General features: G+C 50.3%; 1 protein-coding gene across 3 annotated transcripts; it reads left to right on the forward strand.

Moving 5' to 3' along the window:
- Window positions 1–9,777: 9,777 nt before the first annotated feature.
- On the forward strand, window positions 9,778–56,807 carry LOC123448498 (vacuolar cation/proton exchanger 2). 3 transcript variants are annotated; one of them, XR_006631803.1, is made up of 13 exons: window positions 9,781–10,067; window positions 10,151–10,417; window positions 10,670–10,740; window positions 11,305–11,333; window positions 11,421–11,617; window positions 11,693–11,905; window positions 28,247–28,369; window positions 28,464–28,580; window positions 28,654–28,707; window positions 28,811–28,927; window positions 29,048–29,141; window positions 56,104–56,284; window positions 56,402–56,807. XR_006631803.1 is itself a non-coding variant. In XM_045125411.1 (12 exons), exons 2-12 carry the CDS (start codon window positions 10,151–10,153, stop codon window positions 56,413–56,415), a joined length of 1,296 nt encoding a protein of 431 aa, XP_044981346.1. In that variant the 5' UTR covers window positions 9,784–10,067; the 3' UTR covers window positions 56,416–56,807. The 3 variants fall into 3 exon arrangements, 1 of the variants encoding a protein (XP_044981346.1); XR_006631804.1 differs by lacking the exon at window positions 28,654–28,707 and having other exon boundaries at window positions 9,778–10,067; window positions 28,769–28,927; XM_045125411.1 differs by lacking the exon at window positions 56,104–56,284 and having other exon boundaries at window positions 9,784–10,067.
- Window positions 56,808–71,678: the final 14,871 nt, after the last annotated feature.

Raw genomic sequence — 71,678 nt, forward strand, 5'->3', positions numbered from 1 at the left:
GTCAAGAATATCCTGAAGTACCTGAAAAGGACTAAGGAGATGTTTCTCGTGTATGGAGGTGACGAAGAGCTCGCCGTAAAAGGTTACGTCGATGCAAGCTTTGACACAGATCCGGACGACTCTAAGTCGCAAACCGGATACGTATTTATTCTTAATGGGGGTGCAGTAAGCTGGTGCAGTTCCAAGCAAAGCGTCGTAGCAGATTCTACATGTGAAGCGGAGTACATGGCTGCCTCGGAGGTGGCTAAGGAGGGTGTCTGGATGAAGCAGTTCATGACGGATCTTGGAGTGGTGCCAAGCGCACTGAATCCAATAACCTTGTTCTATGACAACACTGGTGCCATTGCCTTAGCAAAGGAACCACGGTTTCACAAGAAGACCAGACACATCAAACGACGCTTCAACCTCATCCGCGACTACGTCGAGGAAGAGGGCGTAAATATATGCAAGGTGCACACGGATCTGAATGTAGCAGACCCACTGACTAAACCTCTTCCACGGCCAAAACATGATCGACACCAGAACTGTATGGGTGTTAGATTTATTACAATGTAATTCACATGGTGATGTGAGGGCTGGATTATTGACTCTAGTGCAAGTGGGAGACTGTTGGAATTATGCCCTAGAGGCAATAATAAATATAGTTATTATTATAATTCCTGTATCAAGATAATAGTTTATTATCCATGCTATAATTGTATTGAATGAAGACTCATTTACATGTGTGGATACATAGACAAAACACCGTCCCTAGCATGCCTCTAGTTGGCTAGCCAGTTGATCAATGATAGTCAGTGTCTTCTGATTATGAACAAGGTGTTGTTGCTTGATAACTGGATCACATCATTGGGAGAATCACGTGATGGACTAGACCCAAACTAATAGACGTAGCATGTTGATCGTGTCATTTTGTTGCTACTGTTTTTTGCGTGTCAAGTATTTATTCCTATGACCATGAGATCATATAACTCACTGACACCGGAGGAATGCTTTGTGTGTATCAAACGTCGCAACGTAACTGGGTGACTATAAAGATGCTCTACAGGTATCTCCGAAGGTGTTAGTTGAGTTAGTATGGATCAAGACTGGGATTTGTCACTCCGTGTGACGGAGAGGTATCTCGGGGCCCACTCGGTAATACAACATCACACACAAGCCTTGCAAGCAATGTAACTTAGTGTAAGTTGCGGGATCTTGTATTACGGAACGAGTAAAGAGACTTGCCGGTAAACGAGATTGAAATAGGTATGCGGATACTGACGATCGAATCTCGGGCAAGTAACATACCGAAGGACAAAGGGAATGACATACGGGATTATACGAATCCTTGGCACTGAGGTTCAAACGATAAGATCTTCGTAGAATATGTAGGATCCAATATGGGCATCCAGGTCCCGCTATTGGATATTGACCTAGGAGTCTCTCGGGTCATGTCTACATAGTTCTCGAACCCGCAGGGTCTGCACACTTAAGGTTCGAAGTTGTTTTATGCGTATTTGAGTTATATGGTTGGTTACCGAATGTTGTTCGGAGTCCCGGATGAGATCACGGACGTCACGAGGGTTTCCGGAATGGTCCGGAAACGAAGATTGATATATAGGATGACCTCATTTGATCACCGGAAGGTTTTCGGAGTTACCGGGAATGTACCGGGAATGACGAATGGGTTCCGGGAGTTCACCGGGGGGCAACCCACCCCGGGGAAGCTCATAGGCCTTGGGGGAGACACACCAGCCCTTAGTGGGCTGGCGGGACAGCCCACAAGTGGTCTATGCGCCAAGAGAAGAAAAATCAAGAGGAAAAAAAAGGAGGAGGTGGGAAGGGAGGAGGACTCCCTCCCACCAAACCTAGTCCGACTCGGTTTGGGGGGGGAGAGTCCTCCCCCTTGGCTCGGCCGACCCCCTTGAGGGTCCTTGGACCCCAAGGCAAGGCCCCCTCCCTCCCACCTATATATACGGAGGTTTTAGGGCTGATTTGAGACGACTTTTCCACGGCAGCCCGACCACATACCTCCACGGTTTTTCCTCTAGATCGCGTTTCTGCGGAGCTCGGGCGGAGCCCTGCTGAGACAAGGTCATCACCAACCTCCGGAGCGCCGTCATGCTGCCGGAGAACTCTTCTACCTCTCCGTCTCTCTTGCTGGATCAAGAAGGCCGAGATCATCGTCGAGCTGTACGTGGTACTAAATCGTGGGACTGATCGCGGGATTGTTCGCGGGGCGGATCGAGGGACGTGAGGACGTTCCACTACATCAACCGCGTTCTCTAACGCTTCTGCTGTACAGTCTACGAGGGTACGTAGATCACTCATCCCCTCTCGTAGATGGACATCACCATGATAGGTCTTCGTGCGCGTAGGAATTTTTTTGTTTCCCATGCGACGTACCCCAACACTTACCTACGTGACAGCCACAACGATGATATGCCAAAGCTATTTACCCTTCATAAGGACCCTTTTCATCAAATCCAATCCGACTAGAGTAGGAGAGACAGACACCCGCTAGCCACCTTTATGCACGATGTGCATGTGTGTCGGTGGAACCAGTCTCACGTAAGCGTACGTGTAAGGTCGGTCCGGGCCACTTCATCGCACAATACCGCCGGAGAAGAATAAGACTAGTAACGGCAAGCAAATTGACAAACCATCGCCCACAACTTTTGTGTTCTACTCGTGCATAGAATCTACGCATAGAAAACCTGGCTCTGATGCCACTGTTGGGTAACGTAGCATAAATTCAAAAACTTTCCTACGCATGTTCAGATCTTCCTATGGAGAGACCAGCAACGAGAGAGGGGTAAGAGCATCTTCGTACCTTTGAAGATCGCTAAGCGGAAGCGTTGCTAGAATGCGGTTGATGGAGTCGTACTCGCAGCGATTCCGATCTAGTGCCGAACAACGGCACCTCCGCGTTCAACACACGTGCAGCCCGATGACGTCTCCCGCACCTTGATCCAGCAAGGAGGAGGGAGAGGTTGGGGAAGAAGACCAGCAACACGACGGTTTGGTGTTGGTGGAGAGACGAGGTCTCCCGTCAGGGCTTCGCCAAGCGCCGGCAGAGAGGAGGAGGAAGAAGTGCAGGGCTGCGCCGAGGGAGAGGGAAAACCGTGTCCGCCAAAGGCCAAAAGTGCCCACTACATATAGGGGAAGGGGAGAGGGGGTGCCACCCCTAGGGTTCCCACCCTAGGGGGTGCGGCAGCCCTCCCAGATGGGGGGAGTGGCGGCCAGGGCAAGGAGGAGGGTGGCGCACCCATCTGGTGGGCCTAAGGCCCACCTTAGTTAGGGTTCCCCCCCTTCCCCTTTTTCTGGTGCACATGGGCTGGGTGGGGGGCGCACCAGCCCACTTAGGGGCTGGTTCCCTTCCCCACTTAGCCCATCTAGCCTCCCGGGGTCGTCACCCCCCTTTGGTGGTCCCCCGGGACCACCTCCGGTGGTCCCAGTGGTCCCGGTACGTTTACCGGTGATGCCCGAAACACTTCCGGTGTCCGAAACCATCCGTCCTATATATCAATCTTTACCTCCGGACCATTCCGGAGCTCCTCGTGACGTCCGAGATCTCATCCGGGACTCCGAACAACTTTCGGTAATCTCGTATAACAATTCCCTATAACCCTAGCGTCATCGAACCTTAAGTGTGTAGACCCTACGGATTCGGGAGACAGGCAGACATGACCGAGACACCTCTCTGGCCAATAACCATCAGCGGGGTCTGGATACCCATGGTGGCTCCCACTAGCTCCACGATGATCTCATCGGATGAACCACGATGTCAAGGATTCAATCAATCCCGTATACGATTCCCTTTGTCTGTCGGTATAGAACTTGCCCGAGATTCGATCGCCGGTATACCTATACCTTGTTCAATCTCGTTACCGGTAAGTCTCTTTACTCGTTTCGTAGCACGTCATCATGTGACTAACTCCTTAGTCACATTGAGCTCATGATGATGTTCTACCGAGTGGGCCCAGAGATACCTCTCCGTCACACGGAGTGACAAATCCCGATCTCGATTCGTGCCAACCCAACAGACACTTTCGGAGGTACCCGTAGTGCACCTTTATAGTCACCCAGTTACGTTGTGACGTTTGATACACCCAAAGCACTCCTACGGTATCCGGGAGTTGCACAATCTCACGGTCGAAGGAAAAGATACTTGACATTAGAAAAGCATTAGCATACGAACAATACGATCTAGTGCTAGGCTTAGGATTGGGTCTTGTCCACCACATCATTCTCCCAATGATGTGATCCCGTTATCAATGACATCCAATGTCCATGATCAGGAAACCATGATCATCTATTGACTAACGAGCTAGCCAACTAGAGGCTTGCTAGGGACACATTGTGATCTATTCATTCACACATGTATTACTGTTTCCTGTTAATACAATTATAGCATGAACGATAGACGATTATCATGAACAAGGAAATATGATAACAACCATTTTATTATTGCCTCTAGGGCATATTTCCAACACCTCATACCCGATGAACACGGTGAGCACGGAGCGATCGGAGAGCTTGGTTACTCCGGGTCCCGTCTTCTTCATGTGGGCTATGCAGCCGAATGTGCGAAGGTGTTCGACCGTAGGGCTCCTCCTGTTCCAGGCCTCGTACGGCGTCATGCCGTTGAGGCTTCTCGTCAGAGCTCTGTTGAGGATGTAGATGGCGCACTTGACCGCCTCTCCCCAGAACGTGGCCGGCATGCCCATCCCTTTCAGCATACACGGAGCCATCTCCACCACAGTCTGATTGCGTCGCTCGACGGCCGTTTTGCTGCGGTGAGTAGGGCGCGATGGTGTGGTGCGCGATGCCGTTCTTCTCACAGTAGGCCTTGAACTCGCCGGAGTTGAACTCGCCACCCCTGTTCGAGCGGAATGCACGCAGGCGGCAGCTCTGTTTCGCCTCTGCGAGGGCCTGGATCTTCTTGAAACGGGAGAACGCCTCGTCCTTAGACCTGAGGACCTCGAGCCACGTGTATCTACTATAGTCGTCAACTACCAACAAGAAGTACTGATTACCGCCTGCCGTAGCTGGTTTGATCGGGCCGCAGAGGTCGGTGTGCACGAGCTCCAGAGCGCGCTCTGATCGATGCAGGCTCGCGCGCGGGAATGCCAGACGATGCTGCTTCCCGAGCATGCATCCGTCGTAGATTTCGTCGACGTGGTCCACCTGCGGCATCCCGCGCACCATGCCCCTCGTGGACATGGCCTTCACCGCCCGGAAGTGGAGGTGCCCTGGCCGAGCGTGCCACAGCCACGTCGGTTCGTCCAGCTTGGCCACCAGGCCGACCGGCATGGCAAGGTCCAGTCGCAGTACGTACAGTCGATTTGCCGTGCGCTTGACACGGACAAGGAGTTGCCGCTGTTGATCGTAGACGAAGAGATGTCCGCCCTCGATCACTGACCTGCAGCCCTTCTCGTCAAGTTGTCCAAGAGAGATGATGTTGGCCCACAGCTTGGGGATGTAATACACGTCCGCGAGCACGCGCTGGTTGCCGTTCGCGCAACGGAACATGATGCTCCCCTTGCCACTGATCGTGACGAGGGAGCCGTCCCCGAAGCGCACGGAGCCGTGCACGGTGTCGCCGAGGCTGGTGAACGCGTCGCGTGCGCCGGTCATGTGACTACTGCCGCCGATGTCCAGGTACCAGGTACCATGCGCTCCGGTGGTGGCCGGAACGACGCGCTCTTCGTTGAGAAGACTACCTGAGCGCGCGCTGGTACCTCATGTACGTTGCTCGCCACGCCCGTGTCCTGGACCGGGCGTTCGCCCTCCTCGATGGTCGCCAGCAGGAGCGCTGGTGGCTCGACATCCGCCTCGGCGAGGTTCGCCGCCTCGCCTTGGTTTTGATGATCGCGCTCCGCCTTGCGACATTCCCTGGCCCAGTGGCCGGGGATGTTGCAGTAGCGGCACTTGCCCTTCCGCTTCACGTCAGCGGGCTTCTTGCCGTCATCGCCTCGTCCACCGCATCGCTCGCCACCCTACGGGCGTGGGCTGGAGTGTCCCCTGCCGTCCTTGGCGACCGAAGACGATCCCTGGCCCCGGTGTTGCATGCGGTCGTGCCACTCCCTCTCGGTGAGGAGTAGCTCGCCAACCCCGCGATCGACGTCGTCCAGAGCATAGCTCTCCTCGATGGAACGCAGACGCCCGCACAACTCTTCGATCGAGAGCGTCTGCAGGTCGACGAAGGATTCGATGGCCAGTGCCATCTGTCTGAACTTGCGGGGCACCGCACGCAGAAATTTCAGCACGACGCGGTACTCCGACACAGGGTCGTTAAGCAGCTCCAGCTCGTTCACGATTGTTGTCAGGCGAAGAGAGAAATCTTCGATAAACTCACCATCGCGAAAGCGGATTTCTTCGAACTCGCGGCGACGGGTTTGCGCCTTGGCTTCCCGCACACGCTCACTGCCCATGCGCAGAGTCTCCCACGCCTCCTTGGCCGAGTCCTTGCCGGCGAGGGCACGGATTATCTCAGGAGGCACCGCGCGGAGCAGCGCGGCGCGATCGTCGCGGTCGCCGTCGCCGGACTCCACGGCCTCCCACAGGCCCTATGCCTGCAGTTGCACGCGCATCACCATGGCCCAGTCGACGTAGTTGGTGCTAGTGAGCGTTGGGTATTGGGCAGAACCTCCGATCTCCCTCACCGCTCGCTCGCGAACCACCAGCTCGCCATGACGCCCACGCCGTGGCGGAGGCGAGTGCGACACCCTATGCGGGCGCACTGGCGACCTGGAGCCGAGGCGTTGCGTGTCGTCTCCGGCGCCGCTGTCGTCTCGCTGCCCTTTGCCGCCCGCGTCCTGCTGGACGCCGCTGCCGTCGCCTTGCTGCTCATTGCCGGCCAGCGCCTGATGAACACTTCCACCAGCGCCCTGCCGCGCGCCGCGCCCTCCAGCCATGGATGCTTGATGGCTTTGATGCCAATTGTTGTTGTTTCGATGGGTGGATCGAAGAACACGAGAGGAACAACCAGAGTTTTTGTGCTGCTAAACCCGCTGCAGCTTTTCGCGTTTCTGTTCCTTTTATTCAGTGATCGATGTGTGCATGCAGTGAGACCCGCTCAGCTACTAGATCGTGCCATCCCACGACCTCGAGCGCACTCCTGCCACTCCTACTATGTCGCCGCAGATCGCACACGGCGCGTCTTGTGGCGTAGACTAACTAACCAGCAAAAGAACGAGTCTAACTGAAGATATAACGAACCTAGCTACGGCTGCGGTTGCAGCGTTCTTATCTGACGAACCTGAAAAAAGGGAAAACAACAGGTAAATGGTGCGGCAGGATTAGGCTAACACTGCGTGCGTGCCGCACTGGAGAGCGGCATCCTTACCTACAAGCAGCAGACTACTTTTGCTTCAATCCATCCTCAATGGAATACCGATCCACTCGATGCTGGCTATGAGACTTCTGTTGAAAACGCTCACGGCTATGGGAAAAATCTGTCTAGGGTTCCTTTGGAGCGGGAAGGCGGAGGCCGGAGGTGGAAAATGTGTCGTGGCACGGGATATCGTCTGTCGGCCAAAATGGGCCGGCGGACTGGGCATTACGGACTTGCGATGGATGAACGTGGCACTACAAACCAACTGGTTGTGGCTGCAGAAAACAGATGAAAGCAGGCCTTGGGCAGAATTTGCCTTCTCCCTCCCAAAAGAATCAAGGCAGTTGTTCCATGCGGCTTGGCTATGCGTGTAGCTCTGGGAGACGGGAAGGACACCCTTTTTGGGAAGTCCACTGGCTTCACGGATCTCGGCTCCAGGAAGTGGCGCCACGACTATACGAGCGAGCTTCTACTCGGGCGAAGGCCTCTCAAACTGTACATGACGCAGTCATCACGGGCAACTGGGCGTGTGATATCGGGCCCTTCATCGACTTCACGGATCTTCAACAATTCATGAGTGTGTGCCCCATGGTGACAACCACCCAACTCGATGCTTAGAGACGGGATTCCACTAGGTGGACTTGGACCCATGGTGGGCAGTTCTCGGCCAGGTCGGCCTACATGGCAAAGCTTTGGGGAATCGAGGTCGCTCCCACGACCACAATCTCATGGGGATCTAGAGCACCGCTAAGATGCGCTTCTTTGCCTGGCTTGCTGCCAAGGGTCGATGCCGGACCTCGGACAAATAGGCGCGCAGAGGATTACCACACTAGGCAGCTTGCCCTTTTTGCGACCAACATGAAGAAACGATCGACCATTTTCTCTTGCATTGCATATTCGCGAGGGACATTTGGTCCAGGATTCTGCCGCCCCTAGGCATGGGTCACGGAGAGCCGCGCACCAAAGAATCCCTTCCGGACTGGTGCACAAGGAACGACCACGATCACGCGCCGAAACAACATGCAAGGATGGAGCGCATTATGTGTCTTCTAACCATGTGACAGCTGTGGAAGCATCGCAACATCGTTTCCTTTGATGGCAAGACCCATGTCTGTGCGATGTGGTACACATAATTATGAGCGAATGCGCAGTGTGGCAGAAGGCTGGACTGCTAAGAGATGAGGGCGCACTAGAGGGCCTCCTCGCGGCGGCGCAAGGGTGGACGCAAGGCGAATAGTCGGCTAGAGTAGCGGGTGGAGTGATGTGTGAGCATCATGTAGACACGCCTTGTAGAACTGTGGAGGGGCTCTCCCCTCTTTTATCTCTTTCTATAATTATATATGATTCACACACTCGTGCGTGTTTGAGAAAAAAAATAGGTGTTAAAAAGCTATGAGAGACTATTAATTATAAACCGTGTTCTAGTTTTTTGCACACATATTATTTAGCTCACTTAGTTGTACGCTCAAGCCTCTCCAGAGGAGGTTGGGAGTTCGATCTCCTAAAACTGCATTATTCTTTTCCATCCTCTAGCAATCCGAGTGGGCCCAAACTGGTGCTTCTAACCTAACCGTGGTGGTGTCTTAAAAAAAAAGCCGAGCTGCACACAACATACATAGAGTTTTTTAATAGACTCTGGGTTGAACTTTCAAAAACATCACAGACTTTTCAATAAAAATGTTATGACGGACTAAAAATACATATTTCTTTTAATAATAGATATAGAGTATAGAGGAGTGACTTGTACCTTAGGGGTTGTTTGGATACTGAGCGTTAGCCGCGGGTATATAGAAAATATGTTTTAAGTTGAACCGGTTTTACGGTGGGTTTTATCAATAATGAGTGTATGTAAAGTTGTGTTTGGGTTTTATCAATACACAGTCGCCTCTACATTAGGCGCTGCCGTCATTGGCTGCCACCGTCTATCATCCCCGTCACAGGTCAGGGCCCCGATGTCGGCGCGAGCGCTGGCCTCATGGTGGAAGACATTCTTCTCATAGAGCTCCATGCCATGCCGCACACCGAAGGTCAAGTCCGTTTTTCTAAAGCGTGTTTGTATAAAATCGTCTCTGAGCCGTTTTCTCATAAACGCAAAATATGAATATTAGGAGAACCAAATTTTATTTATCCAAGAATTAGATAGAGTATCCAAACAAAATTTTAGTTGGTTAGAATCTCAAATGCATTTTTAGCTAACTCGTTCTCTAAAAGCTCGCTGTCCAAACAACCCCTTAAGTATGTCAAGGCTCGATTATTGTATCTTTGTTTTGTTCTACTTCTTGTAAAGATAGTAAAATAATATAAAAGTATTTAGATTACTAACATATTTTTTATAAAAAGAGTAGATTTTATAAGTTCTTTCTACGAAAATGAACCGACCTGGCAGCCAAAGAGCACAATTACCTCGACAAGGCTGTAGGGCTCAAACCAAGCAAGCTCTCGCGCCTGGCAGTAATTCCGGGTACCTTTTCTAAAAGAAAGGTTCTTCCGACCACCACCCGCGAAGCGTGGGCAAGGCACTGACGCACATTTCTTCTCCATGACACGGGGCCCGAAGCCGGATCCTCCCACACCGAAGCACGCAGGCAGCTTCGTCCCGTGCCCGTCGCGTCGCGCAACAAAACCAGCGGGAGGAGAAAAGGATTGGTAGAAGGAACGAGGAAAGGCCATTCGAAATCGACCATCCAAATCCGAGCCCTCCTTCACATTTCTTGCAGCGCTATTTTTCATCTGTCCGCGTCGCGGGGAGGTAGGATTCTTGCGCTATCCGGAGGTTGATAGGGATCGGTGGCGGTTCTTGATTTGGATTCGCTTCGTTTTGGATTTGTTCAGATGATGGGGGCGGCGGACAAGGCCGAGCTAGGGTTCGAGGAGGATGATGATATGGTGGCCGGCACGGCGCCGCCGGCCATGAAGATGCAGTCGCTCGACTTCGAGCACATCGGCTCGCTCGCGGCGGTGGCGGAGTCGCTCTCGCCCCGGAGCAAGTGGCGGATGGCGCTGAGGAGCATACGCATCGTCATCTTCCATGCCAAGATCAATGTGCTCCTGCCCTTCGGGCCCCTCGCCATCACGCTTCACTACCTCTCCGGGAACCACGTAAGTAACATGCCCACAAGGATCACCCATCTAAACTACTCTGCAGCATTCATTAGGGTTGATGCAGTATGATTTACTCTTCCTGCTTTGTTAGTTTCTTTCGTTTTTACTACTGTACTACTTTTGAATCTGTAATAGGGGCGCATGCTTTCATTTTTTCTGCTGCATTCTTCGTCACGTTTACTTGCAACAGCAAGACTGACCTGATAATGCTTTCCATTTCTGGGATTGCTTCCTTCAAATGCTTCACAGCAAGGATGGGTTTTCCTTTTCAGCTTAGTTGGTATCACTCCCTTGGCCGAGAGATTGGGATATGCAACTGAGTAAGTGCCTAGTGGATTTTGTCTGATCTAGCTTCTGTATGTTATATAACTCACTGTATATTACTCCCTCCGTCCCATAATATAAGAGCGTTTTCCTATATTATGGGACGGAGAGAGTACAACGGATGAGTAGAGCATTTTGGAGGACGGTCTCCATGGAGCCTGTTATTAAAAAAACAAAACCAAAATTCAAACTTTTCAGTTTAAAAAAATTATGAACAAAAATATACACGTATTACAAAGATGTAATGTATATGTGTGTAAAATTTCACAATGAAATTCTATGAATTGCGAGCTGCACAAAAGATAACAAAATCATGGACTTTGAGAATGAACAGGACATGTGCTAAAAAGCCACATATTTGTTTTTCTTTGTAGCTCTCATTTTAATGTATTTTAACATGAAATTTTAAACACATGTACATTATGCCTCTGGATATATGCACATTTTTTCAGAATGTTTTGAAACATAAAAGCGTGAATTTTGAATTTTTCAAAGTTCGGCCTACATGGAGCTGGAGCTCCATTTAGCATTTTCGATAATGGATGCCTTGTCTTGTGCAGGCAACTTGCTTGCTACACTGGCCCAACAAGTATGTGTCTTCATTCCATATTATCTTAGCTTTCTAATTCAAATCATGACTTCAGCAATCGGTAAAGACTAAATTTTTGAACTGCAGTTGGGGGGCTTCTAAATGCTACTTTCGGAAATGCGACAGAGATGATTATCTCGATATATGCACTGAAAAATGGAATGATTCGTGTCGTACAACAGTCACTACTAGGCTCTATATTATCAAACATGCTGTTAGTTCTTGGGTGTGCTTTCTTTGCTGGTGGGCTTGCTCATCCTAATAGAGATCAGGTCTTCAATAAGGTACCAATAAAAAGGTGGTTATTTCCATTATTATCCACACATTTTATCTCTATTAACTTTCATTTTTCTATGTAGGCATCAGCTGTTGTGAACTCTGGGTTGTTGTTGATGGCTGTCTTGGGTCTAATGTTTCCAGCGGTGCTTCACTTTACACATTCTGAAGCACACTATGGAAAATCTGAAGTTTCTCTTTCAAGGTTTAGTAGCTGCATAATGCTTGTGGCTTATGCTAGCTATCTATTTTTTCAACTCAAGAGCCAGCGCAGTCTGTACAGCCCAATTGGTGAAGTAAGTAGTTGAAAGCTAATTTGTGCAAACACTTTTTTAGACAAGGGGAAATAGTTTATGCAAATACTGAAAACTGAAAAGCGAGATATGGATGCACAAGGTTTTACTCCGAGGGGCACATATCACTTTAATACTGTATCGTAGTTATTGTAGTCATCCATGTAAAGTTGTATCTTCTGCATTGGGTAGTGTAAGTAAGTGATCAAGCTGCATAATATGCATGCAATATGCGTTGAGGGATTTTCATGGGTCCTAATAGCGGTACTAGAGCTAGTACATTGAATTTACAGTCGAGGGGACATCACGTCAGGATATCAGTCTGTTTGAGGACACCACACAAGTGGTTGTGGGGGTGTGATTGCCGCCTGGTTGCTTTTGTTGAGTGGGCCTTTCTCCATGGCTGCCACGTTACAGTAGCTACTATCGTGGAATGTTCGGAACCTCAATGCTCCGGCCAAGCGATCCGTGGTGTTCCAAATGATTGCCACCATGCAACCTCATATTGTATGCCTTCAAGAGTCCAAGCTTGAGGTCATGTCCGGTGCCTTGGTCATGCAATGCCTTGGGAATAAATTTGACTCTTTTGTTTACTTGCCCACGGTCGAGATGAGGGGTGGTATCATTATTGCTTGCAATTCCACTATTGCCAAGCTCTCTAACACCCATGTCACGACACACACCATTACGGTTCTTGTGACCCTTGTCGAGGGGGCGGTCTGATGGCTGACTAGCGTCTATGGCCCGCAGAGTGAAGGGGACAAGGTAGAATTTTTGCACGGTCTTGAGTAAGTATGAGACCTACATGCGAGGTTGTGGGCCGTGGTAGGAGATTTCAACCTCATAGTTGAGGCAGCGGATAAGAGCAATGCAAATCTCAACAGGCACATGATGGCTAGGTTCCAACGTGTCTTGAATTCCATCGAGCTGAAGGGGATTTACCTTAATGGGAGGAGGTATACATGATCCAATGAGCGTGAGCACGCTACTCTTGAGAAGTTGGACTGCATTTTTTGCATCTGTCTGCTGGGAAGAGCCTTACCCCACCTGTTTCCTCTCCGCGGTGAGTACTGCAACCTCGGATCACTGCCTGGTCGTGATGGATCTTGACGCTAATTTGCACGTCGGGAGGAGGTTCCGATTTGAAAGCTTTTGGCCGAAAGTGGATGGGTACTTGGAGACCGTGGAGCAAGCTTGGAATTCGATCCCAAGCGTGGGAAACCCATACAAGCCGTTGAAAAGCGAGCTGCGCAGAGTGGCGAAGGCTCTTACGAGTTGGAGCAGTAAGAGAGTTGTCGGGGTTGGATATGATGATCTATGGGATCAATGAGGTCCCTTGTGGTTTAGGCGGGGTTAGGCATGCACAAAGAGCATCACCAAACACGTACGCGCTCGGAGTTTTAGACAGGTTCGGGCCGCTCGGGAGCGTAAAACCCTACGTCTTGTGTTCTGGGATTATCTTTGGTGGAAGTCCAAGTTACAAGGTGCGCGACAACCCGACAAGGATGCACGAGGAGCGCAGCTACGCGTGCAAATGGACAAAGTGTCGACCCTTCTAAAGGTAGCCATGGACCTCCTTTTATAGCGCAAGGGGTTACCACAGTGGCTAAAATGGTCTTTTGTATAGGTGAATAGTGGGTTCTATAGCTGCCAAAACGACTGACATGAGCTACAGTTGTATGTACCTAACCCTGACGGATTAGGACATGCACATTAAATGCGTCGTGAGGTGTCACGCTGGCGACGTCTCCCAGCAAGGATTGCCTCTCCTTTTGTGTCAATCGCCCAACTACCTTTTATTCTCTTGCCACGCCGCGGGATCGGTGTCATTAAAGCTGTTGCATGTCCCTGACTGTTTCCAGAGGCGTCTGACAAGGCTCACCTAACTGCCTGCTCGCTCGACACCTCGCTGATGTTGACAATCAACCTGATGAGGTGGAGTGACGGAGATGTGGAGGAGTCCTGCCGGGCGCGAGGGCTTGTCGGGTCTTCCTCATCGGCAAGGTGGCTTGCCGGTGACTTGGCCTTGTTGCTTGTGCTAACATCCGACAGAGTGTTGCCGGGCGGGGAGGCCACCGTCGTCTGTGCACAAGTCAGGGTACTAAGGGACACGTTCTTTAGTACACCGACAATAGCCTCGAGGCCTGGGCCATACTGAAGTCCGTGACGCTTGTTGGGCAGGCCCAAAAGCAGTGCATAGATACGTGGTCGATTTTTGCTGTGGTTGTGATGATGATATTTCAATGTTTTCCCATGATGCTCGTTGAATGCGGTCGTCGGAGTGGTGGAGCGAAACGGGCACTCCTTTGGAAGCGCAGGCACATTAAATGAGGGGAGGCGGCCTCTTGCATTCCACCATTGTAAAAAATAAAGGGCGAGAATTCGCAGAGGCGCTGCTCATCCTGGTTCGACTTCTTCCGCTCGCCCTCTCGTCCGTTACTGTCTTTTTTACGACGCGTGTCGCATGCGGAGCACGATATTGACGGAGCTGGGCGGTCGCTGTGGTGGTGCGCAGTTTACTCTTTGGGGTAGTGAAGAGCCAGTCCCCTTCCTCCTCCCTATAAAAGGGAGCTCGTGGGGAGCGCTGCTCATTAACCCATCTTCCTGCTAGACTTCTAGCCACCACCGCCTTTCTCCTTCGTTCCCTTCTTCTCCTCCGAGAGCCACCGTTGCAATGGCGAGGGGCAGAAGTCGTGGTCGAGCCCGAGCACCGGTGGCCGGTTCGAGGACCCCCTCCCAGACACGCATTGTGGTCAGAGCAGCAGGGTCCCGCACCGGTTCCCGTGGTAGGAGCGTCGCTCTGGACCGCGGAGGACGAGGAGCTCCGTGTCGAGGTGGTCACGGCGGCGTTCCTCTCCCACCGGTCCGGGCGGAGCCCCCCGTATATGACGCGGCGCACGAGTTTGTGGTTTCGCTGCACCGGCGCCCCCGTAGCTGGCTGCGGCTTTCCGACCCCTTCGCCAGGGCCATGGAAGGCAACAGGCCTGTGGGTCTGTGGCTCTAGGCAGATGGTTGCTGTAACGGACCCGCCTGGGTGGCGGTCGACCTCTCCCCTGGAAGTGCCATGTTCCTGCCGCGGGGATGGAAGTTGTTCGCCCGCTCCCGCGGCCTGGGTCCGGAGCATCTTCTCCACTTTAGGTTCGACGGAGACGCCAGGCTCTCCGTGTAGTTCTTCGTGAGCTCCGACAACTGGCTGTAATGTTGTGCGGAAAGCTCCAACGGCAACGATTTTGACACCTCCAGCGAGAGCGACGATGGTGACAGCTCCACCAACGCCATGCTCGAGGGCGACGACTCCGAGTAGGCGCGAGGGCGCCGTGGTGGGATTCGGAAGACGGTGCTACGCCTTGGCTTGGTTGGTCCGAACTTTTTTTTTGTTGAGAAAACGCAAAAAGACTTTTGCGGTTCATTGTATTGAAAAGAAGGGTTTTAGTACAACCCTCCTAGGAGGCATATTTACAAGGTGAACACATGCACACTAGTGGACATCCCATGTTTGTGGCAAGATGGCCCGGAGCCCCAAGGCGCCCGCTCTGGCCCAGAGGCCGGCCTCTTCCTTAATCGTAGTCGCCAGGGAGGTAATCGACGGTGTTGCACCCTCAAACACGCATCCGTTGCGATGCTTCCAAATCATCCAAGGGACGAGCAAAGCAGCGGAAGCCAATCCCTTGTGCATAGGCTTAGGGGTGTCGTGTCGTGCAGAGCACCACCAGTCGTGGAGAGTGGCATCGTTATTGGGCAGCGGGCAAGAGAGGCGCAGCCATGAGAGGATCTCGTGCCACACTTCGCGGCTGAAAGGGCATTCCAGGAGAAGATGATGAATCGTCTTCGGAGCCTGATCGCAAAGAGGGCAGCGCTGTGGGTGCGGCAGGTTGCGCCTCGCCAGGCGGTCGGCCGTCCAACACCGATCGAGGTTGGCAAGCCAGTGGAAGAAGCGCACCCGAGGCGGTGCCCAGCACTTCCAGGTAAGTTTCCAAGCTTGGCATCTCACGGAGCCTTGAAAAGTGGCAAGGTATGCGGACTTGGCGGAGTACTCGCCGTTCGCGGTCCACTTCCAGCGAATGCGAGGCGCTCCATCCGCGAGGCCTTGTTTCCCGATCAATCGCCACATCGTAGTGGCGGATCTCCTTTTGTATCTAGACTACACCCTATGCAATCCTACAAAGAAATGCGAAGAAAATTGTAGGGTACTGTCCGCCAAGCTTTTAAGCGTTATTATGTCTGTCGAGCGACCATTTTCCCTCATGCATGAATTCGCACTTGTATGTTTCCATCCCTACGCTTATTGGAAGTGCCCGCACACGTATTCTTGCCGCGAGCGCTTTAGGAACGGTGGGTCCTTAGCAGCTTGTTGACGACACGGTTGCCGGCCAGACCACCTTGTCGTCCTCGCCGCGGCTGCTCGGGTTGTTGAGCGGAGTCGAAACAACAAGGAGCGCAAACAGATCTGACAAAGGTTCCTCGCGTGCAGGTTTTTCTCATACAAGTTGGACCGTTTTAAAGGGAAAGAACAACTCTCAACGAAGAAAAATAACTTTAACTTAGCTTTCTCTTCGTTGCATTCCTTACCGCAAGGTGATCGTCTTTGAACGCGTCCATAGGTGTCCACACCGTCACTCCCACCCGGGAAGACTTGTACATGAGGGGCCCTTCTTCCTTTCGAGAAAAAGAAAGAAGAGAAAATAGAGGAGGCTAGGAACCTTGGTGGTTCAAAAGAATCCTTGAGCAAGTCAAAAGTGATCACAACTTTTCATGTATGATACATAAAAATAAATATGTACTTTGACAAAGAGTTGTGGAACACTTTGCTTTATTGGCTACGCACAGGGTCTTCACCTGGCTTTGTACAAAGGATTACAAGCCTTGTCGGGCCGACTTGTAAAAGGGGTCGCTGGGCAGCCCGGTAACTGTGCCTCACGGGTAGAACTTGCAAAGATGCTTGATATTCCACGAGTTCAGCACCGGAGTGCCATCTTCGATCTCCAGGTGGACTGCGCCGGGCCTGGTGACTTGTACTACTCGGTAAGGGCCTTCCCACTTCGGCGTCAACTTGTTTATTCTCTTCGCGGACTGGATCCATCGAAGGACAAGGTTAGCTTCCTCAACACCCCTGGCGCGCACCATGCGACTGATAGCAACGCATGTCTTGCTGGTACCGAGCAGCACGTAGGGCAGCCTGGAGACAGTTTTCCTCGAGGAGCGTGGCATCATCTTGCCGTAGTTGCTCTTGTTGTTCTTCATCGAAAGCTTGTACTCGAGGTGAACCGTTTGTGCGTTCCGTGGGGAGTACCGTTTCTGCACCATATTCTAGGGAGAAGGGTCTGACGCCGGTGTCTCGATTTGGTGTCGTTCTGATTGACCAAAGAACCGCCGATAGCTCATCAATCCAGTGCCTCCCGTGCTTGTGCAGCTTGTCGAAAGTCCTTGTCTTGAGGCCCCACAACAATTCAACATTTGCGCTTTCTACTTTGGTCGTTGCTCCTAGGATGCGCAACCGACGCAAAGCAGATCTTGGCGATGATGTCTGGGCAGTACTGCATGAAGATGTTGCTGGTGAATTGCCTGCCGTTGTTAGTGATGATCCTGTTGGGTACTCCGAAACGGCAAACAATCCCTCTAACGAACTTGACTGCTGCTTGCGCCGCCACCTTCCTCACTGGCTCCACTTCTGTCCACTTTGTAAACTTGTCGATTGCTACGAACAAGAATTCAAAGCCCTCGGTAGCACAGGGTGAGGGGGCCGACTATGTCGAGCCCCTAGATCGCAAATGGCCAGGTGGGACGGTTTGGAGGGCTTGTGCTGGCTGATATATCTGTTCGGCGTGGAACTGGCATGGTTCACACGTAGTCACCACCACCAAGGCGCCTTGAAGGGTTGTGGGCCAATAGAAGCCTTGCCGAAAAACTTTCTCGACAAGGTCTCATGATCCCAGGTGGGAGCCACAGATTCCTTCGTGTATTTCTGCCAGCAGCTATTGTCCTTCTTCCTGGGGAATGCACTTCAATTTCACCCCATTTGGTCGCCTCATACAGAGTCTTGTCCATGAACTGGTATAGACTTGACCGCCGGGCTACTCTTTCAGTCTCTTCCTGTTCTTCCGGAAGTTCACCTGTCTGAATGTATTGGACCGCCCATGCCGGAGCCTGGGGCTCGACGACAAGGACTAAAGGCATCTCTTCCTTTGCGGGAGCGTTGGCCTCGATGACAAGGACCATTGGGTCCGCCGGAGTCTGCAGCTCACCGGCAGACGTCTTGTCGTTCCCGGCAACCCTCTTGGTGGTGGTTGATAGCTCTGTCGGAAGATAGCCGCTGGAATTGATCTTTCTCTTCTTGGCTTGTCGATCTGATGGTGTAACTGATGCCTGAGTCAGTCGGAGCACAAAAGTGCCTGGCTCCACAGGGAACTTTTGAACAACTTGCTTTGACAGGTCATCGACAATATTGTTTTCTGCCCGCGGAATGTGTTCCGTCTGTAGACCGTCAAAGCGCTCCTTCAACTTCCTCACTTCATCTACATAAGCTTCCATCAGAGGACTTTGATAATCCTTGTTGACTTGACACACAACTAGCTGCGAATCCCCCCGGACTATCAGTTTCCGGATACAAGTTCAGCTGCCATCCGAAGACCGGTAAGAAGCCCTTCATATTTTGTCGTGCTGTTCGTTGATACCTGCCGGGGAAAGTGCATCTGGACCACGTACTTGAGGTGCTCTCCAGTGGGTGCGACGAGCAGCACTCCGACACCGGCGTCTTGCAACGAGAAGGCCCCGTCAAAGTACATGACCCATTCCTAAGGTGATTCCCTGTCGGGGAGGATTGTTTTTGGAATCTCCTCGTCCTGCATTGGAGACCATTCAGCAATGAATTTCGCCAAGGCCCTGCTCTGTATGGTTGTTGTCTTTCAAAGCTCAGGTCAAAGCTAGCCAACTCCAACGCCCACCCGACAATCCTGCTAGTTGCCTCTGGATTCCTCAAGATGTGTTGCAATGGAAAGCGAGTGACGACAGTGATGTGGTGTGCTTGGAAGTAATGGTGCAGGTTCCGAGAAGCCATGAGAAGGCTGGAAAGCATCTTTTGCACCCCAGAATACCTTGACCTAGCCCCCTGCAGGAGGGAGCTGACAAAGTAAATTGGCCACTGCGCCATCTTCTTCTTTTGCTTGATCTGCTGCTCTGCTCCTTGCGTTGTGTTTACCTTATCGGCTCCTTGGCTTGTCGGAGTAGAATCCGGCTTGCCGGTTGCCGGCTCGGGGGTTGCCGCCTCCTCTCCCTCAGCTTCTCTTTCCGCCACAAGCGTGACGCTGACCACTTGATTAGTTGCCGTCAGGTACAACAGCAACGGCTCTTGTGGTCTTGGGGCGACTAATATTGGAGCCAAGGACATGTACTTCTTCAAATCTTGCAACGTAGCCTTCGCTTCCGGAGTCCATTTCATTGGGCTTGCCTTTTTCAAGGTTTTGAAAAATAGCAGGGCACATTCTGCAGACTTGGAAATGAACCTGCTAAGGGCGGCGATGCAGCCCGCCAAGCGACATATGTCCTTGACGCGCTTCGGTGCCTCTATCTCCTCAATTGCCTCAATCTTTGCGGGTTGGCTTCTATCCTGTGCTGTGACACAAAGAACCCGAGGAGCTTGCTGGACGGGATTTCGAACACGCACTTCTCAGGGTTGAGCTTCAAGTTGATCTTGCGCAAGTTCGCAAAGGTTCCTTCCAAATCTTGAATTAGGTTGGCCTTGTCCTTGATCTTGACGACTATGTCGTCCATGTATGCCTCTACGTTCCTGTGTAGTTGTGGCCCAAAACCAATCTGGACAACCCTTGCAGATGTTGAGCCAACACTCTTCAACCCGAAAGGCATACGCTTGAAGCAGTATGTGCCACATGGGGTAATTAATGCGGTTTTTTTCCTCGTCTTCCTCGGCCATGTAGATCTGGTGGTAGCCAGAGTAGGCATCAAGGAAAGACAGCAGGTCGCAACAAGCAGTTGAGTCTACTATCTGATTGATGCACGACAAGGGGAAAGGGTCCTTTGGACAAGCCTTGTTGACATCTGTGAAATCGATGCAAAGTCTCCATTTCTCGTTAGCCTTTCGCACCACCACGGGATTTGCCAGCCACGTGGGGTGGAGCACACCTCTGATCAAACCCGCTGCTTCCAGTTTCTTGATTTCCTCGACAATGAATTCCTGCCGCTCTATAGCCTGCTTTCGGACCTTCTGCTTGACGGGGCGTGCGTGGGGACAAACGGCAAGGTGGTGCTCGATCACCTCCCTGGGAGCACCGGGGATGTCAGATGGTTGCCAGGCAAACACATCGACATTCGCCCGCAGGAAGGCGATGAGCGAGCTTTCCTATTTGCTGTCGATGGTGGTACTTATGGTGAAAGTACCGCCGGCGCCCTCCTCCCGCGCAACCACTTGCTTCGTCTCAGGGGCGGTCACCTTGTTTTTCTTGCTCTTGGCGGCAGAGGTCTCTGGTAAGTCGTCGACGGGCGTGCAGCACCCTGGAGCGTGTTGGGAATAAGCGGCGGTAGAGGCTCGGTCGCGTGCGCATGTGCGCGCGCTGGGCGCGTCGGGTCCGAGCCGTGGCGGGACTCGGGTGCGTGTGTGGGTACCGAGTGCAGATGTGCGTGTGTTAGGCGTGCGTGCGTAGGGTAGCTGCGCGGGTGTAGGCTATTAGCGAGAAGTGCGGGTGCGTTGAGTCGGTCCGCCGGCGGGCTTGCTGTGATCCAAGCGCGCGCGTCGTGGGTGCGGGTAGAGCGGGGCGCAGACCAGGGGCTCAACATGGGCCGGGGCATGGGTGAGTGCCCTCGAGCGCCCCGGGTATAAGAAGCCCCGCGCGGGGCGTTGTAACAGCTGAGGCGACAGAGTCTGTGCTCTGGGGGAACAAAAATCAGCAGTTGGAGCGGCGGGGCGTTCGTGCGCCGGCAACACCTGTGTCCACTCTCGTCTTCCTCCTTTCCGGTTGTGTCTTCGGGGATCGCCGAAGCGGCGTGGTTCCCTTTTGGCGCCAACAATTGGCATCGGAGCATCAGTTGAGGAGTGAGCGCCGACAACCATGTCGTTGGTTTCGTACGGCGGCAACGGTGCGTCGGGGACGATGCAGATCCCGCCGCTGACACCGACGGGCTACACCTCCTAGGCGATCAAGGTGGAGGCGATCCTTGATGCCCAGGGGCTGTGGGGCGCGGTGGTGCCGACGGATGGAGCTGCGGTGGACGCCGACAAGTGCAAGACGACGCGGGCCATGCTCCTCACGGCCCTGGCGGAGGACCTGTTGATGCAGGTGGCGCCGAAGCTCACCACGAGGGAGGTATGGGACTCCCTCAAGGTGCGTTTCGTCGGCGCCGATCGGGTGAAGGTCGCGCAGCTGGCGACGCTGCGCGGGGAATTCGACCGCCCGCGGATGGACGACGGAGATGAGCTGGATGCGTATGCTGGGAAGGTCTACGGCATGGCGGCGAGCTACGAGTGGCTCGGGGCGACCCTCGACGATGCAACCATCATGAAGAAGCATGCGTTGTTGGCGGACGTCGACATCCATGACGACGGGCTCCGCTAGGCCGTGGCTTAGGGTGTGTGTTGGGAATAAGCCGCGACAGAGGCTCGGTCGCGTGCGCGTGTGTGCGCGCTGGGTGCGTCGGGTCCGAGCCGCGGCGGGACTCGGGTGCGTGTGCTGGCGCTGAGTGCATGTGTGCGTGTGTTAGGCGGGCGTGCGTGTGTAGGGTAGCCGTGCGGGTGTAGGCTGTTAGCGAGAAATGCGGGTGCGTTGAGTCGGTCCACCGGTGGGCTCGCCGTGATCTAGGCGTGTGCGCGCGCGTTGTGGGAGCGGGCAGAGCGTGGCGTGGACCAGGTGCTCAACGTGGGGCGGGGCTTGGGTGCGTGCCCTCGAGCGCCCCGGGTAAAAGAAGCCCCGTGCGGATGTTGTAACAACTGAGGCGACAGAGTCTGTGCTTTGGCCCTCCCTGATTTCGCAAAACCATTTGTTTTGGAAGCAGATGCTTGTGGTTATGGATTGGGGGCTATTTTAATGCAGGAAGGCAGGCCTATATCTTACTTCAGCAAGACACTCAGCCCTAGAACTGCTGCTTGGTCCACTTATGACAAGGACGCGCTGACCATCATTGAAGCATTAAAGAAGTGGAAACATTACTTCTTAGCAACTTCTCTTGTGATCAGAACTGATCAAGAAAGTCTCAAATACATACAGGAACAAAACTGACAGAGGGAATTCAACATAAGCTCCTCATCAAGCTCTTGGGTTACTCTTATACAGTGGATACAAGAAAGGAAAAGAGAATAAGTCTGCTGATGCTCTCTCTAGAGTTAAACACCTAGTGCACACTTTGACTGGTACTGCTGCTGTTCCTGTCTGGATAAATGAGGTAGTAAAAAGTTATGCAGGAGATGACACTATCAAGGAGCTGATTGTTCAATATACTGTAGTTAAAGACCGAGGGACTGCCTACTCTTTCAAGAACAATATCCTCAGATTTAAGAACAAAGTGGTGGTGGGCAAAGCAACTTCCTTAAGGCAGGATATAATCGCTACCTTCCATAAATCTGAACTTGAGGGACACTCTGGAGAAAGAGCAACATACCAGAGTGTCAAGCTTGTTTTTCACTGGTCATGATTGAAACAAGATGTCATTGCCTTTGTCAAAACCTGCCCTATTTGTCAGATCAACAAAAGTGAGTGTAATCCATACCCTGGACTATTGGACCCTCTTCCAATGCCTGATTTTGCGTGGGCCCACATCAGCATGGATTTTGTGGAGGGCCTGCTATTGTCTGAAAATAAAGACTTGATAAGAAGAGGGTGGATAGACAGTTCCTAGTAGGAGACATGGCCTATTTGAAGCTGCAGCCTTAACAGGCACACTTCACTAAGTCTGCATAGGTGCTTGCAATTACACTCCAAATTTTATGGGCCCTTCAGGTTAATTGCAAAGGTGGGCAACAATGCATACACCTTGCTCCTCCCTGTTTGCTGTCAGCTCCACCCTGATGGATAAGTCTCTGTACTAGGGTTTTTGTGGGGCTGCAGCACATGGTCCTTGTGGCTGTTAGGATAGAATCCTTGACCACCAAGGACTGGCAGTTAAAATAGCATCTTAGACTAGCATCTTAGCAACATCTTAGACTAGCATCTTAGCATATGCTTGGCTGGCTAGCAGCCTATAAATATGTATCCCCAACCCCTCAGGTTGGCATGGCATTGTGCGAGAAATAAACCAACGAAAATTGTCCCAACTCTCCTAGTGTCATCCATAACTATTAATACTCAGGCCGAGAGGTCTAACAAGTGGTATCAGAGCCTCATTATCTTGTACCTTGAGCATTTCCTGCTCACCTCTCTCACCGGGAGCTGAACAGCCCAAGCCGGTAGCCGCAGCTGCTCCGACTGCCCCTGGTTACCTCCCTCCCTCCGGACCGTCGAGCAGCAGCTCGTCAGAAACAGCCTCCTCTTCACGCAACAGCCCCCCTGCAGCGAGCCATGTCTGCAGGTCACTCTCAGCACACGGCTACCTCGAGCATACGGCGCCGACAGGAGGCCGAGCGTGCCGTGGCAGAGGAGCGTGAGCGAGCGGCTGTAGCAGCCGCTGCTGCGGCAGCAAGGGTGTCGAGGCTGGCTGCAGCGGAGCTGGCAGCAGCCAGAGCGGAGGTAGAAGCAGCCAGGGCGGAGGTAGAAGCAGCAGCAGCGGAGGCAGCACATGAACATAATATAGTATTTATGACCCCCTTTCGAAGCGAAGGGAGCCGGACCCCATACATCGGAATGAACTAAATCAAAAGGACGCTTAGACACTGACTCACTATGTGGATATGGTAACTGAATCAGCTTGCCAAGACGACAACCCTGACACTCTAAAGAGACATCTCCTGAGACAGACCCCAGAAGACCTCGACGAACTAACGACGACAAACGAGAACCACACAGATGACCAAGTCGATGATGCCACTGTTGGAAGGAACCAGTAGCCGAGGCGACCAAAGCGGAAGAACTGGCGATAGAGTGGGCAGCGGAAGGAACATGAAGCCAGTCCAACTCCCAAAGACCCTGTGAATCACGGCGTCGGGGGCCAACCCCAACCAGAGTGTGCGTGCGACGGTCCTGGACAGAACAAGCGTCAAGGTCAAGGATGACACAACAACCAGAATCAGCAAGTTGACCAGCGGAAAACAGATTCATGGTAAGTCGAGGAACATGAGCAACATCAGGAACAGAATAAGGAGTGGTAAGATTGCCTCTACTAACGACAGAAAGGGAGTACCATTAGCGGTGATGACATGAACAGGAGAATCAAGCGATCGAAGAGAGGACAGAGTGGAAGAATTAGAAGACATGAAAGGAAGCTCCAGAGTGCAGAACCCATGGGGATGTACCTGACTGTGTAGAAGGTGGTTGCTCAGTGCGGGAAGCCTCAGTTACAGAACCAGCAGTACCCGTCGAGGAAGAACCTGAAGCAGCGAGCAGACGCTTAAGTCTCAGAATATCCTGCCCAGTCAAAGCGATGGCTGAAGCTGTCGAGGTAGATGACGAAGTCTCTGTAGATGATGATCGCGCCTTGCGCAAGTGTTTCTTCTTCGTGTAGCAGTGGGACTCAATATGACCATCATTGTTGCAGTAGCCATAATGTGGACGGGGGCAACCTAAGCCTCCAGAAGGAGTGGGCAAGAGCAGCGGAGCACTCGAGCGAGATGGGGTCGGTGCAGCAGGTGGCGTAGAAGGAGCCCGAGCAGTGAGCACCAAGGGAACCTCCAGCAAACCAGCACCACGTAAGCGAGTCTCCTCAGCATGAATCTCAGAAATCGCCTCCATGAGAGAAATACGGCCACGAGCAAACAACTGAGCACGCCGGGGCTCAAACTCCTTACGGAGACGAGACAGGAACTCGTAGACGCGATGAAACTCCAAGTTGACCTGGACAACCTGGCAACAGGGGCAAGTACGACAACCAGCAGTGCGGAGAGAATCGAGCTGGCGCCAGATAGCAGAACTCTGTGCATAGAAGTCATCAACAGTAGAGTCACCCTGCTGAAGAGCATGCTCCTGACGAATCACAGAGAGGTATAAGGCATCACCAGAGGGCTGATAGCGCTGACGAAGGCGGGTCCACATCTCAAAGACAGTAGGAAGGCCTAGAAACTCAGAGGCAAACTGAGGCAGAACACTAGCAGTGAGAACAGCTGCAGCACGAGCATCATCATCAAGCCACCGGGTGTAAGCAGACAGAGCACCATGATACGTCTGAAGAGCCTCCTCATAAACCAAAAACTTCTCATCATAAGCACGATCAGCAGCCTCATCAGCAAGCTTAGCCGCATCCTTGGCGGCCTGATTAGTATCTGCAGGAAGAGCCGGAGGGATCGGCGGAGTGGGAGCCACATGAGGAACTGGACGTGGCGGACAACAGACCTCGCTAGAAAGAACACCGGAGAGACGGATGCCACGCATGTGAATGCGCATGAAGCCAATGAACTCGGTGTAGTTAGTACCATCGAAGATCACCGAACAACGAGGGACAACAACATAGCCCGATGCAGTTGACATTTTTTTTGGTCAACGACTGCGTGTAAGCCCGATCCGATCTGGAGGGCAGAATCGAGTAGCTGGACGACGGTATCCGATCTGGAAGGCGGAGGCGAGCAGGAGGAGGTCGCCTTCTGGACTTCGGCGGCGGTTGTATGCGTACGCCGTGGCGTGGGTTGACACGGCGCAAAGGCACCAGACGCAACCCGACCGCTCTGGCGGCCTCGATCCGGCTTGGCACGAGCGGTTCCTCTTCCGCGTGCATGAAGCCGCGCTCGCCGAGGAAATGGAGCGGGGCCTAGAGCACGTCGATCTCACGGGAACGAGCGGGGCCTGCAACGCTTCTATCCCTCGATCTCACGAGAACGAGCGGGGCCTGCAGCGCTTCTATCCCACGGGAACCAGCAGCAGTTGGAGACGGCTTCGATCTGCAGCGGAACGGGAAGGAGAAGGAGATCGAGGAAGACTTCGATCGGGAGCAGGAGGCAGGCGCTGGCACGAGGTGACGAGGAGGAGCCGCTGCCTGACGGGAACGAGCCAGAGAGGAGAGTGGCGGTGTGGAGCAGATCAACAGCACGAGTTCCGGAATGCAAAAGTTAACCTAGCTCTAATACCATGTTAGGAATAAGCAACTTGTATTCCCATGAGGCCATAGGTCGGTATATATACATATACAGGTGGTGGACTATATGCAGGAAACCCCTTATATATTGGGATAAATACAAAACGGTACATGACTTATATTATAACTCTAACAATTGCTATTACAGTTCAGTCATGGCAGAGACTAGTTCCTGACAAGCCCCCATTGTGGTTAAACGCCCTACTTTCTGCCTTGTTCTTTTCTTTATATACGGAGGATTACAATGTCGGGGGATACCCGTCGAGTTATGATGGAGATTTCGACGATAAGCGTCGAAATCGTTGTACATGGAGTAGTATGCTAAAACTAGTTAGAAAGGAGTGGATCCCCTTCCGTGGCCCGTGTTGCCCCTTATATAGCTCTGACATTGTCGGCGTAAGTGAAATTATGTATGGCATGTCTCCCATCGCCGCTCAAATGGGCCCCGCAAAGCCCAAAGGTATCACCTCGACACATCGAGAAGCGCCGCTCCCTCAAGAGGAGACCTACCATTGAATGAAATCAAGGGAAGAAAAACTCTGTACAGAGGAAGAGGGCCAAAGCATTGTATACCACCACCGTATCCGACTCCTATCCCTACACACCCCATCGCGCCTGTGAGCATTAAATCCTGTCTGCTATAGGCATAGAGCTGCATGTCCGCAAGTTGAAAGAAAGAAGACGTCGGCGGCAAAGCTTATTAAAAAGAGTTGTATGCCATCGGTTTGTAATCAGGCAATTCACTTATTAATCCATCCAAGCCTCAAAGTAGCACTCCACTTTCTCCATGTGTGTGTGTACGCTGCACTAGTGAGTGTGTGTTTTGCTAGTGAGCTGAGCGTGCAAACAGCCGCTACTGTCAGCTACTCTGTAGTCTGGGCTAACAGCACCGACATGTCCATAACCAGTGCTATATAAGGGGTACCAACGAAATCATAGAAGGGGATCGCTCCCTCGCCCTAGTTTTAACCTACACCATGTAGAAGGCTTCAGGTGCTTCAGGCTGGGATCTACACCATCATCAGAACTAGCCCAGACTTCCCAACTTGCCGAGGCCCTCCCTCTACATTGTAACTCTCATATTGTCCACATATACAAGGAAGGAGCAAGGCAGGAAGTAGGGCTTTTACCCACATTGGGGACCAAAAATCAACATGTGGACAGACTCAGAGGTATGGCTCAAGAGGCATATTCATGGACACATAGGGGGCAGCAACAAATTTTGAATAAACTGCGAAAGCTAGGACTTGAACTCAAGACCTTAGGCCCCGATACCATGTTAAGCTTGATGCACTAGCCAACGCAACCAAAAGTCTGAACTCATGGAAAGGGTTACGCAATCCAAATATACACTTCAAACACCGCTTCTCACGTGTGACGCGGAAGTCAACACGTGGACAGACTCATAGGTATGGCTCAAGAGACCGATACATGGACACAAAGGGGGACAACAACAATTTTTAGATAAATTGCGAAAGCCAAGACTTGAACTCAAGACCTTAGATCCGACACCATGTTAAGCTTCATGTACTGGCCAACACAACCAAAAATCCGAACTGATGGAAAGGACTAGGTAATCCACTATACACTTCAACACCATCGACTACAAATTCCACACTTGCTCTATTACCGCTGTCAGGATCGATGTAAAATCATCCACAGGTATGGGTGGCTCCCTATCGATGTGAGGCGTATAGGACTAGGTGTTGGACTGGTGTTGGTTTACAACGCATATATCTTTTCTAAGTTGTAGAGAGTTTCCTTTGATATGCTGTACTTTGATGGGAAGTCTCCTCGGTGGTCGGTGGCGCTCCTCCTTGGTGTGATATCCTATCTGTTGATTTACCGGGGGCCCGTTGATATGGCGTTGAGGTCCCAGGCCATAAGTAATTCTACTTATCATCGACAATATGGCTAAGCGACACTCCTTTTGCGTCTAAATATGTTAGCTCTGCACTAGTACCATGTACCTTTCTTTGAATATCCCTTCTGACTTATATTTGTGTCACTACAAAACGCTTTCCAAACAGTTCAGGTTCTTTTAACTAGTCATGTAACCATTTGCTGTTTCTCAAGTTCACGTGAGGCACAAAGGAACAATTGCCTATCAAAACAAACCAGAGAAAATCTGGACTTAAATTTGTGCACAGTTCCTTCGAATCCTAGTTTACCTACTTGCCATAACAGGAAGAAAGCACCGAGGATGAGGAGGATGAAAAGGAGATAACACAGGGCGAAGCTATCTCCTGGCTTTTTGTATTGACTATTTGGATTTCAATTCTCTCTGGGTATCTGGTAGATGCCATACAGGTAACGAACTGTTTACATCAGGATACAAATATAATCGCTATTTTACATCAATTCATTATCTCCTGCTCGAACATGCCACTGGCCTTTGTAACAGGGGGCCTCTGAATCATTAAACATGCCACTGGCCTTTATTAGTGTTATTCTGCTTCCTATCGTGGGGAATGCTGCTGAGCATGCAAGCGCCATTATGTTTGCCATGAGAAACAAACTTGTAAGCAGCCCCTGCTTTCTGCAACTCAATTGTGTGTTTCTGTTCTCATCTTTAATTTCTTGCATGCCATAAGGACATTACATTGGGTGTCGCCATAGGGTCGTCAACACAGATATCTATGTTTGTAGTAAGTTCATTTACTCAACGAGATTCAACTTTCGTCCTGTACATTTTCATTTTTTTGCAAGGTTAAACAATTGCAACCAACACCCACGTTGCATGATTTGCAGATTCCATTCTGTGTGGTAATTGGCTGGATGATGGGGGAAGAGATGGACTTGAACTTTCAATTGTTTGAGACAGCAACTCTTTTTATAACAGTACTTGTGGTGGCATTTATGCTACAGGTCTGTTTGCAGAATGAGTCAGCATTTATAATTTATTCTGTAGTTTATACAGTTGCCACAATGTGCTCCTTTTAAATATGACGAAGTGCAACTTTAACACTCAGTCTATGCTTTTTCCAGGAAGGCACGTCAAACTATTTTAAAGGCCTTATGCTCATATTATGTTATCTCATAGTTGCCGCAAGCTTTTTTGTGCACGTTGATCCCAAATCAAGTATGTATTACTTTTCACCGTTCAACCTCCATAATTATATCGTCAATAATCCCCTTTTTAAAGTTTGACCATGTCTATAGCAAAATCCAGAGATTTACGATGCCAAATATATACAATATGACAACATATTTCATAATAAATCTAATGAAGTAATTTTGGTTTTGTAGATGTTGATATATTTTTACATAAACTTGGTCAAACTTAATGAAGTTTGACTTAGGACAATCTTGGAACCTCAATTATTTTGGAACGGAGGTAGTAAACAGTAGTCTTGGTTAACCCAAATAAAGTAGGCTGGGACATTGGTTAACCCAAATGACATGACCGTGTACTCATACATGCCATACCGAGTCACGAATGCCGTCTTCGGAATGTCTTGGGGTCTGATCTTCAACTGATAGTACCCAGATCTGAGATCGATTTTGGAAAACACCTTGGCACCATTCAACTGATCGAACATGTCTTTAATCTTGGGGAGTGGGTACTTGTTCTTTATTGTGACCTTATTGAGAGAATGGTAATCGACACAAAGTCGGATAGTCCCATCCCTCTTTGACACAAATAGACCAGGTCCCCAAGGAGAGGCACTAGGGCGGATGAATCCTTTCGTGAGCCGCTCTGCTAGTTGCTTCTTTAGTTCAGCCAACTCTTCGGATCCCATTCTGTAGGGCTTCTTATAGATGGGCATTAGCTCAATGATGAATTCTATGTAATGGTTAGGAGGCATTCCGGACAGCTCATCAGGAATGACATCTGGCTATTCACATACCACTGGCACTTGATGTAATTCAATTCCCGACAGACAATTGATCTGAGGGGCTTGAGCGACTTCAAGATGATAAGGTCTGCTAGGAAGTCTATCATGTTGATATCAATCCCAACTCCTTTACATCCTATCTTGGTCCTCAAAACTGAACCTGGGGTTTGTACCAACATATGACTATCCAGGGGTGTAGGCTTTATACTGTTAGAGTACTATATATGTAGCCATGTAGCCTTTAGTATTTACCCTACTGTATAAGGGGTTTTCTGCATATTACACACATGTACATGTATATATACTAGCCTATGGCCTCCTGGAAATACAAGTTGTATATTTCCCTAACATGGTATTAGAGCTAGGTCAATTTTTTGCACGCTGCAACTCGTGCTATTGATCTTCTCGTCGCCACTGCTTTTTTCTCCTCGTCTGGATCGAGGAGCACAGCCGCCGGGCCCTCTCTCTCTCTGGCTCGAAGACTCGCTGGGTGCCTGATCTCGCTCGAAGCCGCTGTGCCTGCGTCTCCCTCGAAGCTCTAGATCGAAGCCCCTTCACCAAAGTCGCTGAATCCCGCCGTCCTCCACCGAAGTCGCCGGATCCCGCTGTCTCTGCCGGATCTCAGTGTTCTCTGACGCCACCGTCTTCGTTCCCGTGGCCCCTGCTGGATCCCACCGACCCGTTCGTTCCCGCAGCCCCTCGCTAGATCCTGCAGCCCCTCGATCCCGCAGCTCCTCTGCCAACTGCGGGATCTCGCCGGCCCTTGCTGCCGTTGACTCGCCTGATCCTGCCCCTGCTCTCTGCTGGTTCTTGTAATCTCTGCTGCCGCCGGGAGAGCTGCATATTTCCTAAAAAAAATAAAAAAAATGTCTGCTGCATCGGGCCATGTTGTTGTTCCTCGTTGTCCTGTGATTTTTGATGGCACTAACTACACCAAGTTCGTTGGCTTCACGTGCATTCATATGCGTGGCATCCGTCTATGGGGCGTTCTTTCTGGCGAGGTCTGTTGTCCGCCACGTCCGGTTCCTCCTGTGGCCCCCACTCCGCCGACGCCACCGGTTCTTCCTGCGGATGCTAATCAGGTTGCGAAGGATGCAGCTAAGCTTGCTGATGAGGCCGTTGTTCGTGCTTATGATGAGCAGTTTTTGACTTATGATGAGGCTCTTAAGACGTATCATGGTGCTCTGTCTGTTTACACCAAGTGGTGTAAGTGGCTTGATGATGACGCTCGTGCTGCAACTATTCTCACTGCTAGTGTTCTGCCTCAGTTTGCCTCTTGAGTTTTTGGGCCTTCCGACTGTATTTGAGATGTGGACCCGTCTCCGTCTGCGCTATGAGCCCTCTGGTGATGCCTTATACCTCTCTGTGGTCCGTTAGGAGCATGCTCTTCATCAGGGTGACTCCACTGTTGATGATTTCTATGCACAGAGTTCTGCTATCTGGCGTCAGCTCGATTCTCTCCGCACTGCTGGTTGTCGGACTTGTCAGTGTTGCCAGGCTGTGCGGGCTGATCTGGAGTTTCATCGTGTCTATGAGTTCTTGTCTTGGCTTCGTAAGGAGTTTGAGCCCCGGCGTGCTCAGTTGTTTGCTCGTGGTCGTATCTCCCTCATGGAGGCGCTTTCTGAGATTCGTGCTGAGGAGATTCGCTTACGTGGCGCTGGGTTACTTGAGGTTCCTTCTGTGCTTGTTGCTCGAGTTCCTGTTATAACGCCTGTTGCACCGGCTCCGTCCCGCTCCAGTGCTCCACCGCTCTTGCCTACTCCTCCCGGTGGTCAGGGTCGCTCCCGTCCTCATTGTGGCTACTACAATATGGCTGGGCATGTTGAGTCTAAGTGCTTCCAGAAGAAGCGACACCTGCGTAAGGCGCTTTCATCATCATCAGGGAACTCTCCTTCAACATCGTCTGCCACGGTCTTGACTGAGCATGATATTCTCAGGCTTAAGCGTCTCCTTGCTGCTTCCGGTTCTTCTTCCACGGGTACTGCAGGTTCTGTGACTGATGCTTCCCGCACTGAGCAACCACCACCCTCTACACAGTCAGGTACATCCTCGTGGGTTCTGGACTCCGGAGCTTCTTTTCATATCTTCTCATTCTTCCAATTTGTCCTCTCTTCGACCACTTGATTCTCCTGTTCATGTACTCACTGCTGATGGTACTCCTCTTTCTGTTGCTAGTCGAGGCAATCATACCACGCCCTCTTATTCTGTTTCCGATGTTGCTCATGTTCCTCGACTTACCATGAATCTTTTTTCTGCTGGTCAACTTATTGATTTTGGTTGTCGCGTCATCCTTGACGCTGACTCCTGTTCTATTAAGGATCGTCGAACGCACACTTTGGTTGGGGCTGGCCCTCATCGCCATGACTCTCAGGGTCTTTGGAAGTTTGACTGGCTTCATGTTCCTTCCGTTGCCACCACCATCGCCATCCGCTTCTGTCGCTTCAGCTACCAGCTCCTTCCAACAGAGCCATCATCGACTTGGTCATCTTTGTGGTTCTCGTTTGTCGTCTTTAGTTCGCCGAGGCCTTCTGGGGTCTGTCTCAGGAAATGTCTCTTTAGAGTGTCAGGGTTGTCGTCTTGGTAAACAGATTCAGTTACCTTATCCTACCAGTGAGTCAGTGTCCCACCGTCCTTTTGATTTAGTCCACTCCGGTGTATGGGGACCGGCTCCCTTCGCTTTGAAAGGGGGTCATCGATACTATATTATTTTTATAGATGATTTCTCTCGTTACACTTGGCTATCCTTTATGACTTTTTGCAGTGAAGTTTTATCTATATATAAGCGTTTTGCCGCCATGGTTCACACTCAGTTTTCTTCGCCCATTTGTGTGTTCCGTGCCGACTCCGCTGGCGAGTATATTTCTAAGATGATGCGTGGTGTTCTTGCTGAGCAAGGGACTCTTTCTCAGTTATCTTCTCCTGGTGCTCATGCTCAGAATGGCGTGGCTGAGCGCAAGCATCGTCACCTTCTTGAGATGACTCGTGCATTGATGATTGCTGCCTCTCTCCTGCCTCATTTTTGGGCTGAGGCCGTATCCACCTCCACCTCCACCTATCTTATCAATCTACAACCTTCCGCTGCTCTACAAGGTGGTGTTCCTTTCGAGTGTCTTTTTGATCGTTCTCCCGATTATTCGATGCTTCGTTTGTTTGGTTGTGTTTGCTATGTTCTTCTTGCCCCTCGAGAACGCACCAAACTGACCGCTCTGTCTATTGAGTGTGTCTTCTTAGGCTATAATGATGAGCATAAGGGCTATTGTTGTTGGGATCCTATCGGTCGTCGGATGTGTATTTCTCGGGATGTGACTTTTGGTGAGTCTTGTCCATTCTACCCGCGCCCATCTTCCTCGACCTTTTCAGTGGAGGATATCTCTTTCTTCACTTTTCCTGACACACCTATCACCCCATCGAGCCTTTGTCTATTCGTTCCGCTAGCTCTGCTTCTCCACCTCTTGCCGATTTGCCGCCACCATCTCCCATGGTTTCCTCACCTAGCATGTCACCGGATTCTGCACCTTCATCTCTAGTGACTTCTTCGTCTCCATCCCCGATTCTACCTTGGCTTGTATTCTTCCATCTTTTCCTCAGTATTACACTTGTCGTTCACGTTATGTGGATGCCTCTACGGATGTATCGTCCTCCTCGTCTTAGCCTACCTATGGCTTGCGTTCTCGTCCTCGTCCTCGTCCGCCTGTTGATCGCTTTGGATTTCCCGCCGCTGGTGCTGCAGTTCTTGAGCCGACTTCTTATCGTGAGGCTGTTGTTCATCCTGAATGGCAGTTTGCGATGGTAGAGGAGATTGCTACTCTTGAACGCATTGGTACATGGGATCTTGTTTCTCTTCCTCCCGGTGTCCGTCCCATCACTTGTAAGTGGGTCTACAAGGTTAAGCCTCGCTCCGATGGTTCTCTTGTGCGTTACAAAGCTCGTCTTGTAGCTCGTGGCTTTCAACAGGACCATGGTCGTGATTACGACGAGACTTTTGCTCCTGTGGCCCATATGACCACTATACGTACACTTCTTGCCGTGGCCTCTGCACGCCACTGGTCTGTATCTCTGTTTGATGTTAAGAATGCCTTTCTTAATGGTGAGCTGCGTGAGGTATACATGCAGCCACCACCGGGGTATTCTGTTCCTGATGGCATGGTATGTCGTCTTCGTCGCTCTCTCTATGGCCTTAAGCAAGCCCCCCGTGCCTGGTTTGAGCGTTTTGCCTCTGTGGTGACTGCCGCTGGTTTTTCAGCAAGTGCTCATGATCCGGCATTGTTTGTCCACCTTTCTCCTCGTGGTCGGACTCTTCTTCTCCTCTATGTTGATGACATGATCATCACTGGTGACGACCCCGAGTATATTGATTTTGTAAAGGCCCGTCTTAGTAAGCAGTTTCTTATGTCCGATCTTGGACCTCTTCGCTACTTTCTTGGAATTGAAGTCTCTTCTACCTCTGATGACTTTTTTATATCCCAGGAAAAGTATATCCAGGATCTTCTTGCTCGTGCTGCTCTTACTGACGAGCGCATTGTTGAGACTCCCATGGAGCTCAATGTTCACCTCCGTGATACTGATGGTGACCTCCTGCCTGATCCGACGCGTTATCGCCATCTCGTTGGCAGTCTTGTCTATCTAGTTGTCACTCGTCCGGATATCTCTTATTCGGTTCATATTTTGAGTCAGTTTGTCTCCGCTCCCACCTCGGTTCACTATAGTCACCTCCTTCGTGTTCTCCGATATCTTCGGGGCATGATCTCTCACCGTCTATTCTTTCCTCGCTCCAGTTCTTTACAGCTTCAAGCCTATTCAGATGCTACGTGGGCTAGTGATCCGTCAGATCACCGTTCACTTTCTGCTTACTGTGTTTTTCTTGGTGGTTCTCTCATTGCTTGGAAGACGAATAAATAGACCGCAGCTTCCCGTTCGAGTGCAGAGGCCGAGTTGCGAGCTATGGCTCTTTTGACGGCAGAGGTGACTTGGTTACGGTGGTTACTTCAGGATTTTGGTGTTTCTGTCATTGCACCTACTCTGCTCTTATCTGAAAGTACAGGTGCTATTAGCATTGCGCGCGTTCCCGTGAAGCATGAGGTCACCAAGCATATTGGTGTTGATGCTTTCTATGTGCGCGCTGGTGTGCAGGACCATGTTATTGCTCTTCAGCATATGCCTTTCGAGTTATAGTTGGCGGATTTTCTAACGAAGGCCCAGACTAGAGCACAGCATGGCTTCTATCTCTCCAAACTCAGTGTTGTTCATCCACCATGAGCTTGAGGGGGGGGGGTGTTAGAGTACTATATATGTAGCTATGTAGCCTTTATTTACCCTACTGTATAAGGTGTTTTCTGCACATTACACACCTGTACATGTATATATACTGACTATGGCCTCCTGGAAATACAAGCTGCATATTTCCCTAACATATACCACTATCTAGTGCAAACTTTTGGGTAACAGAAGAATGGGAGGCTTCACAATCGAACATAAGAGTTGCTGGGGTTGAGTTGACAAGGAACGTACCTAGTATGACATTCAGGTCTTCCTGGGCTTTCCCCCGTGGTGACGTGATTCACACGACCTTTGCCATTGTTGGGTTAGTTGCAGGGAGCTTGGTTTCTTGGCGGTGCTCCACGGGCTTGACCTTGGTTCGGCGCATTGGGACGCGGTGCATCTGGCTTCTTGTTGGGGCACTGCCTAGAGATGTGTCCAGGCTGACCACATCCAAAGCAAGTGACTTGGCCTGAGCTGTTGTTGTTCTTGCCATCGTTGTTGTTATTGGGGTTGTTGTAAGCTGGTTTGTGTTGGTATACTGTTGAGGCTGGTAGCTCGGGCGAGGTGCAGGAGTCCTGGCTTGCTGAGGCTGATAGGTTGGCCTGACTGGGGTTGGCTGCCAGGGGCGAGGCTTTTGGTTGCTGGAACTACCCTTCCTGATCATCTTGCGCTTGTGAGTGTCTTCCATGGCACGACGCTTGTCCTCAAGCATGAGGGCCTTGTTCGCCAGGTGAAAAGAAGGTTCGGCAGTCGTGGACGACGAGCTGATACTGCAAGGCTTGCTGGAGTCTTTCCATGTAGCGTTTTATCTTAGCCGTCTCAGTGTTGACATCTTCGGGGGCATACCTTGACAGGAGGTTGAACTTGTGCATGTACTCCTTGACAAAACCACTTCCTTGCTTCAGCGCTCGGTATTTCCTCCTCTTGATAGCCATGATTCCAGAAGGAATGCGAGCCATGCGGAATCCTTCCTTAAAATCAGCCCAGGTGATCACACGGTCGCCTTGCATGACCTTGAATCCATCCCACCAAGCTTCTGACGGTACCTCCGAGGCAGTGAGAGGCATAAAGAACCTTCTCATGGTTCTCATTGCAGTTGACCAGTGCAAGGAGGTCCTCGATGGTGCGGATCCAGTCATCGGTATCCAGAGGTTCAACAGTCTCGGTAAAGGTTGTCGGTGAATTCCTCATGAACTCGGACAGAGTGGAGCGCTCATTATCGTTCCTTCCTTGCTGCTGGTTGTTCACAAGGACTTGAGACATTTGCTGGATAGCAGCAGAGTTGGTTTGGCGTTCCTCCCGAAGAACTTGGACAAACTGAGGTATGGTTATGTTCTCCGGTGGAGGTGGTGGCGGGGGAATGTGGCCTTGTGGCTGCTCTTGGTGATCTCCAGCCTGAGCAGACCCACCAGCTCCCTGCTGCTGGCTAGAGTTGTCGGCGCTGGGGTTGATGAAGGAGCTGCTGCGTGTTGCTGTCACCGCCCTATTTGGAGCAGCCAAGTCAAATAACTGGGACCCATGTTTGGAACAAGGCATAACAATGCATGATATAGCACTAGGTAGGTAAGTTGCAGAAGGCTAATTTTGAGTGCAATGACATGTTCAATCAATTTGTAAAAGCATGCACCATGAAGTTGCGGATATCCATATGAACAGGTTACAGATATCAATATAAGCAGTGGTTGAACATCCCATGTTCAATCATCATATCAAGTCATTCGACTTATCTTCAGCATCCCCCCCACACACACCAAGTTTTATGAAAACATCAGACGTAGTTTAAGTAGGACCACCAGTTGTCCATGACCGTGGACACGGCTATTCGATTAGTTTTACACTTTGCAGAGGCTGTACACTTTACCCATAAGACTCGGGAAACTTCCGTGTCAAGCCACGACTCGCGGTATTTTTCGTACCCGAGGTAAGTATATGAACAAAGCCTTTCCCATGACGATACTAACAGAGTCCACTCGTTGGTACCCAGCCCGCATGATGTACATCACGAGTCTCATCCATGAGAGGACCAACGGTGTGCCCAATGTCTGTGAAAACAGCCCATGGTCGTCCTTTCCGGCACGGCCCCGTATTGAGAGTGACCACGTCACTCCTGCCACTAGTAATGCGGGCTCTCTGCTAGTACCGACCAAGGTAATCAACAAAGGCCCGTTCCATAAGGGGTATTGTGGTTGTACATGTAAGGTTGGGACGGTCAGCAAATCTTAAATCTCTCCGTTTTCGAAAACACACACACGACTTGCCTCGGTACACCACTTCTTTATCAAGTGGTTACCTAACTCATCATCATCTCCCTCAGGCATTAGTGGCACCGGACAGGGTTTTCGAAAAGTCTTTGAAAACATTTTCTTTCCAACACCATGCATAATTCCGTCCCACTTGCGTAGCATCTACTAGCATCCTATCTACTTCCCACCCACACAACTCTAAGCAGGAGGTAGAGTCATGGCAATGCAAGTATCAACGAGAAAAGTAACGGAGGCAACCCACCAAGGTGGTCACCATTTCATCATGATTCGATGCAACAAGGTGAAGTGTTATATGCCATGCAAAAAGGGGTTTCTTAGACACGATCAAAGGGCTGGTTGCCTGGCTCACTATGTCTTTGGGGTCTTAAAATCCTTCTGGTCCAACTTCTTCGTCAACCACGTAATCTATCGTCACAATAAACGGGCAAAAATAAAACCATGACAAAAACAGGAAAAATATTTCACTCCTAAAAAAGTCAAATCATTTTTATAAAATACTAGGATGAAATTTAACATTGCCAAAATTATTAGGCTTTGGTTTTGAAGTGTCAAAAATGGTGAAAAGCATATTAACAGTGGTTTTAAATATTCAAAAGAGAGTTTCAAATACACACAACAAATGAAATATTTTCCAAATGGTGCACAAGTGGCACCATTGAATAGGCTGGATTATTACAGGTATTTAGGAAGTGGCACAAGTGGCACCATTAAATAGATCCGCCGCCACCTCGCGAGACGTCACTGCCGTCTCCTCAGGCTCAGCCGTCACTGGGCTCTTATACCATGTGGAAACGGGGGTGAGGGGGGAGAGAGGACTACCTCCAGACGGGACGAACCCTGATGTCTGATCGCTCGCGTGAGTTCTCCTATCTCGTGGATGTGTGGCGGCTATCTCTCACGGGAGGACTGTGAGCTCCTCCTAGGTCATCTCAACGGCTAGGCCTTGTGGGCTTAAGTGAGATGGGCCAGACAACACATACCGGTTCAACATGTGAACATAAGTGGGAGCCCACGGGGAGAAAGATGTTACGTGGGAGAGTGTAAGTCAAAGAATGACTTTGGGTAAACAAAAGAGCTCATCCTTGAGGACGAGCTGCTTGTCGAGGAAGCGAGATATGTTACGTGGGGAATCCTTATGGTAGGCGCAAGGAAGGTTACGCTACGGTTAGACAAGGGCAACTTGATGTCCTAAAGGATGCACTTGTTTTGGTAGTATCAGTTCAAGATCCTATGTTAAACATATGAGGTGTTGCATGTAGCTGGTTGCCCAGATGGGATTTGTTAGAGTATATATAATATAGCCATGTACCCTTTTGTACTTATCCCATTGTACAAGGGGTTCCTGCATATATTCCACACCTGTACATGTATATATAGGCCTATGGCCTCATGGGAATACAAGTTGCATATTTCCTAACATGGTATTAGAGCCTAGGATGAGCCTAGGTTCTTTTTCGCACGCGCAACTCGTGCTCTTCCCGATCCAATCTTCTGCACAGCCGCCGCTATCTCTTCTACCAGTGGCTGCCTTTGTTCCCCGCTGAAGGCCGCCGTGTCCGCTCCCGAGTTCTGCTCGATCCCGCTGCCCGAGTCCCGCTGGAACTCGAGGCCAGGTGCACTCGATCTCGGGCTCTCGTCATAAGAAGAGCAACCCGATCCCGTTGCCACAACCCCCTTGGATCTCGTCGCCACAACCCCGCTGGATCTAGTCGCCCTGTTCGCAGCCAACATAGCCCCGTTCGCCGCCCTCGCCATATCCCGTCGCCACGCTGCCCCCTGTCCGCCGCCCTTGCCGGATCTCGCCTGCTCCCGTTGCTACACCGCCGCCCTCGCCGGATCTCGCCCACTCCCGTAGCTACACCGCCGTCCACGTCGGAAGTCGCCGCCGCCTCGCCGGTTTTCAACTGTTGCTGGTTTGGATTTTGTGTTCTCGCTTGATTCCTATTGCCGTTGGTTCTAATGTCGCTGGATCTCGTGGTCAACTGCTGCTGCTGGTTCCCGTGACTTTCTGTTCGCTGTTGTTGTTTCTACTTTGGGCTGTTGACTAAAAAAGATGTCTGCAACATTGGGCTATGTTGCCGTTCCTCGCTGTCCGGTGATTTTTGATGGCACTAACTACACCTAGTTTGTTGGCTTTATGCGCATTCATATGCGTGGCATCCGTCTATGGGGTATTCTTTCTGGCGAGGTCCGCTGTCTGCCATGTCCGGTTCCTCCTGTCGCCCCTACTCCGCCGACGCAACCGGTTCTTCCTGCGGATGCTAATCAGGCCGCGAAGGATGCAGCTAAGCTTGCTGATGAGGTTGTTGTTCGTGCTTATGATGAGCAGGTTTTAATTTATGAGGAGACTCTTAACACGTATCATGTTGCTCTGTCAGTTTATACTCAGTGGCTTGATGATGATGCCCGTGCCGCCGCTATTCTCACTGCTAGTGTTCAGCCTCAGTTTGCTTCTGAGTTCTCGGGCCTGCCCACTGTATTTGAGTTGTGGACCCGTCTTTGTCAGCGTTATGAACCCTCTGGTGATGCCTTATACCTGTCTGTGGTCCGTCAGGAGCATGCTCTTCAGCAGGGTGACTCCACTGTTGATGATTTCTATGCACAGAGTTGTGCTATCTAGCGCCAGCTTGATTCTCTACGAAGTGCTGGTTGTCGTACTTGCCCGTGTTGCCAGGCTGTACAGGCCAATTTGGAGTTTCATCGTGTCTACGAGTTCTTGTCTTGGCTCCGTAAGGAGTTTGAGCCCCGGCGTGCTCAGTTGTTTGCTCGTGGCCGTATTTCTCTCATGGAGGCACTTTTTGAGATTCGTGCTGAGGAGACTCGTTTACGTGGTGCTGGTTTACTTGAGGTTCCCTCTGTGCTCGCTGCTAGAGCTCCTGCTATGCGACCTGTTGCACCGACTCCTTCCCGCTCGAGTGTTGTGCCGCTCTTGCCCACTCATGGCGGCTCGGGTCGCCCCCGTCCACATTGCGGCTACTGCAACTTGGATGGTCATGTCCAGTCTCAGTGCTTTCAGAAGAAGAAACACCCGCGTGAGGCGCGGTCATCATCTTCAAGGACTTCTTCTTGTACTTCGACATCTTTAGCCACCGCTTTGACTGATCAGGATATTTTGAGACTTAAGCGTCTGCTCGCCGCTTCAGGTTCTTTCTCGACGGGTACTGCTGGTTCTGTGACTGATGCTTCCCGCACTGAGCAACCACCTTCTACACAGTTAGGTACATCCCCATGGGTTGTGGACTCCGGAGCTTCTTTTCATATGTCTTCTCATTCTTTCACTTTGTCCTCTCTTAGATCACTTGATTTTCCTGTTCATGTACTCACTGCTGATGGTACTACTCTTTCTGTTGCTAGTCGAGGCAATCTTACAACTCCTTTTTATTCTGTTCCTCATGTTGCTCATGTTCCTTGACTTACCATGAATCTGTTTTCTGCTGGTCAACTTACTGGTTCTGGTTGTCGCGTCATCCTTGACGTTGACTCTTGTTCTATTCAGGACCATCGCACGCACACTCTGGTTGGGGCTGGCCTTCGCCGCCATGATTCTCAGGGTCTTTGGGAGTTAGACTGGCTTCATGTTCCTTCCGCTGCCACCACTATCGCCAGTTCCTCTGCTTCGGTCGCCTCCGCTACCGGTTCCTTCCAGCAGTGGCATTATCGACTTGGTCATCTTTGTGGTTCTCATTTGTCGTTTTTAGTTCGTCGAGGTCTTCTGTGGTCTGTCTCAGGAGATGTCTCTTTAGAATGTCAGGGCTGTCGACTTGGCAAACAGATTCGGTTACCATATTCAAATAGCGAGTCTGTGTCTCAGCGTGCTTTTGATTTAGTCCATTCCGATGTATGGGGTCCGGCTCCGTTCGCTTCGAAAGGGGGTCATCGATACTATATTATTTTCATAGACGATTTCTCTCGTTACACATGGCTTTATTTTATGACTTCTTGTAGTGAGGTGTTGTCCATTTATAAGCGTTTTGCTGTCATGGTTCACACTCAGTTCTCGTCGCCATTTGTGTGTTTCGTGCTGACTCCGGTGGCGAGTATACTTCTAAGATGTTGCGTGGTGTTCTTACTGAGCATGGGACTCTTTCTCAGTTCTCTTGTCCTGGTGCTCACGCTCATAATGGCGTGGCTGAGCGCAACCATCGTCACCTTCTTGAGACGGCTCGTGCATTGATGATTGCCGCCTCTCTCCCACCTCATTTTTCGGCTGAGGCTGTCTCCACCTCCACCTATCTCATCAATCTACAACCGTCCGCTGCCCTATAGGGTGGTGTTCCTTTCAAGAGTCTTTTTGATCGTTCTCCCGATTATTCGATGCTTCGCTTGTTTTGTTGTGTTTGCTATGTTCTTCTTGCCCCCCGCGAACGCACCAAACTGACCGCTCAGTCTGTTGAGTGTGTCTTTTTAGATTATAGTGATGAGCATAAGGGCTATCGTTGTTCGGATCTATCGGTCGTCGGATGCTTATTTCTCGGGATGTGACTTTTGATGAGTCTCGTCCCTTCTTCCCGCGCCCATCTTCCTCGACATTTTCAGTGGAGGATATCTCTTTCCTCACTTTTCCTGACACACCTATCACCCCCATCGAGCCTTTGTCTATTCGTTCTACTACCTCTGCATCTCCACTCCTTGCCGATTTGCCGCCACCATCTCCCACAGTTTCCTCACCTAGCATGTCACTGGATTCTGCACCTTCATCTCCGGTGACTTCTTCGTCTCCACCCCCCGATTCTACCTCAACGGTTCCTCCTTGTATTCTTCCATCTTTTCCTCAGTATTTCACTCGCCGTTCACATAATGTGGATGCGTCTGCGGATGTGTCATCCTCCTCGTCTTCGTCTACCTATGGCTTGCGTCCTCGTCCTCGTCCGCCTGTTGATCGTCTTGGATTGCCCACCGCTGGTGCTGCTGTTCTTGAGCCGACTTCTAATCGTGAGGCTGTTGTTCATCCTGAATGGCAGTTTGCGACGACAGAGGAGATTGCTGCTCTTGAACGCACTGGTACATGGGATCTTGTTTCTATTCCTCCCGGTGTCCGTCCCAACACTTGTAAGTGGGTCTACAAGGTTAATACTCGCTCCGATGGTTCTCTTGAGCGTTACAAAGCTCGTCTTGTGGCTCGTGGCTTTCAACAGGAGCATGGTCGTGATTATGATGAGAGTTGCTCCTGTGGCCCATATGACCATTGTTCGCACACTTCTTGTCGTGGCCTCCGTTTGCCACTTGTCTGTGTGTCAGCTTAATGTTAAGAATGCATTTCTTAATGGTGAACTACCTGAGGAGGTGTACATGCAACCACCACCTAGGTATTCTGTTCTTGATGGCATGGTATGTCGTCTTCGTCGCTCTCTATATGGCCTTAAGCAAGCTCCCCGTGCCTGGTTTGAGCGTTTTGCCTCTGTGGTGACTACCGCTGGTTTTTCAGCAAGTGCTCATGATCCGACATTATTTGTCCACCTTTCTCCTTGTGGTCGGACTCTTCTTCTTCTCTATGTTGATGACATGATCATCACTTGTGACGACCCTGAGTATATTGCCTTTGTAGAGGCCCGTCTTAGTGAGCAGTTTATTATGTCCAATCTTGGACCTTTTTGCTACTTTCTTGGGATTGAAGTCTCTTCTACCTCTGATGACTTTTTTATATCCCAGGAAAAGTATATCCAGGATCTTCTTGCTCGTACCGACGAGCGCATTGTTGAGACTCCCATGGAGCTCAATGTTCACCTCCGTGATACCGATGGTGACCCCCTGCCTGATCCGACGCGTTATCATCATCTTGTTGGCAGTCTTGTCTATCTAGCTGTCACTCGTCCGGATATCTCTTATCTGGTTCATATTCTGAGTCAGTTTGTCTCTGCTCCCACCTCGGTTCACTATAGTCATCTCCTTCGTGTTCTCCGATATCTTCGGGGCACAATCTCTCACCGTCTATTCTTTCCTCGCTCCAGTTCCTTACATTGTGTTTTTCTTGGTGGTTCTCTCATTTCCTGGAAGACGAAGAAACAGACTGCAGTTTTCCGTTCGAGTGCAGAGGCTGAGTTGCGAGCTATGACTCTTTTGACGACTGAGGTGACTTGGTTACGGTGGTTACTTCACGATTTTGGTGTTTCTGTCACTACACCTACTATGCTATTATCTGACAGTACATGTGCTATTAGCATTGCGCGCGATCCCGTGAAGCATGAGCTCACCAAGCATATTGGTGTTGATGCTTTCTATGTGCGCGCTGGTGTACAAGATCAGGTTATTGCTCTTCAGTATGTGCCTTCCGAGTTACAGTTGGTAGATTTCCTGACGAAGGCCCAGACTAGAGCGCAACATGGCTTCTATCTCTCCAAACTCAGTGTTGTTCATCCACCATGAGTTTGAGGGGGGGCGGTGTTAGAGTATACATAATATAGCCATGTACCATTTTGTATTTATCCCATTGTATAAGGGGTTTCCTGCATATATTCCACACCTGTACATGTATATATACTGGCCTATGTCCTCATGGGAATACAAGTTGCATATTTCCTAACAGGATTCACATGAGTCAAGTTTACCCAGGTTCGGGTCTTACGGTCGAGGTAATACCATACTCCTGCTTGGAAGCCATATCTTCCCCTAGAGCTTTCGCCGATCTTTGGGTAATCAATGCATGGTCTGCTTGATAGGCCGTGCCCCTTGATGACATGTAATGAGTGCTCAATAATATCCGCTAGAATGACTGGCAAGTCAGAAGGTTTTCAAGCATAGATGCTTCGGTTCTTAAGAAGGGAATCAACGAGCGTGCTTTCTTATGTCGGGCTCAGGCTGGCCCCGATCTCTGCAGTCTTGGTCGGGTCCTTGGGTGCACCTAGATCTTCTTTGTATCTTGCCTTGACTAGAAAACTGATGCCATGATGGCCTTCTTGCTCGGAGGAGCTGTTGTCCACCGCCTGTTGGAGCTAAGTCATGTTCCACATCTGCAAGTTTGGACTCGGCGACGTCGACAGTGGGCACCTCACAGTGATGATCCCATTGGGACCCGATATCTTGAGCTTTAGGTACATGTAACACAGACGGGCCATGAACTTTGCATATGCGGGGCGCCCTAGGAGAGCGCGGTAAGTACCCCTGAATGGGACGACCTTGAACGCGAGGGTTTCAGCTCGGAAGTTGTTGGTGGTGTCGAAAATTAGTTCCAAGGATATTTGGCCAAGAGGCTGGACACACTTCCCGGGCACAATGCCGTGGAAAGTAGTTGTGCTTTAGGTGTGAGAGCGGAATGTCCAACTTCAAAGTTCTGGCGTACATGATGTTTATGTTGCTTCCCGTCCATCTGCTCGGAGGCTGAGGGAGTGATGAGTGCTACTTTAGGTATCCGCCGCTCGGGGGGTGAAGGAACTACGATTGAGGCTAGCATCTGCTGCGCGGGGTTATGGAGGTACTCTCCGCATGATGGAGTATGGACAGGCTGGATCAGCTTCGCCTACAAACACAAACACCCGCAATCCAATGTACACATGGAGTGGGCTCGATTCCTGGGAAGCTGCAAAAATGCAAGCGGAAACGAGGACATGTAGCCGTGGAGGCTGCGTACTTGGCAAACCGGAATATTCCCGAAGCCGGATCCAAAAGTCGGATTGCACTTGTGGCCCATACAAAAGGAGCTTGTGTGGGTTTCTTTCCCGAAGACGCGAGACTCCAAACTCCAGACACACTCGGGGGCTACCGGTGATACAGTACACGGGGGTGACCCATCAACAAGGAAGCTGGGGTGCGCGGGGGGGGGGGGGGGGGGGGGTGGCGGCAACGCGACTTGAGGAGGCAGGGTCGTGGGCAGTCCACAGGCCTGGCTGGGAACAAGGAGTTCATCTTGGCGTGCAAGCCAAGAAGCCCTCACACAAGAGGTCGGTTAGGAGCCCAGTGAATCCTAGCTCTCATTCGCTTTAGAAGTCGAGGCTAGGGGTAGCTCATATCCATCTATTCCATACTCTCGGTAGTCATATTCACCATCCTTTTGTAACCCCCTCGCACGAGGTCTTCCCACATCAATACAAAACAAAGCGGGATGTAGATTATTACCTCATCATGAGCCCTTCGTGCGAACTCCCCACTAGTACTTCCGGCTACGCTTGGTACCCTACTGAGGGATCTGATGGTTTTCTGTACTGTCATCTGCGCCTATCAAAATGTTGACAACTACATTACATGGAGTCTTTTTGACTAGGAAACAACGGTGCCTGGCCTTCTCACTGGCACGTGGGGCCTGTGAGAGGCAGGAGGACTCGAGTGCTTGCGAGCTTGCTCGTGTCAAATGACCAATTGCCTGGCAGCAGCCACCCAAGTCAAAGATAAGGCGTGTGAGTAATTACATCCAAGTTCATTGTATATAGTTTATACGAAAGGCCAGTGTGGTCCCTCCATGCTATATAAGGGGAGAGTTGTGGCCAGGAGAAGAAAAGTCTTTTATTCACAACAAAACTAGTGGTAGAAGAGTGAAGAGAGGAAAAGGCATTCCCAGGCCAATACGCTCTGATCACTTGAGTGCTTGCGAGCTTGCTCGTGTCAAACGACCAATTGCCTGGCAGCAACCACCCAAGTCAAAGATAAGGCGTGTGAGTAATTACATCCAAGTTCATTGTATATAGTTTATACGAAAGGCCACTGTGGTCCCTCCATGCTATATAAGGGGAGAGCTGTGGCCAGGAGAAGGAAAAGTCTTTTAGACACAACAAAACTAGTGGTAGAAGAGTGAAGAGAGGAAAAGGCATTCCCGGGCCAATACGCTCTGATCACTTAGCTATCCCCGAGCACTCCCAATAGTGTGCTAGCACTTCTCAACAGTGAGCGAGCACTTGTACTCTTCATATATCCACCGTATAACGGAACAATGCAGGAGTACGATATTACACATAATTGCGGCCTGAACCTGGGTAAAAAAGAATCATGTCTCGAGATGGTGATTTAGTTAGTTGTTTGTCTTGAGCGTGTTTTAGCCCTTGGGCGAATCATAAAAGGGGGTCACTTGATCCCTGATACCGTGGGATCACACTCCGACAACCTTATATAGGGGGACAGGGCTAGGGTTAAATGTATCCGGGTCGGTAGAATCTAGCCTAATCATACGGGATGCGTATTTTCGTACGCCAAGTCTTGATGTGCCCTGATGTATGTCATTGGCTGAGCCGTGGGATTGTGTTATCCCATGGCTAATGGGCCGACTCTTGCCTTTGCTGGTACACCCTGGGGGCATGGCATCATCAAATAGTCTCCAGTTTCTGGTAAGGTAGTCTAGATTGAGTCAGATTCCAGTTAGAGTCCAAAGTATGTCAAAGTAGTACTAGTTTATATCCTATATAAAGGAGGACCTTGGTAGATGCTAGGGTTCTACCAGGTCCCGGACGTAGGTTGTAGGGGTGGAAGTGCGGGCGGCGAGGTTGGGGACGCCGGCACCAGCGGTTGGCGCCGTCGCGGCGTGAGAGAGAGAGAGAGGCGGCTAGGGTTTGGGGCTTCCTTCTCCTGAGGGAGACGACAACAGATTACTGTTTATTGTCTGATTAATATCAAAGGGGTACATGTGTTTATATAGGAGGACAGCCTCCACTAAATCCTAGATAACTTGGACTCTAAGATAGCTAAGATAACTTGGGCTAAGCCCGTAACTAACCCTGCCCATTGGGCCTCCTTCGTTGGTACGTTGTACCGGTCATAACATCTCTCCCCGCCTTCTCAAACAACTCGTCCTCGAGCTGAACATCTGGAAACTGCTGGCGGAAATCGTCGAGCTTCTCCCAAGTCGCTTCCTCCTCTAGCAGGCCGGTCCACTGTACCAAGACATGCCAGACGCCGCGATGCTGCTGCGCCTGCAGCACCTTCGCCACCTGTGCGGAAGCTGGAAGGAGGCGGCCATCTGAAGTAGGAGGAAGGGCCGGCGTCGCTGCAGGAGGGTTCCCGCGGTAGGCCTTCAGTAAGCCGACATGGAAGACGTCGTGGAGGCGAGAACCAGCTGGCAGCTCCAAGCGGTATGCGAGTGTGCCTACACGCTCCAGCACACGAAAGGGACCGGCGTAGCGAGGTCCCAATTTGCGCTTGGAGCGCGGGTCCAGAGACTGCGTGGTCCTGTGGAGGAGGCGCAGCCACACCCAATCGCCCACCGCGAACTCCGCCTCGCGATGATGAGCATCGTAGTACTCTCGGGCCAGCTGCTGTGCTTGGAGAAGACGTTGGCGCGCCTCAGCCAGAATGTCGTCGCGGATGAGGAGTAAGTCGCCCGCCGTCTCGGACCGAGCCGTCCCAGGCTTGTAAGGGAGCATCACCGGAGGTGGGCGCCCGTAGACCACCTCGAAAGGCGTCGTGCGCAGGGCGGAGTGATAGGAGGTGTTGTAGCAGTATTCCGCCCATGCCAACCAGTCCACCCAAGCTCGTGGACGATCACCAGTAACACAACGCAGGTACATGGCGATCACCTTGTTGACCACCTCGGATTGGCTGTCTGTCTGAGGGTGGAATGTCGTGCTCATGCGGAGCTTCACGCCCGCCAGTCGAAAGAGATCCCGCCAGACATGTCCCATGAACACGGGATCACGATCGCTGACGATGGACGAAGGAAAACCGTGGAGGCGGACGATGCCGTCGAAGAAGGCCCGCGCCACGGAGGTATATGGATAACCCAGGGGGATGAACTGCACGTACTTGGAGAAGCGGTCAACCATCGTGAGGATGACGGACTTGCCGCCCACCTTGGGAAGGCCCTCGATGAAGTCCATGGAAATATCCGCCCACACCTGTGAGGGTACGTCCAGCGGCTGCAGTAGACCCACGGGTCGTAGTGTCTCTGTCTTGTTCCGCTGGCACGTCACGCACGACCGCACCCATTCGCAGACCATCGCGCCATCACCGGGGATGTAAAAATCTGCCCGGAGACGATGGAGAGTCTTCTGCACGCCCTCGTGTCCTGCAAAATGCGCCAAGGTCACGACCTGGTGGCGCAGGTCGCCATAGTCGGGCACGAAGATGCGGCGGCCATGGAGGAGCAGCCCCTCGTCCAGGCGCCAGGGTGCTGCCAGCTCGCCGGCGTCAAGGCGCTGGCGCTGGCCCTGCGCGTCCGCAGCCGTCGAAGTTGCCCGGCGAATGTCGTCGATGAAGGCGAAAGATGGCCCGGAACGGATGCACATGATAGTGCCAGCCATGGCGACGTCGTCCGCGACATCCTCAGTGTCGCGGCGGGACAAGGCGTCGGCGACCGTGTTGAGACGGCCGGGGCGGTACTCAGCGGTAAAGTCGAAGCCGAAGAGCTTGCTGACCCACTGGTGCTGCGGAACGGTGGAGAGGCGCTGATCCAGCAAGAACTTGAGGCTATAGTGGTCCGTGCGCACACGAAACGACGTGCCCCAAAGATAAGGCCGCCAGTGGCGCATCGCCTGAACCAGTCCAATAAGCTCGCACTCGTAGGCCGTGAGCTTGTGACGGCGAGCGGCGAAGGGGCGGCTGAAGAAGGCGAGCGGTCCCTCGCCCTGGTGGAGGACGGCGCCGAAGCCGATGCCCGAGGCGTCGCAGTCCACCACGAACGACATATCGGAGTCCCGCATCTGGAGGACAGGTCCTGTCGTGAGCGCTCGCTGGAGAGCCTCGAATGCCGTAGTCGCCTCCTCGTCCCAGGAGAAGGCGTCGCGTCAGTGGCTCGGCGATGAGGCCGAAGTCCCGGATGTACTTCCGGTAGTAGCCGGCGAGGCCCAAGAAGCCGCGGAGCGCCCGCGGTGATTACGGAGTCGGCCACGCTGCGACGGCGGCGACCTTGTCCGCGTCCATCGCTACCCCGTCCGCCGAGATGACGTGCCCCAGGTACGCGATGGAGGTCGTGCCGAACGAGCACTTCGAGCGCTTGAGGTGAAGACGATGCGCTCGAAGCTCGTTGAAGATGATGGCCACGTGTTGTAGGTGCTCCGCCGAAGATGCACGGTAGATCAGAATGTCATCATAGAAAATAAGCATAAAGCGGCGCAAGTATGGACTGAGCACGTTGTTCATCAGGGCCTGGAAGGTCGCCGGCGCGTTGGAGAGGCCGAACGGCATCACCAGGAACTCAAAGTGGCCATGGTGAGTGCGGAACGCCGTCTTCTCGATGTCGTCAGGGTGCATGCGCACCTGATGGTAGCCCGAGCGAAGGTCGAGCTTGGTGAAGAAGCGCGCTCCGTGGAGCTCGTCCAAGAGCTCATCCACGACGGGGATGGGGAACTTGTCCTTGGACGTCAGGGCGTTGAGGGCGCGGTAGTCGATGCAGAAGCGCCATGTGCCGTCGGCCTTGCGCACAAGGAGCACTGGGGCGGAGAACGGCGATGTCGTAATCCGAATGATGCCCTGCGCGAGCATGACCGCCACCTGACGCTCGAGCTCATCTTTCTGCAGCTGAGGGTGCCGGTACGGGCGCACGGCGACAGGCGCTGTGTCCGGCAGCAGGTGGATGCGGTGGTCACAGGGCCGCGTGGGAGGGAGGCCCTATGGCTCGTCGAAGATGTCGCTGTGCTGCTGCAGGAGGTCGGCCAGGAGGGGATGCGCCTCGTCTAGTGCGGCCACCATCAACTGGAGCAGCGGGGTCGCGGCGCCGGAGCCGCCGATGCCCGTCCATTGAACGCGACGGCCGCCCTTGCGGCAGAAGATGAGGGACAACACATCGAGGTCCCAAAGGATGGGGCCGAGAGTGGACAGGAAGTCGATGCCAAGGATGAAGTCGTAGCAGCTCAGGTCGATGCCGACGCGGTCGATGGAGAACGGCTCGTCGCCGATGAGGACGAGAACCTGCCGCGCCATGCCCTGGCAAGCAGGGCGGTCCCCGTTGGCGATGGTGACGCTGAACTTCTCCGAGCCCGCCGGTTGGAGTGCGAGGCAGCGCATGGCATCCCCGGACAGGAAGTTGTGCGTCGAACCCGTGTCCACGAGCGCGGTGAGACGCTCCCCGTTGATCGTCATCGGAAGCAGCATCGTCTTTGACGTCTTGATGCCAGCCATGGCATGAAGGGAGACGACGAAGGCGGTCGCATTGACCGGCCCATAGGTCTGGCGCCGGCCTCGGAGAGTGTGGTGGCGTCGAGCTCCGCGGTGAGGGCCTCCACCTCCGCGTCGTCGACGGTCTCCAAGTAGAACAGGCGGGCGCACGTATGACCCGGCGCATAAGGCTCGTCGCAGTTGAAGCACAGGCCCTTGCGGTGCCGCTCGAGCTGCTCGGCCGACGTCAAGCGCCGGAAGGTGCGTGTCGGCGCGGGGGGAGCCGCAGTAGTGGCCGGCAGGGCGGGGCTTGTCGGGGTGGCGGCCGCCGGGGCGGGGTGGGTAGGGGGACGTGTGCCGTTGCCCGGGAACGCCTGCTGCAGGTCCTGGGGGTCGCGCATCTCGACGTCGATGCGGATGTGGTCGGGAAGACCGCCGACGAAGAGCCGTGACGTCTGGCGCATGGCAGGCCAACGTCTGTAAGCGGTCGGCGAAGTCCTGCACCAAGGTGGTGAAGGGAAGGCGACCGAGCTCGGCCAGGCGGCTCCCACGTATTGGGGGGGGGGGCGAACCGGAGGAGACACAGGTCGCGAAAGCGCTCCCACGGAGGCATCCCGCCCTCGTCCTGCTCGAGGGTGTAGTACCATGTCTGTCCGGGGCCACGGAGGTGGTAGGAGGCGATCCACGTGCGGTCGGACGCCATGGTCCGCTGCCCCGTGAAAAACTGGTCGCACTGATTCAGCCAGTTCAGGGAGTCGATGGTGCCGTCGTAGGAGGCGAACTCCAGCTTGGTGAAGCGGGGCGACTGCTGCACGTGCGGCGAGGCCGCGTAGGCGCCCTCGTGGCGACCCAGCGCGGCGGAAGGAGGGTGCTGCGGCACCACGGAGCTCTCGGCGTACGGGTCTGTATACACGCCGAACCCCCCGAAGGTGGTGGCGGGCGGCTGCAACACCGTCGGCTGTAGCGGCGCCGTCGTATAGGTCGGCGTGTCGATCCACGTCGACAGCGGGGACGACTACGGCGGCCACCTGACCTGGGTGATCGGCATGCCTTGGGGCGCGGCGGTGGCCGTGGGCAGTGGCGCGAAGGGCGCCGCCGACGGAGGCGGTGGTGGCGGGGTTGCGTATGGAGCCTGGAGGAAGGTCCGAAGGTTCGAGACCGCCAGAGTGAGGTCGCGGATCGCCGAGGACATCTCCGTCGGGAAGAGGCCGGGGGCGGCTTCGGCCCCCAGGGCCGCAATACCGGAGGCGGTCGGACCTAAGGTGTCCGGCGGCGGCGACTGTTGCGAGGTGGCGGGGAAGGCGGTGGTGGCGGCGGCGGCGGTGGTGGGAAGGTCCAACAAATTCATCGAACCCAAGCTACCTGATACCAAATTGGTAGAGGCTAGGGTTCTACCAGGTCTCGGACGTAGGTTGTAGGGGTGGAAGTGCGGGCGGCGAGGCTGGGGACGCCGGCGCCGACGGTTGGGGACGCCGGCGCCGACGGTTGGGGCCGTCGCGGCGTGAGAGAGAGAGAGGCGGCTAGGGTTTGGGGCTCCCGTCTCCTGAGGGCGACGACAACAGATTACTGTTTATTGTTTGATTAATATCGAAGGGGTACATGTGTTTATATAGGAGGACAACCCCCACTAAATCCTAGATAACTTGGACTCTAATATAACTTGGACTCTAAGATAGCTAAGATAACTTGGGCTAAGCCCGTAACTAACCCTGCCCATTGGGCCTCCTTCGTTAGTACGTTGTACTGGTCATAACAGACCTGCTCGTATAAGCTGGAGGCAAGCAATAATCAATAAAGTCTAGTTTCCTTAATCCCCGTTCTCTATCTCTAATCCCCACTACTTGAGGAAAAATACGGGATGGCTGAATATTGTGTTGTTGTTTTTTGATGTAACCCTTGTAGAAGTATATATAGGAGTACATGTGAGGGGAGAGAGACTTGGAGTAGAGAGCAAGTCATACATGATTTAAACATATTCTATCTCTAAGTCCTATCTCTATCTTAAACACAATATACTTCTGACATCCCCTCAGTCGTAGCGGAGTGAAGCGGACGCTTGCGACTGAATTTGAAGTCTTGCGCCTTTGTCATCTTCTCCACCGCGCCATCATCAACTTCGTCTCTGATGGGTCAGCACCTAGGGCGGTGACTGGGTCCCCTTCTGGTCCCTTCCTTGTCTCTCCTCTATTCCCTCCTGCAGTCACAGCGGGAGTGACGTGGACGCTAGTGACGATGGATGTTGTTGACTGGAGTTGTTGTCGATGAATTGTTGTAGCCGATCATGGTGATGTAGCCATGGTCGAGGTAGGCGTGGTCAATGTGTGATCGTCGTGGATGATGAAGCCGCACAAAGCCGGAGGCGTAAAAAAATGCGCTATGACGGAGTTGCAGACGTGGACGATGCACCTTGTGGATGTTTGAGGGTGTTGTCGGCGACGAGTCCATTGGTTTTGCCAGAACCGGAGGAAATCCATCGAGCACACATCGGTTTTGCCAGAACCGTGAGGCCGTGTAGGGGTCGTCATTATAGTGACACCATGTCGATGCAGTCGTGCTGTCGTGGATGAGGTGGTCGATGCCGACGTCGTGACCCGGTCATTGCCGTCGTCGAGGTCGCGTCTTGCAGAAAAAATCTGTCAGAGGACGCTAGGTGTCCATCTTGTGGACAAGGCAACGACGGTGTGTTGACGAAGATGTTGATGAAGACCAAGTTGATGAAGACCTTGGCGATGAAGCGTCGACGATGGCGTCGCAGCAGCGTGTCGATGATAATGTGTCGCTTGGAGGCGTACCTTGCGGCGACCAAGTGTCGATGCCATGTCGCTCTGAAGAAGTCGATGAAGAATTGCATCACTTTCCACACCGTCCTGGCATGTGGATGATGCATGTTGATGTCGCTTCTTGAAGATATGCTTGACAAAGATCTTGACTCGTAGTCAGCTTGATGAATTGGTTCGGTTTGATGTAGTTTGGTTTGATGCAGTGCAGATCGACCCGTGTAGTCGTTCGGCTCCATGATGTGCTCGGTGCAGGTTAGCCAGCTCGATGTCGTGCAACACTCGATGTCGCAGCGCTGAACCGGTGAAGATCGTTCAATGTGATGAAGTCGCTAGCCTTGTTTGGCCGGTTCGGCTCGTACGAGAGCGACTCGAAGCTGGTGCGCGACGTACGACGACAGCTGGTTGGCGCTGTAGCGTGGAAGTCTCCTGGCGAGACCGCGGCTTCGACGATGGAGGACACCGTATGTACCGGCTGGAATCAATATTGGATCGTGGATGTATACTCCACATACCACGTTTTCCTGGGTCGATGCATGTTCACGTAAGAAGAGTAGTCAATAGTAATTACTGAACAAGCACACCTGTCCATGGATGCAATCTGGTTACACACGATCTCGTCGGGTATTGGCTGTTGATCCCTCCTGTGATCCAGCCTAAGTGTGCGGCGTGGTGCTGCTGAGTCGTCGTTGATTGGTGTCGTTGTCATTGTCGCCATAGGCGTGTTCAAGCGGACGAAGTTGGTTGATGTAGAGACGTGCGTGACTGGTGTAGGAGCCACTGCACCGTACCATCGCCCGTTGGAGCCGAGGGATCGGGTGATTTGGCCGCAAAGGATAACCATATTTTTGCAGGGATTTGGTAGACCTTTTCTCACGGGATTGGGATCTTCAGAGACTAATCTAGTACGTAGAACTGATCTAATCTAATCTACAGGAGCCGATCTCATCTTTGATTTCGATCGGATGTCATACCCCAGGGAGAGGATTAATCTCCGCGGGGGCAACGCGCTGCGGAAGTGGTGAAGGAACCTAGGATCAGTGTCGTGAGACTTGTTACAGTATATGTGGATTGCACTAGCCCTTTTCATCAGTTTGGACTCTTGGTTGCATTGGCTAGTGCATGAATTTTAACATGGTATCAGAGCTAAGGTCTTGAGTTCAAGTCCTGGCTTTCGCAATTTATTTAAAAAATTACTGATAGCCCCCCTTTGTGTCCACGTAGAGGCCTCTTGAGTCATACGTGAGTTTTGCGCGCCGTCGCTCTCTTTCGGTTACACATGTTGACTTGTCTTCCCCGTCACACGTGAGGGAGTGTTACAGTATATGTGGATTGCACTAGCCCTTTCCATCAGTTTGGATTTTGGTTGCGTTGGCTAGTGCATGAAGCTTAACATGGTATCAAACATGGTATCAGAGCTAAGGTCTTGAATTCAAGTCCTGGCTTTCGCAATTTATGTAAAAAATTGCTGGTAGCCCCCCTTTGTGTCCACGTAGAGGCCTCTTTGAGTCATACGTGAGTTTGCGCGGGCGGTCTCTTCCGGTTGCACGTGTTGACTTGTCTTCCCCGTCACACATGAGAGGGGGTGTTACCGTATATGTGGATTACACTAGCCCTTTTCATCGGACTTTTGGTTGCATTGGCTAGTGCATGAAGCTTAACAAGACTAATCGCTCTAATACCTGTGGAAAAATATGGGATGACTGAATATTGTGTTGTTGTTTTTTGATCTGACCCTTGTAGGGGTATATACAGTACATGTGAGGGAAGAGACTTGAAATAGAGAGCAAGTTATACATGATTTAAACATGGGAAAATATAACTAACTGCGCCGCATCTTGTCATTACCGTGCTGCGGCTTGCGATCTTGTGTGTGCTCTCTTTGTCATGCGTGCATGCAATGATGTCATCAGATTCGCTCTAAATGACCAGAATTCAAAAACTTTTATCTCTTAAATCGTTAATTCGGTCGATAATTCGTTTTCGTTGTTGACTTTGATTCGACGAAATCTTTAAAACTAGATCCCATGTCGACATGTTTTGACAACTTTTCTTTTCTCGTACTTACCGCATTTGTTGCACTTGTCATATTAGTAAGTACTTGTCTGACAAAAAGTAACTTAATTGTCATATTTTTGGAAATTGCGTATAAATATGCCATCTCGACATAATCAAATTGGCAAGCAAAAACAACTTTTGTTAGGCGATTACGTGCAAAAATATGACAATTCAACATATTTAAAAACCGGTGACCACAAAAAAATCTTTTTTGATCATCCTTTGTAAATATGAGAACTCCGCATAGTTAAACAAAAGGCACACAAAATAGTTTTCAAAGTTGTATGTAAATATGACAAGTTGGCATATTTAAATTGGCAAACACAACTTATGCATACTTTTATATCATGTATAATAAAAACTGCTACAAGGCTTTGTACGAAATAACATTAAAAAGTGCCAATCAAGTTATTTTTCTCAAGTAAGTGGTTAATGATATGACAAGTGGGTAGAAAAATGTGGCAAGTATGAACATAAAAAAATAGTCGACGGAACATGTCGACATGGGATCTAGTTTCAAAGAACTAGTCGTGAGAAAGTCAATGATGAAAGCGGATTATTGATTGAATTAACAGTTTTGTAGATAAAACTTTTTGAATTTCAAACATCAAAAAGAATCTTTTGTGTGGCGCTGTATGCTTTTTTTAGTCACCGGATAGCTCATCCATGTGTCCGCGCGCATCGGGCCCAGCGGGAAGATGGCCCAAGGGACGTGGAATTGCGGGCTTTTAGTGCGCACTAATCAGTTACCGGCCGTTTAAGCAGTCGCCGCACGGGGGAGCACGTATGGGGCGCCGCTCTCTAGTCAATCCCTTTAAGCATGTTCTATCTGTAAGTCCTATCTCTATCTATACACAATATACTTCTAACACTACTTTCTGCTACTGCACCGGCAACGGGTTGCCTTGCCGATGGATGCCCCCTCGGCCCCCAAGCACCTCCAGGCCACTAGACAGCCCTCAGATCCAGGGGCTGTTCCACGTATGGTTATGTACATTGTCGATCTTTTAACTCTGTAAGCGCACTCAGAGATAATGTTATCTGTCACACCAACGCAATGAGAGTTTGTAATGCCATATGGTATGTACTTCAAAAGACACGTGGGCCGGAAGCAACCAGACTTATTTTCAAATTCTACATTAAGTGGTTTTACTGTTGCCGTATCCACTAACCATGTTCATTATTGGCCTAAAGCAGGTGACAACAAATGACAAGTTCCCAACAAAACTGTGAAGTGATAGGGAAGGCTACTATCAGAATTGCAGATTTAGCATGTAGCAGTGTAGCACCTGCGTATTCCTGAGTTTGAAGAACTTGCTGGTAGCAGCATCCCACATTAAGGCTTTAAGTTTCAGCTTGAAATCACAAGGCGCTGATGCGGCTTTTTTAAGATAGCAACGGCATCACCCTTTGAGAAACTGTAGCAATATGGAATAGCGCATGAGGACCACTAGTCTGTATTTGCTGTAAGCTACACCTGGTTGCAGTTTTGATGTTGTTATAGTTTGCCAAGGAACTGACTACACTTTGCAGTCCAAGGGACACTGGTAGTTATGTAAATGTTTTATCACGGGATAGAATATCAAATGGATTTGTTATGTCACGACGATCTTTGCTGCAACGCTTTCCGGTATACAGACCAATTCACTTCTATATACTGAGAAAAAGGAAACAACGTGGTCAGACTATAATTAAAGAGGTCAACTGATGTTGGCTGTCAGGTCTAGTCACTGACTAAAGGATACATTCCGTCTCAACAATGTATATGACCACAAGTTCCATTTTCTCATCACCTGGGGGTTTATTGTTGCGTCATTACTGTTTCTGAAACCTTAACTAGCTTGCCTTTGCCGGATTTCAACATGCCTACACTGAAAGAATTTTCTACATTCCTACCCTCCTAAGAGCATCTCTAGCAGACCTTGTATAAAGGCAACCCGCAAAAGTCGTTTACAGTTTGTAAAAAAAGGGTTTTGCGGGTCGGCGCGGGTGTGGACAGAATCAGACCTCACAAATTAGATCTAAAAAAGAATATTCGTAGAAGATGTTTTTTACGGGTCGACAATGCGGGGTCTGCTCGGACGTCACCGCGTCGACCCTGCAAACCGAAGACCCCGTAAGTTAGAATTACTAAAATGTGTAATATAAGTAAGATGTCAATACTACAATACAATAATCATTCATAGTATAATAATTATTCAAATCATCATAGCAAACTAAATAATTTAATACAAAACTTATCCCGTATATAAATCAGACATGAACGAAATGAAAATGAATGAAAAAATAAAATGTGTTATTGCCCAGCTCTTTGCTAATGTTGTTCAATAAGATCCTTCTGAAGTTGATAGTGGGTGTTTGCATTTTCAATCTCTCTGTAGGTCTGAAGAAAAGCTCTAATTCGGTTTGCGTCTCTAGCTGGTTTGACACGGCTACCCACATTGTCATAGAAGAACTTCAAGTTCATGCCTCTCTCATCTTTAAAAATCATATTGTCAAGAATAACACAACATGTCACGATGTTTTTCAAGGATCGCTTGTCCCAAAACCGAGCAGGACCACGAATAATGGCAAACCTAAATTGTAAAACTCCAAATGCTCTTTCAATGTCTCTTTGGGCTGCCTCTTGTGCCCTTGTGAATTCAGACTCTTTCCTACTTTGAGGGTCTTTGATGCTCTTCACAAGTGTGCATCAAGAAGGGTATATACCATCTGCAAGATAGTATCCTTTTGTGTATTCATGTCCATTGATAGTGTAGTTGCAAGCTGGAGCATCAGCACTAGCAAGCCTAGCAAGCAAATAAGACCGTTGCAACACATTGAGCATAGTTTTCACGAACTGAAAAGACGCCTGACTTCCGCACCTGTGTTGCTACCACCAGATTTTTTTAAGGACTTTGTTATCTATTGCGACGCCTCGCGACAAGGATTAGGTTGCATCCTCATGCAGGATCGTCATGTGATTGCATACGCATCTCGACAGTTGCGTCCACATGAGAATAATTATCCCACACATGATTTCGAGCTTGCAGTTGTAGTCCATGCACTTAAAACCTGGCGACATTACCTTCTTTGTAATCGTTGCGAAATATTCACTGATCACCAAAGTATGAAATATATCTTCACCCAACTGGATTTGAATCTCAGGCAAAGACGGTGGGTTGAGTTGATCACATATTACGACTTAGGGATAACTTACACCCTGGGGAAGGCCAATGTTATGGCTGATGCACTAAGTCGTAAGTCTTATTGTAATAATCTGATGCTACAACGAGGTCAACCACATCTCTATGAGGAATTTCGAAAGTTAAATCTTCACATTGTTCCTCAAGGGTTCCTTTCTAACCTGGTGGCGAAACCTACTCTTGGGGATCAAATCATAGCTGTGCAGACATATGATAAGGGTATATCCCAGATCAAGGAGAATATTGCTAGCGGAAACGCTAGGGATTTCTCTATCAATGAGCAAGGTGTCATGTTCTTTCAGAACCGTCTAGTGGTTCCCTCATGATTCTCCTCTCACCATTCATCCTTGTAGTACTAAGATGTATCAGGACCTACACCAGAGGTTTTGGTGGACTAGGATGAAGAGAGAAATTGCTGAGTTCATTGCTAACTGCGACGTTTGTCGTCGAGTTAAGGCAGAACATCAAAGGCCTGCTGGCACCCTTCAACCTTTAGATGTTCCTGAATGGAAATGGGATAAAGTCAGTATGGATTTCATCACTGGATTTCCCAAGACCAAGAAAGAAAATAATGCTATCTTTGTGGTCATTGATTGTCTTTCCAAAGTAGCTCATTTTCTTCCATTTTGTGAGAGTATAACAGCTAGCCAGCTAGCAGAGTTATATATCTTTCGAATAGTGTCTCTTCATAGTGTTCCTCTGGAGATTAACTCAGACCGTGGAAGTATTTTTACTTCTCGCTTCTGGGAAAGTTTTCAGAATGCCATGGGGACTCACCTATCTTTTAGCACTGCTTTCCATCCTCAATCAAGTGGTCAAGTAGAAAGAGTGAATGAAATCCTAAAAGATATGCTCCAAGCTTGTGTTATATCGTCCGACATGAATTGGGAGAAGTGCTTTCCATTCTCCGAATTTGCTTATAACAATAGTTATCAATCAAGCTTGGGCAAATCTCCTTTTGAAGTTCTCTATGGACGAAGATGTCGAACACCTCTTAATTGGTCAGAAACCGTAGAGAGGCAACTCTTTGGCCCGGATATGATCCAGGAAGCAGAAGAGCAAGTTCGCATTATTCGTGAAAAGTTGAAAACAGCCCAGTCTCGTCAAAAGAGCCAATATGACCGTCATCATAAGGCTGCGACCTTTGAAGTTGACGAGAAAGCTTACCTTCGGGTTACACCTCTGAAGGGTACCCATCGTTTCGGTATCAAGGGCAAGTTGGCTCCTCGTTAGATCGGTCCTTTTCACATTCTTGCCAAACGAGGAGAAGTTGCCTACGAGTTGGAACTTCCTCCGCATCTTTCCAAGGTTCATGATGTATTCCACGTCTCGCAACTCAGGCGTTGCTTTTCGGATCCTATCCGTGAAGTGGACCACGAAACGCTTGATCTCCAAGATAACCTTTCATACCAAGAATACCCTGTTCGTATTCTTGATCAAGCTAAGCGTACCACTCGACGTCGAAACCTCAAGTTTCTTAAAGTTCAATGGTCAAATCATTCTGAAAAAGAGGTAGCATGGGAAAGAGAGGATCGTCTTTGACTTGAGTATCCCGCGCTATTCCCGACAACTTCCGAATCTCGGGACGAGATTCTTTTGAGTGGGCGTGAGTTGTCACATCCCTGAATCCCTAATAGAGTTTAGCAAGATTATGCTCATGTCTTTTCCTTTGCATCCAAGAAAATGAAATCAAATCAAAAGCAAAGAAATGAAAACAAAACCAAACCCTAGCAACTCTATTTTCAAAAACAATTCAAATTTGGTGGCAAATCAATGAACCCAAAATGGCCATCATAAAAGTTCATATTTTCTAATAATTCTTGAAAACAAAATATCAAGGGTGAAATATATTTTCAAAATGCTTTTGGCATTTTATTTTAAACTTAAAAGTCACTGAAATCAATTATATATTAATTTCAAATAATTCAAATTCTCATAAAATGTTAAAACTTTTATATGTGTTTGGAAATATTCCAAATAACACCCCAACATTTATCAAACTATTTTAGAAATAGTTTGGAGCCAAAAATAAAACAAAACCAAGTCAGAAAAGATAAAACAGAAACTGGGAAAGAAAAGAAATGGGAAAAGTCTATACCTCGCGCACCTGGCCCAAACCCATTTCCCTTCTACCGTCTTCCTCCTTCGCCAGTCGGAGCACGAGCTCGTGGCCGCTTCTCCCGGCGCACCCACGCACCTACGTGCGTGCTTGGTTCGCCCTGATGCGCTGGAGAGGGAGGATAAGCCTCCCCAGAACCGTTCCCATCCTCTCCCCCTCCTCACTCGCCCTCTGCGTCTCTCTCTCTCTCTCAGCCGCCATTGCTGCGAGCTCGAGCTCGAGCTAGCCATCGCTCCGACCGTCTTCCCTCACCTCTGAGTGCGCCGTTCGCTCCGCCTCGTCGAGCTGGTCGTCCCTGACAAAGGAGAAGAGCCCCCGAGCCCTGCTTCACCCTCATCACCGTCGTCTTCCACCTTCGGCCGTCGGCAAGCCACCGTCGATTCGTCGGATCCACTGCCTCCCTGAGCAGCCTGAGCCTCCCCTCGACACCGTAGTGAGCTCCGAAGTATTTTACCCCATCTTCCCCTCTCTTTCTCAAGCTCTAGGCCCAGATTCACCGGAGCCCGACGAGGACCGTCGGTGTAGCTCGTCGCCGGTGACCCTACAGTGACCGGTTGGTCCATCCGAGGCCTCCAACAGCTCCAGCTCATCGCGTAGATGCTCTAGGAGCCCAACCCCGCGCGTTTTGCACTCAATTTCGATGACCTCGATGATGCCCGAGCTCCGGCATCCGCCGAGCTTGTCACCGGCATTGATTCCGGTCATTTCAGTCCCCGAGGCTTGCTCCATCTTGCTTGCAGTCGAGTGGCCGATCGTTTGAGCCCCTCCGTCGCTCGTTTGGTCACTGGTAACAGAATCCCGACGCCCTCCGCCGTTCTGGTGGTCGCCGGAGCCTCGCCGCCGGTGGGTTTTACCCCATCGCGGTGGGGTTGACTCCCCTGAGTCACTGGCAAGTGGGGCCAGCCCCCTGGCTAATTGAGATTAGTAAAAATAAAAATAATAATTACATTAAAAGTTAATGAGACACTGACATGTGGGTCCAGCCCTGTTAAATACCTATTTAAGTTTAAACTCAACTAATTCTGGCCAGAGTCATTGACCAGTGGGTCCGACTGGTCAGGTTTGACTTTCAAATGGCCAGCTGACCTGCTGATGTCGTGCTGATGCAATAAATTCAATTCTGGTTTTAAAATAATTCCAGAATAAGTGCAAACTTCGGAAATTCATAGAAAATTGATTATAACTCCAAATCAGACAAATAATATATGCAAATTGATTAGAAAAATTCAAAGAACACAATGGTGCTATTTTCATGCATGAAAAACAAAGTTATGAAACAGCATTAGGTCAAATCAATTAAATAATTAAGATAAATATGCCATTTCAAATAATATTTGAATTTGGGTTTCAAACCAGATGCAAACTAAGGTTTTACCAACCACACTGAATCATATCACCCTTCATTTCATGCCATGTTCATGCATCATGATTGCTATTAATTGTGGTTGTTATTCCGGTAGGCCCCGCCCCTTCGGATACGACTGAATATCCGACTGACGGATATTACCACTCTGCTGAGCAACAAGGCAAGCACCCTTTTTTATCATCCCGATATCATCCCATGTTCTTGCTCCTGCTCCCACTTATTGCATTAGGACAAACTATTTCAAATGCTTTACTTTGGTAGCTGATCCTATTCCTTTGCATGACCTGTCATTGTCACAGTAAATAGCCAAACCATGCAACCTAGCATACCTGGTAGATGCTCGAGCTGTGATGTGTTATTCCTGCTATGCTTGCTATGCCTAGAAGTTGTGTCAGGTCTGTTTCATGTGGGTGATGAACAAGAATGGATGAATGTGTTCTAGTGACAAGGAATATGTGTGGAACCTGATTTGGTAAAGGTACCGATGAAAGGCTATGTAGGAGTACATGGTAGGTTGTTTCATTGGAACCGTCCTTAAGAACTGAGTTCCGTGTATGTAATCCAAGACTAGATACTACCACACGTTGGGATAATTAATTGAACCTCTCGACTTATTAATCGCCTAGTACCCGGTCCAGGAGTTGCAAGTAGTTTCTGGTGTTTGTAGTCATGCTGGAGGCCGTGCATAGTGCTGACCTTAGAGGTGGGCTATGATGCGGTAGGTAGTGGCACGGTGTACCAAGTGGCACCCGGATGGTGGGCTTGGGAACCCTGCGCACATCGTTTGGGGCCGTGGCGGAAACCTCGGCCGGACTTCTGTGTGGGTTACTCTCAAATAGGCGATAAACCTGGACTAGGTATTAGCGTGTGAAAGGATCGATATGGTCGGCTAGAGGGGGGGGGTGAATAGACAACGACCACTTTTTAATTAATCTTAGCAAGTTAAGGTAAACACTATGTGGGTTCACAAATAATATGACAAAGAGGTGACACCGATAGAATCTAACAACGAGAGCTATTAAGCCGACTAAGATAAAGTCACAAGCAAAAGCAAATACAAAGTAAAGGATAGAAATAACCACAAGTGGAACCGATGGAGACGAGGATGTGTTACCGAAGTTCCTTCTCTTTGACAGGAAGTACGTCTCCGTTGGAGAGGTGTGGAGGCACAATGCTCCCCAAAATGCCACTAAGGCCACCGTATTCTCCTCACGCCCTCGCACGATGCAAGGTACCGTGATTCCACTGTAGGTGCCCTTGAAGGCGGCGACCGAACCTTTACAAACAAGGTTGGGGCAACTCCACACAAAGCTTGGAGGCTCCCAACAAGACCACGAAGCTTCACCACAATGGAATATGGCTTCGAGGTGACCTCAACCATCTAGGATGCTCAAACACCCAAGAGTAACAAGATCCGCAAGGGATTGGTGGGGGGAATCAACTTTTCTCTTGGTGGAAGTGTGGATCTAGGCCTTCTCAACCAATCCCTAAAGAATCAACAAGTTTGATTGGCTAGGGAGAGAGATCGGGCACTTTTAAGCTTGTGGAGCAACAATGGAGCTTGGAGAGGTAAGAGATAGGGTTCCTCAGCTAGAAGAACCCTTTATATAGTGGGGGGAAAATTCAGACCGTTTTCCCACTCTCTGCCCGAGATCCAGCGGTACTACCGCTGGATGCAGCGGTACTACCGCTGGCACCAGCGGTACTACCGCTGGCCCCTTGGTAGTGCATAAGCACTACTACCGCCGGGAAAGTCTTCGCAAAAGGGTCCGTCCACGAACTACTGCTAGGTAGGTGGAACAAGGCACCTGGAGCGGTACTACCGCTGACCAGGGGGCGGTACTACCGCTGGCTAGCGGTACTACCGCTGACAATGGGCGGTACTACCGCCAGATAGCGGTACTACCGCTGGCAGTCCAGCGGTACTACCGCTGGCACCAGCGGTACTACCGCTGGGGACCATTTTGCAGAGATGCTCAAGACGAATAGGCGAGGGCCGCTCCAAAAGATAAGGAAAGGGAGAATGCAAAGTGTGCGTGTGTAAAGATAGATTCCACCCAAACCTTTCCACTACGGATCCCCTCTTAATAGTACGGCTTTCCTATGACTCAAATAAAGAGAATCGTAGAGAGCGCCGTGCTTCCGTTCCAGAAGAGAGGAGACGAGTCGTCTTGTGCCGTTGACGAGTGTTACCTGAAACCTTGACACACACGATTAGTCCTGTACGGTACTGTCATCAATCACCAAAATTACTTAGGCATAAACTATGCCTCAACAATCTCCCCCTTTTTGGTGGATTGATGACAATACCGAATTTGCACAGATAATAATATGAGAATAAAAAGATAGAGATATATGACATATGACTCACAGCATATGATGGAAATAAATCTAATCTCACATAAGAAAGATCATGTCTCACACAAGATAGCAAACGAATCAAACCAAGTTCAAATCAAACCATACGAGATAAAGCAAAGCAATGCAAAGTTCGAAATGAAAGCAAATCCTAGACTCTCTCCCCCTTTGGCACAAGACACCAAAAAGGGGTACACCTAATGCCACAGGTAACTACTCCTCGTCTTCAGGATCACCAGACTCGTCTGTCCCCTCCTGGTCGGTCTGCTCCTCCTCTGCTGCCTCATCGCCAGACCACTGGTACCCTGAGCCTGCATCCAAGTGGCCTCCGGAGTGATGTCGTCCTCGGAGCCGCTGGAGATGTCCACATCCAAGGTCCTGAGAACACGCTTATGCCTCTGGCGGCTCTGCTTCTGAGCCACATGTGTCTGGTACTGTCCCTTGGCCTGCATACAGAAAAGTGTCTTCATCTTGTCCTGCAGTTTGATAGCCCAAGATGGCATGGCAGACGAGCGGGGCTGAGGGGCAGGTCCTCTGCCAGCAGCGGTCTCTGTATCAGTGTCCATGTGCTGAGAAGATGAAGATGGGTTGGCCCACTTGTCCTTGACGTGCAGCCTGATTGGGTCATGCACAATGTAATCAGACTGTGCGTAGAGCACCTCATCCGGAAACGCCTGTTCCCACTTATGGCAGATGTATGCGAACAGGTAAGGCCCGTAGATAGGAACCTTACGGTTGATGATGCAGTTCCAGAGCTCTGTGAACATCACATCTGCAATATCTAGTGGAGCAGACTCCTGAGACATAGCCTCCTCACAAAGTAACAACATCTCAACCAAGTAGCCATGGACCTCATCGAAGTTACCACTCCGAGGGAAGAGGGTGTTGCGAAAGATGCGATGCATGATGTCCAGGTGCTTGGGAAGCACCCCCTTCCTCAGATACAGTGACTGCAGTCTGTCCTTTGCGAGGGCCCTATCGGTGGGGGCTGGAGCATGAGGACGCAGCCCAAGAAGAGTGTCAGCACCCTGAAAGTCAATGTGAAGGAACTGCATGAACTCTGCCCAGGAACCGGTCATCTTCTTTGACCCAGTCATCCATATCATGGAGCGCTGTTCATCATGGGAGAAATGGACTGTGACATAAAACTGAGCAACTGCCGTGGGATCAAAATCCGTCTTGAAGGAGATGATATTTTTGATGCCCAGCTTGTCAATCAAAGCGAGGGCATCACCAAAGTACTCCGTGTTCCGCTGAAGATGTGCCAGATCAATCCACTGGACAGAGACAAAGTTCTTCTTGAAGTTGGCAATAACATCCCGATAGATCCTGCAATGGTCCCTTACCCAGACATGGTCAACACCATCAATCTCATCCCTCTCCTGGAGATAGTGGTTCTTGGTGCGAAATTGCAGAAAGTCCTTGGGGGACATTGTACGGACATTCACCTTCTTATCCTTGTGAGCAACCTTCTTGAAGGACTTTTTCTTGGGAGGCAGGCCAGACGTGGTAGACCCCTCGGGCGCCTCTGGGTTGCGAAACTGTTTGGATTGCGTTTCCCGTGGGGGGTTCGAACGGCGAGCAGAGCCACCTGTGACACAGACCACAAATCAAAAAGAGGCGACAAGAAGAGTCAAGGCAATGAATCTTGAGAACGCGAAACAAGTAAACACGCATTGCTAAGCAAAAACAAGCAGAAAATACACTGTGAATGCTCTGGCGGTAGTACCGCCACCCCTGGCGGTAGTACCGCTGGGGCCTAGCGGTAGTACCGCTGGGGGTCCTGGCGGTAGTACCGCTACCCCAGGCGGTAGTACCGCTGGGGTCCTAGCGGTAGTACCGCTACCCCCTGGCGGTAGTACCGCTGGGGGTTTGACTTTCAGATCTAACAAATAATACTCGTTTTCGAGGGCATGTGCTGAATGTGAACACTAAGACGTACACCCCAGCCCTACTGTCATGAGGAACACATAGCATTAAGAGATACAAGCATGCCTAGGCAAGAGAGAGCACGTTTTAGATCTAATCCAAAAATTCAAGTGATCGATCTAAGACGAATGAATCCTAGGACATGGCAGCAAACACAACAACAAATCATCGGACCTATACCCCCTTCAAATATTTCCTTCATGCCATCCAAGAACTAGCCATAGGATCAAAAATATTAGTCCAATCCCCAATGCTCCTAACCCTAGAACACGAGTAATCAAAAAGAAGAAGGGAGGAGCCTTTTTTACCGGGATTCATGGCTTTGGAGGAGGAAGAAGAAGTGAAGCAGCCCTTCCACACCAACGGGGAGAAGAAGCTCCACGAAGAGAGATCCAATCGGGGGTTTTTCGGGCTAGGGGAGGGAGGAGCCGCGAGGAAGAAGAAACAGATGAAAAATCGGGCTCCCCCTCTCTTTATATAGCCCAAGGGGTACGGGCAGCGGTAGTACCGCTGACCTGGCGGTAGTACCGCTGGGGTGTAGCGGTAGTACCGCTGGGATCCTGGCGGTAGTACCGCTCCCCTCGCGGTAGTACCGCTCCCCCTTGAAACCCTAGAAATATCCCAGCCGGCGTGTTAGATTTTGAATCCTGGCGGTAGTACCGCTACCCCTGGCGGTAGTACCGCTACCCCTGGCGGTAGTACCGCTGGGTTCCTGGCGGTAGTACCGCTACCCCTGGCGGTAGTACCGCTGTACATGTTTCAACACGGCTAGGGAAGGCGGGAAAACTTGGGCATATGACAAGTGAGTAAAAAGGGATGACTTCCAAGAAAAGTACTGACTTGTCATTGCATATCCTCTCCTTTATACGCAAGAGAGGATGGAGGGGCGGTGGCCGAGGCCACCTATGTTTGAGACAATGGTATGACACCGCGAAGAATTATCCCTGGGTTCATGACCAATGCTCGTCTTTGAAGCACAAGTACCATTTGACAATGGCTAAAGTGAAAGACTAGATTGATTTACGCATAATGGGGGGAGGGAGAGTTCATTGAGAGAACAACACTCCCCCTATGTCCATGCCTACATCTAGACTAAGATGGAATGTGAAGTGAGGTGCAATATGCCTAGTTTCAATCCACATTACTTGAATCAATGATATTTAGCTCATGCCTTAACTCCCGAAGCCTTGCTTCATCTAGTGGCTTGGTGAAAATATCTGCAAGTTGCTCTTCAGTGTGGATGAAGTGAACCTCAATATCACCTAGCTTGATATGTTCACGGATGAAGTGATGACGAATATCAATATGTTTGGTTTTGCTATGTTGCACTGGGTTGAGGGAAATCTTGATGGCGCTTTGATTGTCACATAGAAGAGGCACTTTGTCACAAGTGACACCATAATCCCTTAAAGTTTGCCTCATCCATAGCAATTGAGCACAACAACTTGCAGCCGCCACATACTCAGCCTCGGTGGATGATAAGGAGACGCAGTTCTGCTTCTTTGAAGACCAACTTACCAAAGAGCGACCAAGGAATTGGCATCCTCCAGACGTTGACTTCCTCTCCACACAATCTCCAGCCCAATCTGAGTCAGAATAGCCAACTAGATTGAAGTTTGCTCCTTTGGAATACCAGAGACCAAAGTTTGGGGTATGAGCCAAATATCGAAAGATTCGTTTGACAGCCATGTAATGACTTTCTTTTGGTGCGGATTGAAACCGTGCACATATCCCTACACTCAACATAATATCCGGTCTAGATGCACAGAGGTAAAGGAGGGATCCAATCATGGAGCGGTATACCTTTTGATCCACTGCTTTACCATTGGGATCACTGTCAAGCTTGCATCTGGTTGGCATGGGAAACTTGACCGGTTTGACATCTTCGAGCTCGAACCGCTTGAGCATGTCTTGAGTGTATTTGGCTTGTTTGATGAATGTCCCTTCTAGACCTTGTCTAATCTCGAATCCGAGGAAAAACTTCAACTCTCCCATCATGGACATCTCAAACTTCTCAGTCATTAGTGCAGCAAATTCCTCATTGAATGAAATGTTAGGAGAGCCAAAGATAATATCATCAACATATAGTTGGCATATGAACAAGTCCCCTTTAACCCTCTTAGTAAAAAGAGTGGGATCAATCTTCCCAATTTCAAACCCACGATCTTGTAACAGCTCAGTAAGGTACTCATACCACGCGCGTGGGGCTTGTTTAAGGCCATAGAGTGCCTTATTGAGTTTGTACACATGATTGGGGAGCTTGGGATGTTCGAATCCCGGGGGTTGTTTGACATATACCAACTCATTCAAAGGACCATTAAGAAATGCACTTTTCACATCCATTTGCTGTAATTTGAAGTTATGATGAGAAGCAAATGCAAGTAACATGCGAATAGATTCTAGACGAGCAACAGGGGCAAAGGTTTCACCGTAGTCGATACCCTCGACTTGGGAGTAGCCTTGAGCCACCAATCTTGCCTTGTTTCGAATCACAATTCCATTTGCATCTTGCTTGTTCTTAAATATCCAATTGGTCCCAATGACATTATGTTCCTTCGTTGGTCGAGGTACTAAATCCCAGACTTGGTTGCGCTCGAAGTTGTTGAGTTCTTCGTGCATGGCCATAAGCCAATCCTCATCATCGAGCGCTTCCTCTACCTGTTGAGGTTCACAATACGAGACAAACGCGTGATGCTCACAATAATTCCAAAGCTGTTGACGAGTAGACACTCCCTTTTTTAAACTGCCAAGAACATTCTTCATAAGGTGTGACTTGACTCTCAGCTTGTTCGCATTCTTGGCTGCTCGACGCTCCAAGAGTTCTTCATTAGATAATGGAGGAGCATCGCCTTGTTTCGCTTGTTTGCCCTTGCGTCTTGAGCCGATCGTTGGAGCTCCAGACGGGAATTGTGAGACAGTCTCCTGATCATCTTGTCCTTCGACTTGAGCAAGTTCACTGGTTTGATCTTGTATTAGTGGTTGCTCTTGATCTTGATCTCGTGCTAGTTCAGAGTCTTGTGGTAGTGCTTGAATGGGCATATCACCATTGTTAGGCAATTGATCTTGACCGAGAGCTTGATCAATTTGTTGAGAGTCTTCTCTTTGTTCATCGGAAGCATGTGGGGCTTGTGGGGGTGATGGCTCCACTTGAGTAGAGCATTGTCCTTCTCCTTCGGCCACAAGGGGTTCCTCAATGGGGAGTATTTGACCAATCCCCATTCTTCTTATGGCTTCGGGAGGAATTTCATCACCTATATCACAAAGACCACTTTGCTCCACTTGGGAGCCATTATTTTCGTCAAACTCTACGTTACACGTCTCCTCAATTAGTCCGGTGGACTTGTTGAGGACACGGTAAGCATGAGAGTTTGTAGCATAACCAACAAAGATACCCTCATGTGCTCTAGAATCAAATTTAGCTAACCGAGTACCCTTTTTAAGAATGAAACACTTACAACCGAATACCCAGAAGTACTTGAGATTGGGTTTGTTTCCAGTTAGAATCTCATATGGAGTCTTGTTCAAGCCTTTGCGAATGTAGAGCCGATTGGACGCATGACATGCTGTGTTGATGGCCTCTGCCCAGAAGTTGTATGGAGATTTGAATTCTGCCATCATTGTTCTTGCAGCGTCTATCAAGGTCTGGTTCTTCCTTTCTGCCACGCCGTTTTGCTGAGGGGTATATGGTGCAGAATATTGGTGCTTTATTCCCTCATCACCTAGAAACTCATCTAGAGTGTAGTTCTTGAACTCGGTGCCGTTGTCACTCCTAATCATCAAGATCTTTGCTTCATGTTGACGTTGCGCTTCATTAGCAAAGTTGATGACCGTTTGTTGAGTTTCACTCTTCCTTTTGAAGAAATATACCCAGGTATATCTTGAGTAATCGTCAACAATCACTAAGCAATACTTTCTGCCTCCAAGACTATCAAATGTTGGGGGACCAAACAGATCCATGTGGAGAAGTTCCAATGGCCTCTTAGTGTAGATAAGAGTCATTGGACGATGAGCAGTTTCATGAATCTTTCCTTCAATGCAAGCACTGCAAACACGATCTTTAGCAAAGCTCACATTTGTTAGTCCACAGACATGGTCCCCTGTCAGAAGACTTTGCAAAGATCTCATATTGACATGAGCTAAACGGCGATGCCAAAGCCAGCCCACGTCAACTTTAGCCATTAAACATGTCGCAGTCTTAGTGGGTCGCTTTGAAAAGTTTACCACATAGAGACCATTTTCGACATGTCCAACATAAGCTACTTTAAGAGTCTTGCTCCTTAGGAGGACCACAGTGTCAATATTAAAGAAAGTGGAAAAACCCATGATTGCAAGTTGACGAACGGAAAGTAAGTTGTAGGCAAGAGACTCAACAAGCATGACCTTCTCAATAGACAAATCTTGAGAGACGACCACCTTACCAAATCCCAATACCTTTGACGAGGATGCATCGGCGAATTGGACATGGGTGGGCATAGATGGAGAAGGATGCACATTCACCACTAAGTCCTTGCTTCCGGTCATATGATTTGTTGCTCCACTATCGAGCAACCATGACACCCCACCGGAAGCAAACTCCTGCAATAGATCAAGGCTTGATTTTAGGTACCCATTTTTTAATGGGTCCTTTCATGTTAGATACAAGGGTCTTAGGAACCCAGATAGCCCATTCAATATCTTCATCGTAGGAACCAACAAATCTGGCATAAACATGCCCATCACTAGCACAACATAACACATAAGAGGAATTGAGTTTGCCGGCTGTGTTAGTAGGAGCGGTTTTGCCCTTCTTGGGGTTCCCATAGTCCACCTTGTTCCTGTTCACCTTCTGAGTCCCCTCACCCTCTTTGACAAAGATGTCCATGAGGTTGAGAGATCGTTTGTTCTTGTTCTTCCTTTTACCTTTTGACTTGGAGGTAAGTCCAAGTCCTTCCTTTCCTACAACACCCTTTTGAGTGCTCAAGAGATCGTTCAGACTCCTCTCACCTTGTCTGCATGACACAAGGCCCTTCTCAAGTTTCTCCTTTAACTTGGCATTTTCCTCCACAAGATGAACATGCTCACAACAGGGATTAGTTGCACAAGTATTATCAATTAACACGAAGGGGGGACAAGTAGAGATCTCCTTGGTAAGCTTTGCTTGGAGTTGATCATGAGACTCTTTCAGAGAGAAATGAACACCTTTCAAGGCTTTGTGGGCCTTGTCAAGTATGTCAAACTCTTCTTTGAGTCTGTCACGGCCAACCTCAAGAGCATACTTTTCAGATTTAAGCATGCGAGTAAGAACAACATCATGATCTAGTTTCTTTTGCATTTTAGCGCAGTCATCGTTATATGACTCCTCAAGAGCCAAACGAAGAGTGCGCTCTTCTTCTAGAACACTAGCTAATTCGGCAATTTCATCGGCATAGTCACGACTATGTCCATGAAGCTCGGAGATGGTCTCCTCATGAGACTCAATGAGGTCAGTGGCCTCACCCAGTTGTTCCAAGAGAGCAACAAAATGCTTCTTGGTTTCTC

The sequence above is a fragment of the Hordeum vulgare genome, chromosome 4H (genome assembly GCF_904849725.1).
Source record: "Hordeum vulgare subsp. vulgare chromosome 4H, MorexV3_pseudomolecules_assembly, whole genome shotgun sequence".
NCBI classification, from domain to species: Eukaryota; Viridiplantae; Streptophyta; class Magnoliopsida; order Poales; family Poaceae; genus Hordeum; species Hordeum vulgare.

Bases quoted from the DNA above. Each gene is read 5' to 3' on its own strand.
- LOC123448498 (XM_045125411.1), top strand. From the start codon at position 10,151: ATGATGGGGGCGGCGGACAAGGCCGAGCTAGGGTTCGAGGAGGATGAT. The intron at 11,334-11,420 runs GTATGTGTCTTC...TTTGAACTGCAG, and splicing joins TTGCTACACTGGCCCAACAA to TTGGGGGGCTTCTAAATGCT. The intron at 28,708-28,810 runs GTAAGTTCATTT...CATGATTTGCAG, and splicing joins CACAGATATCTATGTTTGTA to ATTCCATTCTGTGTGGTAAT.